Source organism: Lonchura striata, chromosome 26 (genome assembly GCF_050655825.1).
Source record: "Lonchura striata isolate lonStrDom1 chromosome 26, ASM5065582v1, whole genome shotgun sequence".
Classification (NCBI taxonomy): domain Eukaryota; kingdom Metazoa; phylum Chordata; class Aves; order Passeriformes; family Estrildidae; genus Lonchura; species Lonchura striata.
In genome coordinates this window covers 7973516-8041662 of record NC_140728.1, presented here as the reverse complement: position 1 = coordinate 8041662, position 68147 = coordinate 7973516, and the positions used below count along the sequence as shown (strand labels likewise).

Here is a 68147-nt window from a genome sequence, read left to right as displayed (position 1 = left end):
TGCCCTTCTCCTGCCAGTGTTTAGAGAGCCCGTCCCATGCCAGTAAAGCAGCCAAGCAGCCCTGCTGATCTCCCAAATCCTTTGGGAATTTTGCTGTCTGGAGTGTCCTCCAAGGCTCTGAGAGCCTCTGGGGCTTTGTGGGTGCTGGAAGGACCCTGCTCCTCCAGGATCTGTGTTCTGGTGCCTCTCAGCTCCTCAGAACAACTCGGGGGGGACCTAAACCGAGGAGGGGAATGGGCTGAGATGCAGAGGGATGCTGTGGGGTCAGTGTCACTCCATGGTGCTGGCCGGGCTCAGCACCCCCTGCCCTGGAGCTGGGCACCTCCAAGGGCTTGGGGCGTCCCAGGAAAGCTGTTTGTGTTCCCTCCCATGGGCCGCTGCACTCTGGGGGCTTGGCCAGTACATCTGGGTCTTCTTGGCTCTCTCCCTAACCCTAAAAAATAATTTAGAGATCCTAAAGAGATACTTTAGAGAATCCTAGGAGATACTTTAGCCCCAAGCCCGAGTCGTCCTGGCGCTCTGGAGGAGCTGCTGAGCAGACGGGGAGCAGCAAAGAGCTCGGGGGTGATTGAGCCAGGTCTGCACAAATCCCACAGAGCCCGAGCCAGCCCCGATGGAAATCCTGCCCGGGACGGGGCCGTGCCGTGCTCTGTGCCCATCCCGAGCCGGCCGAGGATGCTCCGGCCCCGGGCAGTGAGGGTGGCGTGAACGAGCCCTCGTTAGGACATCAAACCTCGTTAGGAAATCAAACCTCGTTAGGAATCGCTGGCCTCGGCTTGAAAAAATAACTCAAGCGGTTTCTCCGGAGGAGCCGGATCCAGGAAAGATGCGGAGCCGAGAAGGTTGCCTGGCAACGGATGCAGCCGACAGTTGAAAATAGATTTTTTTTTACGTATAGGAACAGGGCCTGGCAGAGGGAGAACTTCCGTCAGGGGTGAGGAAACACCAAGGTGAGGGTGGGTGAGGGGGAGGCTTCCTGCTCCTGGGCTGGGATGAGGATGGGCTTTGCTACCAGGGCTGAACCCACTGCCCCGAAAAGGGATGGGTCTGTGGGCTGAGCTGGATCAAAAATGTCCAAAAGGAAAGGAGCTGGGAATGGCTCTGGAAAAGCCCCCAGGGTGGGAGGAGGTGGCGCTGCTGCCCAGCTGGGGTGGGTCAGGGCTCTGAGCACAGCACCTCTGCTCTGCCACCAGCTGGGAGCAGAGATGGAGGGCACAGGAAAGAAGGATGTGTAGCTCCTCAGGAGAGTCACTTTTCCAAGCTGAGGGATTTATTGTGGGAGTCCTGTGGTTTTTTTCCCCCACCTGATGTAGTGGATTTGCCCATCTGACCCCAGTTCTCCCAGTATGGAAAGGAAGGACACGGTGCTCTCCCAGTTTGGGGATCCCCAGCCCAGTGGAGCAGATTTCCACAATGTCCCCAAGATTTTTAAGGCAGGGGAGTAACCTGCAGGGCTGGGCTGGGTTCTGAGCACCTCCTGAGGTGCTTCTGTGCAGGATCACTCCTCCTGACCCACGCTGAAGGCTGGGAGAGTGAAGGGGCCAGGGTTGATGGCTTTGCCTTGGCTGCTGCTGTTTTTGCAGCTGTTATCTGCCGCCAAGCTGCCTGGGGAGATTTAGGGTCAGGCTCCAAGGTTTTTAAGTCACTCCTGATAACTTCCTGGGATGCAGAGATAGCCTGGGCATTTGTCACTGTCCCCTGAGCGCTTCCAAGCTGTCGTGGAGCGAAGCGTGGGCTGTGCTGATGGCCAGGAGGGGAAGGAGCAGGACAGGCAGGGCAGAGGCTGGATTTGGTGTCAGCCCTTGTGGGGTTCAGCTGCTGGGCTGGAGGTGTTAGAGGGGAGAAGAGGTGTCACAGTGATGTGAGCTGTCGTCACTGTCACTGTCCCCTGGAGCCCAGGGAAATTCCTCTCTCTGGAACACAGGAGGCTCTTCTCCATGAATGAGAGCAGCTGGGGCTGCCCCTGGATCCCTGGCAGTGTCCCAGGCCAGGCTGGACAGGGCTTGGAGCAGCCTGGGACAGTGGGAGGTGTCTCTGCACATGGCAGGGGTGGGGTTGGATGAGCTTTAAGGTCCCTTCCCACCCAAACCATCCTGGCACTCCATAATTCTCAACCAGAACACTGCTTCTGGAGCAGGAGACCCTCCAGGCTCAGATGCAGGTCCCAGACACGGGGGGATGGCCACCCTTTGCTCCTGCTGCTGCCAGTCCCACCAGGCCACCTGGGGATCAGAGAAACCCAGCTGAGCCCAGCTGACCCTTCCCCACCCAGGTCCTGCTGATGAAGAGGAGGTGAGGCCCGAGCTGCAGCTCACCCCCTGTGCTGTTCCCTGCGGGACCTTCATCCCCTTCCCTCAGCCCGTCGCGCCCGGGGCCGCCCCGATGCCGAAGAACAGCAAGGTGACGCAGCGGGAGCACAGCAGCGAGCATGTCACCGAGTCGGTGGCCGACCTGCTGGCCCACCAGGAGCCCGTGGACTACAAACGCAGCGTCCTAAACGTGACGGGGGAGGCGTGGGACAAGCAGAAGGAGGGAGACGAGGAGCTGGACGCGGAGAACCGGCCGGCCTGGAACAGCAAGCTGCAGTACATCCTGGCGCAGATCGGCTACTCCGTGGGGCTGGGCAACGTCTGGCGCTTCCCCTACCTCTGCCAGAAGAATGGAGGAGGTGAGAGATGGGGCAGGGCTGGGATCAGCCCTTGGAGAAGGGGGTGAGACCCAAGCCTGCCTCGCTGCCTGTTGGGGTGTGGATTCCGGAGAGGATGGGGGGGATTTGGGATCTAGAATGGGTGATTTGGTCTCTGGAATGGGTGATTTGGGCCTTAGTTTGGGTTCTAGAACGGGTGATTTGGGCTCTAGAAGGGGTGATTTGGGTTCTGGAATGGGTGATTTGGGCCCTAGAATGGGTGATTTGGGCCTTAGTTTGGGCTCTAGAATGGGTGATTGGGCCTTAGAATGGTTGATTTGGGCTCTGGAATGGGTGATTTGGGCTCTAGAATGAATTATTTGGGCTCTAGAATGGGCGATTTGGGCTCTAGCATGGGTGATTTGGGCCCTAGAATTGGTTATTTGGTCTCTGGAATGGGTGATTTGGGTCTTAGTTTGGGTTCTAGAATGGGCGATTTGGGTTCTGGAATGGGTGATTTGGGCCCTAGAATGGTTGATTTGGGTTCTAGAATGGGCGATTTGGGCTCTGGAATGGGTGATATGGGCCCTAGCATGGGTGATTTGGGCTCTGGAATGGGTGATATGGGCCCTAGCATGGGTGATTTGGGCCCTAGAATTGGTTATTTGGTCTCTGGAATGGGTGATTTGGGTCTTAGTTTGGGTTCTAGAATGGGTGATTTGGGCTCTGGAATGGGTGATTTGGGCTCTGAAGGGGGAAAGGGCTGCTAGAAGTTGTGCTGAGATGTGGAAATCTCCAGGCTGGCTTCTTCCTAAAGAGTGTCCACCCGCTTGCTCCAAAGCCACGGTGAATCCCAGGTTGGGAGCCAGGATTTCTGGCTGCTGCCCCCGATTCCTGCTGGGAATATTTATTTGCTGGTGCCTAATGGGAACCAGGCCTAAAAAGGGAAGAGAGAGTCCCTCCATTTCCCTGGGTCCTTGAAGCCACATTTTGTGGAACTGGGCGTGTCCATCCTCAATTGGTCACTCCAAGTGTCAATATCCAGCTGTCCTAGTTTAGGGCAAATTTGGGGAAAACCCTCTGGAAGGAGCTCCCAAAAAACAAACCCCCATGGCCCCTCCCCACCCACCTGGTTTGGGAAAAGATTTTCTCTGAGAGAAGTGGAAAAGAACCTTTTTATTAACAAACAAAACACTCCCCAGCACAAAAAAAAAAAAAAAAATTAAAAACCCAGATGACAACAAAACTCTTTCACCACTCTGAAGAGATGACAAATCCAAAAGTCTCTCCTGGGAGTGGTCACCTGGGTCTGGGCGCTGGGGATTGCTCTGGGCACTGGGGACGGCTGCTGCAGATCACAGAGCGCAGGCTCCCGGTGCTCCTCAGTGTTTCCAGGTCCCAGTCCGGAGCAGGTTGGAGTGATATTCAGGAAAGGGAAAGGGGAAAAAATAGTCCAGGGAAAGAATTGGACTGCTGAGCTAAACTAACTAGGAAGCAAAGGTAAAAGCAGAAGCAAGCAAAGCGAGCCAGCCAACACTGGCCTCTTCTAGACAGCAGACCATGGGAGAGGTGAGCCGGCTGATAACAAGGCAAAACAAACCTTCACCTTCACTTTCAGAGTCAGTTCTGAAAGCACAGAACAGAATATCAAACATAACCAGAACAACACGACTGGAGATACAAACACCATAACGTCACCCTAGGGCACCAAGCCTGACCCCTGACTGGATTGACCTGTTCCTTCCGAGAAAATTCTTTTTCCACGTCAAACCATGACATTCCCAAATCCTCCTTGCCCTTGCCTCCAGCCTTCTCTCATCCCACTCCTGCCTCCTCCTTGGGCTTCCAAGAGCAGCCCAGAGGGTCAGGCCTTTCCCAGCTGTGCTGAGCTCCACCACCCATCATGACGCTGGTGACAGAGCGGCTCCTCATCAATAATCCAAACCCAGTCCCTTCCCACATTGCAGGGAGCCAGGACAGTGCCCCCATCCCCTGAGCTCTCGTGTTCCCACTGTTCCATCCTTTGTCCTGTAGCTGCCGAACCTACGGCACTCCCAAGAATTCAAACCTCTCCGGCGTCACGTCAGGATGAGTCACTTTGCCAACAAGACCTGTGCTGTCAGCACGCTCCTCCCTCCTCCCGGGGCTGCTCACGCCCCGTTCCCTCCCTCCCACTCGGGATTGTTATAAATGAAAATTTGTCCAGCCAAATCAATATGAAAAAATTAAATATTTATTTTGTAATCCATTTCTATCTATCCAGCCACAAGGAAAGAACAGAGCCAAGCCCGGGGTCAGCCCTGGGTGTGCCACAAGGAGTCAGCCTCAGCAGAGGTTTTCCCCTGTGCCCACACACCTCCATCCTGGCACAAGAGGTTTTTATAGGGAAAATTCCGCCTGAGGCCAAGATTTCAGCAATCAGTCTTTTCTTCTATTCAGAGTCGATATGTTAATAAGATTCTCTTTTTTTGGTGATGAGGGAGAACAATTCAGTGTCTGGAGTTGTTGAATCCCTTGATGAAATTTTCGGGAAGGCTGCATTCACATGGATCTGCCTGAGGATTTCCATGAGATCCATCTCGGGTCGTTCAGGCCATGATCAGCACCTGGGGTTTCCGTATCTCCCCAGCCATGGCCCATCTCATCTCCTGGGGAGCTGCACCTTCTTACTTGTAAATCAGTTTTCAATATACACCCAGTCTCCCTGCGAGGGTGGGCGGGAAATCCTAATACAAACGTGGATACTCTAACAAACATTCAATATCACATATATCATATTAGAAATGGTGTGAATTATATCCACTACACGGAACAGGATGGAGCTGGCTGTGCCTGGCTCCTGCATCCCAGCACCTCCCCCTGCCCGGCTCCAGCTCAGCTCCGGCACAGCACAGCTCTTCACGGTGTGTGTGTCCCAAATTCAGGGCTGGGAGAGGTCAGCACAGCCCTGCTGGCTTCACTACACAGCTGCCCACAGCTGGCCTCTGATTGCCAAGGAAGTTTTCCCCATTAAATGAGATTTAGAACCAGATTTCCCCATTAAATGGGATTTTAGAACCAGAGGTTGGATAACCAGCATCCTTCTTGACAAGGATTAACTCAGCTGTGCTTCAGTTTCCCCATGCCACAGCAATCCTAAATTAACCATAATTAGTGCAATCAATGAAAAATCCTCAGCTTAGGCTGAGCTCTCTGCTGTCCTGGGTATTTGGGGGGTTTTGGCCTCAGCTGGGCAGACGCTGGGTGACAGGAGCTGCAACTGGTATTCCCAGACTGGGATTACTCCTGGTGTATTCCTCAAATCCAGGGCTGAACTTGCTGTCTGTATGTGGGGGGCATTAAAGAAGTGCTTTTGGACACAACACCAGATGGGATGTGGAACGGGGATGGGAACTGAGGCAGCACAGCCCTGACGCTGCTGCAGCAGAGGAGATGAGCAATGGGTTTGACCCACCCTGTGCTGGGATCTGGGGGCACCGAGCCAGGCAGGGACTGGGACAAGCAGCTGCTTTTAGGAGCTCCTTGCTGTGATAGAACATCTTTCTGCAGCAGGACTTAAAATAAAAGGCTTTACAAGCTGCCCCAACCATTGCCACTATCCCATGGATGGGGAAACTGAGGCACGGAGCTGGGAACTGGCTTGAGCAGCAGCTTGCTGGGCTTTGCTGGGTTTTTCTTTTGCCCAAGTGGCATCACCTGCCTGTCCCATGGGGCAGACACCGATTCCCTGCCTTTTCCTCCTGCCGTGTCGATCCCTCCTGGCTGGGATTCGCACCAGGCCTGAGGCTGCTGCAGGTGCAGGAGCTTGGGAGGGATGGACAGCCCTTCCCTGGGTGCTCTGAGCAGCTCCAGGATGCCATGGCAGTGGCTGCTTTCTCCCCTGCTCCCCGAGCAGGTGTCTGCGGGGCAGCAGGATGGGCTGGAGCCAAATTCCCGGGGCTCGGAGTGCCGGGAGCCAGCGGGGGCTGGCAGCTCTGCCCTGGTGCTGCACAGCCGTGAGCTGCTGCTCACCTTTCCAGGCATCACGGCACAAAAATCTCCAACACGGGGCAAATTTGCATCTGAATCTGCCTCATGTCCACCTATCTGTAGGTTGAGATAGCCAGGAGAGCGTGGCAGAGATGGGATGCTCAGGATCCTTCCTGAATTTTCCTGAGCTCCAGCTCTGCTCTCTGCCTTTCCTTTTACGCTCCCTGACATTTCCCCCCCTCTCAGCCCCTAAATCATCAGGCTAGCCCAGAGATTCGAGGCTTTGAGGGGAGGAATATCAGGAGAGGCAAAGATTTCCAAAAGAGGCTCTTACCCCGATGTAGTTGTCCAGCTCTCTTTATTCTGTGATGTCCATGGGGAGAGTGGGGCAAAAAGGGGACGAACAGGAAATGTCAGGGGTTTATCCAGGCTTTGGGCAGGGAGGGCTCCTTGGCTCTCCACCAACCCTGTCAGGGCAGGAAGGAGGGTCCAGGGTTATGTGATCAGAGTCACGGGGTCCCAGGGAAGGGGGCACAGAGTGCCCATGAGCTCACTGTGACACCTCCCAATCACCCTGGCCTGCTGCACCTCAATTTCTCTCCCTACCCCCATTTTTAACACACCATCCTCACCCATGCTGGGGCTGATCTGCTTTGCTGAGTCCCTGCCTGGAGCAGCACCCCCTGCCCCAGGTCCTGCCTGGGCCCGGGGAGTGGCGGCTGTCACCGGGCCGTCAATCCAGGCGGGAATTTCGGTTGTCTTTGGACCATCTGCTGCCCTGCAGGAGCCAGGCACATTCTCCTGAGCCTGCTCCTGAGCTCCTGGCAGGAGCTGGAGCCATTCCTGAGCCGGGCGTGAGTCGTTGCATCCCTTATGGGCATTGGCTCTGCTTCGGGAGCCGCGGCTGCTCTCCAGCCCCTACAATCACACAGATCAGACATTAACCGAGTTTTGATCCAAGTCCTTTCCACTCCTCAGGCCCTGCAGGGTGGCACACGGCATGGTGGTGCTGCTGCTGGCAGTGTGGGATGTCCTGGGGGAGCAGGACGGCTCAGGAGTGTGTCCCCAGGGCTGAGCTTATGGAGGTGGCTCCCTGCACACGGAGATTTGTCTGCAAGGGTTCAGGGAGTCCTTGGGGTCAATCCCACGGGATGTACACTGGCAGGGAATGCCCCAGCCTTTGCTTCCACACGTGTTTGCTCCTCTCCACAGCTTCTCCTCTGGCCAAGCTCTGATCTGCATTCCTGGATCACAAAATCATGGAAAGGTTTGGGTTGGAAAAGCCCTCTGAGGTCATTGAGTCCAAACATCAGCCCAGCACGAGGCCACCACTAGCCCATGTCCCCAGGTGACACCCACACGGTTTTTAAAGCCTTGCAGGGATGGGGATTCCCCTGTGGCCCTGGACAGCCTGTGCCATGCCTGACCATCCTTCCCATGAAGAAATTTGTCCCAATATCCAGTCTAAGCCCCCCCGGTACAACTTGAGGCTGTTTGCAAATGAACGGATGGACCAGGCAGTGGCATTCTGCCCTGCTTGTCCCATGTCCACCTGTCCTTGGCTACACTGGAGCAGGGGCATCTGAATGACCTTTCTCTCCCCTTCCAGGTGCCTACCTGGTCCCTTACCTGGTCCTGCTCGTCATCATCGGGCTGCCGCTGTTCTTCCTGGAGCTGGCGGTGGGGCAGCGGATCCGCCGGGGCAGCATCGGCGTCTGGAATTACATCTGCCCCCGCCTGGGAGGCATCGGCTACGCCAGCTGCCTGGTGAGCTCACCCCGGGGACCCCTCGGCCCACCCGGGGACCCCCCAGCCCCAGCCCGGGCTGTGCGGGGCGAGGCAAACCTCCACGGGAGGTTCCAGAGGTCAAGAGGTGTTTTGGCAGCTCCACCCATGGCTAGAGGGTGCCCTGGGGGCATTTCACTGCCCTGCGGTGTGATGCCATGTCCTTCTCCTTCCTCCCCCCCAGGTCTGTTTTTTTGTTGGCCTCTATTACAACGTCATCATTGGCTGGAGCATCTTTTACTTCTTCAAGTCCTTCCAGTACCCCCTGCCCTGGAGCGAGTGCCCCGTCGTGAGGAACGGCTCCGTGGCCGGTGAGGCACGGGGAGCTCGGCTGGGAGGGAGCAGATCCCAGGGGAGGGGGCTGTGGGATGCTCTGGGACACTGTGGGCACTGTGGGATGCTGTGGGATGCTTTAGGGCACTGTGGGATGCTGTGGGGCACGGTGGGACACAGCATCACCCCAGCAGAAGGTGGGGCCTCAGCAGGCAGAGGTTCCTCTCTGGCCCAGCTGCCCCGACCATGTGGAGATCTCCCCCTTGGCTTGGACAGGTGTCTCCAGTGCTCTCCCTCCCCACTGGTGGGATCTGATGCCAGTTTGGGAATTCAGAGTCCCCACTGGTGGGATCTGATGCCACTTTGGGAATTTAGAGTCCCCACTGGTGGGATCTGATGCCAGTTTGGGAATTCAGAGTCCTCACTGGTGGGATCTGATGCCACTTTGGGAATTCAGAGTCCCCACTGCTGGGATCTGATCCCAGTTTGGGAATTCAGAGTCCCCACTGGTGGGATCTGATGCCACTTTGGGAATTCAGAGTCCCCACTGGTGGGATCTGATGCCACTTTGGGAATTCAGAGTCCCCACTGATGGGGTTTTCAGGCTGCCTCAGTGTCTGAGGGCAGGAGCTGACCCAGGGCTGTGGAGGGAGGCAGCGAGAGTCAGTCAGGGGCTGCTCCATTGCCTGACTGAGACACGGATGGAGCTAATGGTGTTTTATAACATCTGAGCACCAGCTTGGGACTCTCTGGCAGGTTTTATAGCAAATGAAAATGTCTCTTCTGTATTTAACATCTCATTTTCACCTGGCAGTACTTTTATGTCCTGTCTGTTCTTTTCCCTGCTAGGAATGAGCCCCATTAATTTCTGCCCCTCAGTTTCCAGAGGTGTCTCCCTTCCCCGGCTGGCTCCAGTGGGTCTTTGCCACTTGACCAGCCCAGGAGACAGTGGGTGACTCTCCCCCTCGTGCTCTCCTGCCTCTCTCCTGCAGTTGTGGAGACCGAGTGCGAGAGGAGCTCAGCCACCACCTACTTCTGGTACCGGGAGGCCCTGGACATCTCCAACTCCATCTCTGAGAGCGGGGGCCTGAACTGGAAGATGACCCTGTGTCTGCTGGTGGCCTGGAGCCTCGTTGGCTTGGCCATGATCAAAGGCATCCAGTCCTCGGGGAAGGTGAGCTTTGGTGGCCACCTGAGCCTGGTGTAGGGAACGCTGGGCTCCAGGACGGCTTGGATGGATGGAGACAAGAGATCTCTGCAGGTTTATTAGGGATGGACAAAGGTCTTGCTTGGAGCTGCCAGACACAGCACGGGGCAAGGCCTGAGGGGATGGGGAGGGGAGAGACAAGGGGTAGAGAGGATGCTCCAGGAGAGGGTGGAAGTTCCAAGAGAGGGGAAGTTCCAAGAGGGCGTCTGGCCCCTCGGAGCCCCTTATCAGGGGGTTCAAGGTGGGCTGGAACAAGACTTGGGCCAATGGGGTCACAGACACCTGATGTTTCTGGGGAGGGTTACGGTGTGGGATGAACCGTACATTTTGGGGATTGAGATGGAACAGTCCATTTGACTTTTGGACCTATCTGTAGGTAAGGGTACTGTCCAACCAGTAGGGGGGATTGTTTTCATCCTGGCTGTACTATTGTGAATCTTCTGCCAGGCAATTATATTTATCCATCCTTTCCAACAGCCTGGCTGGGCTCTGTGCTGGAAGCAGGAACCTGCCTGGACACACTGCCCTGCCCTGCCCTGGGGCACCAGAGGAATGCTGTGTCCCCTGGGATGCTCACACCAGGCCACAGCCAGGTCACCTCTGTAGAGATCCAGAACGAGATCGAAAGAGGGTGCAGGGATGAGGCTCAGTTCAGCTGACACCTGCAGCCAGGCCTCAGCCACACCAGCACAGAGAACCCCCCTGAGCTCCAGCTCTTCACAGAATTAAAGGTTGGAAAAGGCCTTTGAGGTCATCAAGTCCAGCCTGGGACCCAAGACCACCCTGCAGCCAGAGCACGGCACTGAGCACCACAGCCAGCCTTTTATTAAACACCTCCTGGGATGGTGACTCTGCCAGCTCCCTGGGCAGCCCCTTCTGATGCTCACTCATCCTGTGACAAAGATCTTCTTCCTGATGTCCAGCCTAAAGCTCCCTTTGTGCAGCTTAAGGTGTTTCCTCTTGTTTTGTCCCGGGAGCAGAGCCCGAGCCCAGCTGGCTGCGCCCTCCTCTCAGGGAGCTGTAGGGAGTGATAAAGTCACCCCCGAGCCTCCTCTTCTCCAGGCTGAGCTCCCTCAGCCCCTCCTCACAGCACTGGTGCTCCAGACCCTTCCCCAGCCTTGCTGCCCTTCTCTGGACACACCCCAGCACCTCAACATTTTTCCTAAATTGGGGACCCAGGACTGGACACAGCACTCGAGGTGTGGCCACACCAGTGCCGAGCACAGGGGAAGAATCACTGCCCTGCTCCAGCTGGCCACAGCATTCCTGAGCCAGGCCAGGAGCCACTGGCCTCCTTGGCCACCAGGGCACACTGCTGGCTCATGCCCAGCCTGCTGCTGACCAGTGCCCCCAAGTCCCTTTCTGCCTGGGCACTGTCCAGACACCGGTACCATCCTGCCCCGAGGGGTCCCACAGTTCATTCCTGGGGAGCAACCCCATCCTGGAGGGGGAAATTCTCCCTTGTCCCCTCTGTGAGCTGCCACAGGCTGGATGGGAGGGGAAATTCTCCCTTTTCTCTGTGACCTGTCCACAGGTTGGGTGGGAGGGGAAATTCTCCCTTTTCTTTGTGACCTGTCCACAGGTTGGGTGGGAGGGGAAATTCTCCCTTTTCTCTGTGAGCTGCCCACAGGCTGGATGGGAGGGGAAATTCTCCCTCTTCTCTGTGAGCTGCCACAGGTTGGGTGGGAGGGGAAATTCTCCCTTTTCTCTGTGACCTGTCCACAGGTTGGATGGGAGGGGAAATTCTCCCTTTTCTCTGTGAGCTGTCCACAGGTTGGGTGGGAGGGGAAATTCTCCCTTTTCTCTGTGAGCTGCCACAGGTTGGGTGGGAGGGGAAATTCTCCCTTTTCTCTGTGAGCTGTCCACAGGTTGGATGGGAGTGGAAATTCTCCCTTTTCTCCTCTGTGAGCTGCCACAGGTTGGGTGGGAGGGGAAATTCTCCCTTTTCTCTGTGACCTGTCCACAGGTCGGATGGGAGGGGAAATTCTCCCTTTTCTCTGTGACCTGTCCACAGGTTGGGTGGGAGGGGAAATTCTCCCTTTTCTCCTCTGTGAGCTGCCACAGGTTGGGTGGGAGGGGAAATTCTCCCTTTTCTCTGTGACCTGTCCACAGGTTGGGTGGGAGGGGAAATTCTCCCTTTTCTCTGTGAGCTGCCCACAGGTTGGGTGGGAGGGAGGCTGGCCGCGGGGCAGGGGTTGAGGCTGGGCTGTTCATCCCCCTTGCTCCAGGTGATGTACTTCAGCTCCCTCTTCCCATACGTGGTGCTCGTTTGCTTCCTGGTGCGGGGGCTGCTGCTGCGCGGGGCAGTGGACGGGATCATGCACATGTTCACACCCAAGGTGAGAGCTCCAAGCCCAGCAGACTCCAAGCAGGTTCCCCTCCTGGCTGGCCATGTCCTGTTTTCCCTTTTTCTCTTATTATTCCCCTTATTTTCCTCCCCACTCTGAAAATCAAAGTACCAGCCCCAAACGTGGGGATCCTGAGAGATCAGCAGGTGTGGAGTGGCTCCCAAAATTCAGGGTGTGGCCAGGACAGCCATGAGCCTCACAAACTCCCCATCCTCAGCTACCCAGATGCCAGGGTGGGGGGCACAGAGGTGCCCGAGGGAATATATAAATACAAAGATTTAATGGAGAGATGTTGGCTGGCAGAAAAACCTCTGCTGGTTGTATGCACTTATTAATTAACCAGCTAATTAATTAATTAAGCAGAGATGTAGATGAATCAGCTCAGCCGGCGAGGCTGTTAGAAAACATTAATTATGGTCCCTTGATGAATGATGCTGGGAGGTCTCCAGGCTGCAGCTCTGGCTCCCAGGAGAGGGGGAATGTGGCTGGGGAGGGACCAGGAGTTAAATCACCCCCCAGCCAAGATGTTTGATTCCAGAGCTCCAGGTGCTCTGGAAGCAGGAGGTGGCCAGGGGAGGATGGAGACCCATCACAGGGGGTGGTGCCCTGGGGTGGGGGACACGGACTGGGAGCTGTGCAGAGAGAGATGGAACCCCCAGTCGGGCCTCTGGGGCAGGTGGAGCCAACAGGGAAGTGGTCAGGTCAGACCTTGTCCTGACCTCTCCAAGCCTCAGTTTCCCCCTCTGCGTCAATGAGGAGGAGGATCTGTGAGTGCTGGGTAAAGCCAGAGCTGACCACGGCGGATCGTGGAATCACGGAATGGTTTGGGTTGGAAGGAGCCGTAGAGATCATTTCCTGCCACCGCCCCTCTGAAGCAGCCCACAGCTGCCCAAAATCACCTCAGCCCTTTGAAATTTACTCTGCGATGGGTTATGGGGCACCAGGCCACCTAACTCCTTCTTCTGTCTTCCCTCCAAGCTGGACAAGATGCTGGACCCCCAGGTGTGGCGCGAAGCAGCCACGCAGGTTTTCTTCGCCTTGGGCCTGGGTTTTGGGGGGGTCATCGCCTTCTCCAGCTACAACAAGCAGGACAACAACTGCCACTTTGATGCCACCCTTGTCTCCTTCATCAACTTCTTCACGTCTGTGCTGGCCACCCTGGTTGTGTTTGCTGTGCTGGGCTTCAAGGCCAACATCATGAACGAGAAATGCGTGGTGGAGTAAGATTTGTTTTGCTCTGTTTGGGGTGGGCAGGTCTTTGCTGCTGCCACTTGTGGTGGGTCTGGAGGCAGAAAAGTGCTCTGGAGCTGATGATCCTGGGCTTTGGTGGACCCAAATCCTGATGGTCAGGACCTGGATTTCCAGGGATGTACCAGTGTAGCTGAGGGAGCTGAGCATTCAGTTCCTCCAGCCTAAAACCCAGCCCCAAGATGGGTTCTTAATCTGCAGCTTGGGCGTGAATCCAATGTGCCTCAGGTGCCCGGCATCACCTGAGAGGTTCTGCTCTCCCTTAGGAACGCTGAGAAGATCTTGGGCTACCTCAACACCAACGTGCTGAGCCATGACCTCATCCCACCCCACGTGAACTTCTCCCACCTCACTGCCAAGGACTACAACGAGATGTACAGGGTGATCATGACGGTGAAGGAGGGGCACTTCAAAGAGCTGGGCCTGGATGCCTGCCTGTTGGAGGATGAACTCAACAAGGTACCTGGTGGCACTCCTGGTAGGACCAGCAGGTCACCCACCCCATTGCCTCTCCCTCTGTCAATCCTGGGCACATGGATGTGCAAAAACAACTTTTAGAGACCCTCCAGGGATGGAGAATCCAAGTCCCTGTGGTTTTACCAGCACACAGGGGTCCTTCAGGGGTGGGAGAAGCTCTGTCCAGTACAGGTCGAGCAGGGTCATCACCAGCTCATCTCCAGTACCAGACTGGGATTTTCTTTCCTTGAAGAGGGTTTGGTGAGGGAGACCTCAGAGGGCCTCAAAGTCTGTGTCCCTGACAAGTTTCTTCTCATCTTTTGGTCCTCTCCTCACCTCAACAGTCGGTGCAAGGGACTGGCCTGGCCTTCATTGCCTTCACAGAAGCCATGACCCACTTCCCGGCCTCGCCCTTCTGGTCCGTCATGTTCTTCTTGATGCTGATCAACCTGGGCTTGGGGAGCATGATCGGGACCATGTCAGGCATCACCACGCCCATCATCGACACCTTCAAGGTGCGGAAGGAAGTGTTCACAGGTGAGGTCTCTTCTCCTGCAACCTCCTTGGGAAGGGGTGGGAGGTCCCCATTGCCTTGAGGAGTCACTCCTGAAGAGTGTGGACATGGTGGGAGGTGAACTGGGCCATGCCCATGCAGGGAATGGACCTTCTGGAGGTCTTGGTGTCCTTCAGAAGGCTCTGCTGACCAGGCCCATGTAGGGAATGGACCTTCTGGAGGTCTTGATGTCCATCAGGAGGCTCTGCTGACCAGGCCCATGCAGGGAATGGACCTTCTGGAGGTCTTGGTGTCCTTCAGGAGGCTCTGCTGACCAGGCCCATGTAGGGAATGGACCTTCTGGAGGTCTTGGTGTCCTTCAGGAGGCTCTGCTGACCAGGCCCATGTAAGGAATGGACCTTCTGGAGGTCTTGGTGTCCCTCAGAGGCTCTGCTGACCAGGCCCATGTAGGGAATGGACCTTCTGCAGGTCTTGATGTCCATCAGGAGGCTCTGCTGACCAGGCCTGTTTGCTCCCCACAGTTGGTTGCTGCATCTTCGCCTTCATAGTGGGGCTGATCTTTGTGCAGCGTTCTGGAAACTACTTTGTCACCATGTTTGACGATTACTCGGCCACGCTGCCGCTCACCGTCGTGGTCATCCTGGAGAACATCGCTGTGGCCTGGATTTATGGCACCAAGAAGTAAGGAATTTCTCCAGCAAAAGGAATAACTCCTGGTGTAACTCCTGACTAAAAATCATCCTTCCATCTCTTTTCCATATGGCTTTTTCTCCAGGAGCAAATGCTCCAAGGGCAGTTATAGAGGCAGGAATTCGGTTCACCTTTATTTCCTGCTGTGCCCTGGTGTACAGCCTCTTCTCGTGGGTGTCTCCTGTTGGTTGTGATGACCCTTTTCTCTGAGGTTTCCACATCCTTCTGGAAGGGGAGGCTGTTCCCCACAGTGCTCCTTGTTCAGAAGTTGTCCAGAGCCAAGGCAGCTCTGGATAACACTCAGATGGTCTTGTCCTGAGGAGCTTTCCACAAGTTCTCCAGGCTTGAGGGGCACTGAGATGGTCAGCTGGGTTCTTCTTCAGGATCTCCCTTGAGCATCAGCAGGGAGGTTGTTTCTCACCCAGAGGTGGGCAATGTCACGATTCCACGTCTTTCCTCGGCAGGTTCATGCAGGAGCTGACGGAAATGCTGGGTTTCCGGCCCTACCAGTTCTACTACTACACCTGGAAGTACGTGTCTCCCATCTGCATGGCCGTGCTCATGACCGCCAGCATCATCCAGCTGGGAGTCAGCCCCCCGGGATACAGCGCCTGGATCAGAGAGGAGGTGAGCACAGCTCCCTCCCCTTCCCCAGCCATGCCCCAGCACAGCAGGGGCAGCTCAGAGCTGCAGACCGCTCTGTTCGTCCCAGCCTGCTCATTCCTCCGTCCTCTCCTGCTGGGTGACATTCCCACCCTGCTCACCCCTGGGAGCAGTTTGTTCACGCTGATATGGAGATATCATATCACGCTGATATGATCTCTATGTATCTCGCTGATACGGAGATATTGCTGCCCAGATATCTCCAGCCAGCTCTGCCCATGGGCTGAAGTTTGTGTTGATTTTGGTTGGCTCCCACAGCTCCAAGCTGTGCCCAGCATCCTGCGTGAAGATCCTTTCCCTCAACCTGAGCTCACCTTTGTGTGGAGGTGCAGGAGCTGGACCTGCAGGTCCAGCCTGTAGGGCTGGAGTTGGGATGTTCTGTTCTCCTGGGTCTGGAAGGATGCAGCAGGAGCTGTCTGGTGTTTTGGTGATGTTGTACCTGGTGGGCATCACCGCTGCAGCAACCCTGAGACGTTAATATCTATCTCTTCCAGGCTGCCGAAAAGTTCCTGTTCTACCCAACGTGGGCCATGGCGATCCTCATCTCCCTGATCATCCTGGCCTCCCTCCCTCTGCCTCTGGTCTTCATCCTGCGGCAGTTCCACCTGGTGTCGGATGGCTCCAACGCCCTCTCCGTCACCTACAAGAAGGGTCGGATGATGAAGGACATCTCCAACTTGGAAGACAACGATGAGACCCGCTTCATCCTGAGCAAAGTGCCCAGCGAGACGCCATCCCCCATGCCCACGCACCGCTCCTACCTGGGCCCCGGGAGCAGCTCCCCCATGGAGATGAGCGGTGCTCCCAACGGACGCTACGGGAGCGGCTACCTCCTGGCCAGCACCCCCGAGTCTGAACTGTGATGCTTGCCCGCCCACCACCCCCACCGGGAGAGGAGGGCACTGGGGAGTGGATCCTGGCTGTCCAGGCAACAGGAAAATTAATTACTAAGGGCGAAGAAGAATTATTTACTAAGATGAAGAAGAAACCCCTCTTAAAATCATAAGCAAAGCAGCCATTTCTAAGATGACATCAGGAAGAAGGGATTGCAGGAGGGGCAGGACTCCTCTGACAACCCTCGGTGGAAAGGCAGGACCCCTGGACTCACCTCCAGGGAAGGGAAAAGGAGTAAGGAACGCTGCAATACCTTTCCAAGAGTTGTTCTCATGCAGCTCAGATCTGAAGCAAAGAATCTCTCTTTTCTAAGCAGCTGATGGTTGGAACAAGGACCTGGCAGCAGGTGGGAAGCCAATCATGCTTCCTCCTGTCACCCAGCACTCCTCCCTCCCCGTCTGTTGTCCTTTAGCCGGGAGGAGTCATGGCCTTATTCCAACGAGCACAATTAATCATCGATGTTCATAGCACAAAAAGGTGCTCTTGTTGTCACCATCGTTGTTGTTGTTGTATCTCCTGTAGGGTTTTATAGCTGTGGACACACCCAAATAACCTCCCAAATTCTGACCAGGGCTGGCAGGGAGCAGCACGGGGCCAGCTGTGATGTTGGGGTGTATGAGACAGGGCATGGTGCATCCCTGGAATCTTTGTTGCCACCAGCACAGCGACGGTGGCTGGGAATTCTTTGGAGGCATGGAGAGGTCACAGCCACGGGATGGAGTAGCTGGGATGCTCCATGGGTTGGTGGTGATGGTGCTGAGTGGCAGGAGGACCCCTGAAGTGACTGTGGTGTGTGTGTGTGAGCCTGTGTGGGGTCCTGAGGGGGTTGGTGTGATGGGGGTCAGGAGTGCTCTCCTGGAATTACTCCTGATGTGGGGGATGCTCTGCCAAACCAAAATCCCTGGCCTGGTGATCATCTCCTGTCACTCTTCTCTTTAGATGTCCCAGAGGGACAAGCAGAGGAGCTGTGGGACATCCAGTCCTACCGCACTCCTGGTTTAGCTCTCAGGAAACCATACCTGACTTCCCTCCCTTGCCCGTGCCGAGGTGAGCTGGGCAGTGGTTCTCTCTGGATGTGCCTCCTCATTTCTCCTCTCCGAGCCAGGAGTTTGGCATTGCCTCCTGTCACCCCCCAGGAGCCCAGCAGCCTTTGGGGTGACCACGGGCATCTGAGGGGCAGCGGCTCCTGGGAGCCAGTGCCAGGTCCCCCCTAACCCTTGATCCAGGCTGGTGAGCCCCTGTGAGAGTCCAGGGGCCTCTATTGTGCCCATCCATGGTTTTGGGGGATCTGACTGATGTGACCTTATGTTGTTTCTCCCCAGGCTGTTTGGAAAGGGTGGGATCTTCTAGCTCTGGGTCTCTCCCTCTGGGACTGAGGTCATTTCCCTGAATCCTACCTGTAACCAAGCACTTCTGCCAAGGCTGTCAGGATAACCTGGCATCATCCCCCTTTTCCCTGGGGACATGGAAGCAGCACACTCCCCTCTGTTGCCTCCAAAGGCTGGGGGAGCGCCTCACCCTGGGTCCTGCTGGGCCTAGGCTGTGCATGAAGATCTTTCGGGCTGCTCTGAAGGCCACGTTTGTGGTGCTGGTTCATGGGCCCTTCTCTCCTCTGCTCTGCCATCAATTGCTTTTCTTCCACCTTGGTTCTCCTTGTGGCTGGAGGTGAAGGCAGGAAGCAGCTGGTCCTTCCACCACACCCCTGACTTTCAGCAGCCCTGGGGCCAGCAGCTTCCCACAGTGACATCTCTTGTGGGTGTGATCCTTTATTCACAGTCCTCTCCATGGACTTGGCTGGCGACCTGGAGACTCCTCCTGGACAATTAGCTCAAGCCCTTTGTTAAACTGTTTTTCTAGGGGGAAGATGGAGGAGCAGAATGAACCAAAGCAGCTCAGTGATGGTTCCAAGATCTGTGAGTCAGGATCAACCACGCTCCTCCAGAAGTTCCCCCTTCCTCACCCCCTCCCATGTCTTTCTCCTTCCTCTGCCCATGCAGGAGGGACAGAGAAATGTCCCCGTGGCATCATCTCTGGAAGGGAGAAGCCCAAATCCGGTAGCATTTCCCATCATCAGGCAACATGTTCCTCCCATTTCTTGTGGAGTCTATCCTCACCTGACTGGCAGAGCGGAGGATGAGTCAAATCCTTGCCCAGCATCACCCCCGACGCCCCCGAGCCCGGGGGCCGGATTCCCACCGTAGCTCCCATGGAGTTAATGGAGCAGGACACCAAAACGCTCAGCCCCACGTGCTCCCAAGGCATGATGCTCCCTGAACCCCGGGGGAAGGACCCGGCCCTCCCTCTCTCCCACCCTGTTCCCAAACCAGCCAGGGAGGAGCTCGCTTTCCTCTCTTCTTGCAGCATCAATAAGAGGCAAAGTCAATAAGAAGGTAACAAAGAAGCTATATTATATATATATATAAAATATATACAGAGAGAGGAGATGGAATAATAACCTAGAGATTCTCTATTTCTATTGTATATTTATTCTGTAAATGTCACTGTAAATGCTGTTAAATGACAAATCGTATTCCAAAGTGGCCCACGACCTATTTTCATTCCCAGTGCTGTACAGATCAATTCTCATTCTATAGCAGGGCATATTTTTACCTTTTTATTTCTTGTGTGTGGCGGGTGCACGTCCCCTTCTCCCCCCAGCCCCAGGGTGTCCAGCTGCCCTGGGGGTCCAGCAGAGAGGAGGAGGAAGAGGGACGACACCTTTACTTTTACCTGTGGAAATACTTGTGTTTCGTCGTGGCATTTGCTCGGTGTTAGACACGGGGTTGGGGGGCGGTGTGTGCGTGTGTTAGGTTTTAGGAGATCCGTGTTGTCGCCGTGGGAGCGTGCGCGTGTTCGTCCGTAGATGCCGTGCGTGGGGTGTGCGCGTGTCCGTGTGCGTGGGTGGCTTTAGGATCCACTTCTGGCTGTACTCGCTCACTTTTGGAGCCCCCGGGGGGGTTTCTCCCGCTCGCCGGGGCAGGTTCTCCCTCCACACCTTCTCGGGGTCCCAGGCTGCGGATCAGGCCGGCCCCCAGGGGTTTTTAGCCCTAGAAATCACTTCTTTTCCTCTTCTTCTGCACAGAGGCACAGGGAATAGCTGCTAGTTGTGAGCACAGGCACTTTTCAGTTTTCCTTCAGGCAGTGGGACAAAGAGGGGGGAACCGCTGCCGATATCCCTGTCCCCCCACATCAGCTCCTTGGTGGGTTCCCAGCCCAGATCCTGCTGCTCAGAGCAGTGCGGTGACCCTGGCTGAGGGATGAGGAGGTGCTGGGTAGGTCAGGAGGGGTGCAAACCCTGTTCCCTCTCTGCGGGGAGGGTGTTCAGTGGGTCTGGAGAGGGCACAGAGGAGGTTGCTGGAGGGGCAGAGCGTGTGGTGCTGGAGCTGCAGGTCCAGCCCGCAGGGCTGCAGTTGGGATGCTCTGTTCCCCAGCACCGGCCTCTGCTGCAGGGACCTCGGCCCCGGTGCAAGGCAGAGGGCATGACCAGAGCTGGGCGTCCCGTGGCTCCTTCCCCTCAATCCCTGCAAAACTGCCCCTCCCTCACCTCTCAGCTCCTGCCCACACCCTGACAGGTCACGTTCAGCCCCAGCACCTCCCAGAAGCAGCTCCCACTGCCTCCGAATGGCCCCCAGCCTTCCCGAGCGTGGGTCTCGCTGGCAGGAGCGGGGCCGGGTGGCCTCGGTGGCCGGGAGGGACGTGGCACAGCCACGGGAACACGCAGGGTGCGGCTGCTTCCCTTGGGACAAGCACAACGCTGGCGGAACCCTCCGGTAAGGTAAAGCACAGAGCTCGGAGCGGCGTCCCGCGTCCCCCGGTAGCCGCAGTCGTTCCCACGCGTGCCGGGCGGGGCCGGGCTGCGAGAGAAACCTGTAAGAGCTGTATCAGAGTCTGATTAAAAGTCTCTTCTTACCAAATCTCTCCTCACCGAGTCTCTTCTGTGCCTCTGTTTCCTTTCTTGGGGGGGCTTTGGGGTCTCTCGGAGGTTTAGGGTGGCAGAGACGCGAAGCAAAGGGCCCACGGGTGTCGGGGTCTGTCCTTCCCTGTCTGTCCCTCTATTGTCCTTCTGTCCTTCTCCCCTCATCCCTTCCTCCAGCCAGCATCAGCCCCCGCAAGGGCCTTGCTCAGAGCGAGCTGTCTGTGGGTGCTTCAGGAGGTTCTTTTCCCCCTGGGCCAGTTTGGCCAGTGCACCTTGGCTCTCCAGGCCGCGGGGACTGGGATGCTGCAGCACGGCTCCTCTGCACCACGCCCTGCCAACGGGGCTGCTGGCTTATCCCGAGTCTGGGGGCCTGGAGAGGGACCTGGGGGTTCCAGAATCCCAGGTGACTTCAGCTGCTGGGGATTAGTTTAGATTAGCAGAGGAGCAGAGCTGCCTCTTCCCTTCCTTCCCATCTCTGGTGGCTTGTTTGGCTTCTCCAGAGCTGCTTCAGGGAGCATGAGGAAGGAGGGAAGGGATCAGGAGAGAGGGATCCAGAGGAGACCCCCGCCCCGGGGATGGCATGGGGACACTGCCACGGCCAGGAGCTGAGCCTGTCCCCACGCAGGGGCAGCTGTGGGGAAGCTGGGAAGGTCTTTTGGGCACCATCTGGAGATGTTGGTGCAGCACTGACAGAACCAGAGCACACAGCCTCAAGCTGCGCCAAGGGAAATTCAGGTTGGATATTAGGAAAAGGTTTTTCATGGAAAGGGTGACAAAGCCCTGGAATGGCTGCTCAGGGAGGTGGTGGAGTCCCCATCCCTGGGTGTGTTTAAAACAAGCCTGGATGTGGCTCTGGGTGCCAGGGTGAGTTGAGCTGTTGGGGCTGGGTTGGACTCAATGATCTTGAAGGTCTCTCCCAACCTGGTGATTCTGTAATTTCTGTGATTTCTGTGATTTCTGTGACTTGGGGCAAGTGTCTGCCATGGCTGGAGGAGCAGCACTGCCCAGGGAGGGGACAGGAGGTGGCACAGGGTTATCCGTGTCCCAGCTCCCCCAGGAGTGGTGACCAGGACAGTGGGACTCGTGGGGCAGCTCTGACCTCAGCACAGCCCAGCAGGGCTGGAGCTCCCAGCGAGGGTGGTGGGACACACGTGGGCTGTCACTGCTGCGCTGAACCAGCCAACTCAGCCCAGCCTGTGCTCCCAGGGGCTGAGAGGGTCTGCAGGGGCCAGAAAATCCCAGTGCCAGGGGCTTCCTGACAAACAAACTGGAAAGGGCAATTCTGGCCCTTTGGGGGCTGGAAAAAATGATGCAGAAATGGGCCCAGATGTGGAATTTTAAGCCAAATACATTCTATTTAAAACCTCAATCAATATTGAACTTCCTGTGACAGTGAGGGAGGGAGGTTTCAGAGGCTGCAGGATGCTGCTGTCAGATGTGGGGGTGGATTTGGGGTCTCCCATCTCAAAACGGCTCTGGACCAGGCTCTGGGCACGAGGTGGGCTCGGACACGAGGTGGAGCTGCTACAGCAGCATCTGCTGTGATTCCCTGCGCACCTCGGCGAGGAGAAGGACATCCTGAGGCTTGCAGCCAGGGAGACCGAGGCACAGCCCCACCGCGGGAGCCGCTCTCGCTGCTTCCAAACCAGACAATCCCCAGCCCCCTCCCGCTCCCGGGCTGCTTTCACGGAGCCAAATTGCGGCAGCGATGCCGGGGATGGAGCCCGATGCCGGGGCCGTGCCGGGGCTGCAGCAGGACACAGGCAGCAGGACACAAGGTGGCACTGCGTGACAGAGCAGGGGACACGCCGCTCCCCACCCGGGAACCGGCGACACGGAGGGATGGGGCTGCAAACCCTGGCGGGGTAACCTGCGCTGCTGAAGCGAGGAATTGCAGCTGCAAAGGTCCCCTGGCAGAGGCAGAGAGCAGAGTTCACGGCTTGTGACAGGTTTTTTTGGGAAGACCCAGCTCCAGCAGAGAGTCTAGAAAGGTTTCTTGGGGATCACACCCTGCGGAGGGGAGGGCCGTGGGTGCCACCACACACAGATCAGAGATGAATCTGTCCTACCAAAAACCCCGAGGGCAGAGACCTTGTTTGGAGCATCCGGGGGTTCCTGAGGACAACAAATCTTTCATTAATGAGATTCTGGCCTGGAAGGACCTGGAGAGGTTGGTTTGGCTATTTCTGCACCAAAAGAGGATTGTCTCTCCCTAAACTGCTGCAGTCCACCCTCCTCCTCTGTCCTTCCATGGACAGAGACCTTGAGGGGTCCCAGTGTGTCCCCAGCCCCTCGTGGGGCCCCTCAGCCCCTGAGTGCCCTGTGCTCCGTCGTGCTGCTCTCTCCCCACCTCTGGGGATGTGCCTGATGTGCTGGGCCTTGGGCCAGGCTCAGGGGGAGAGGCCAAGGGTGGGTGACCCAGAGACCCCTTACCACGTCCTCAGAACCCACCCAAGGTTAGAGCTGATCCTCCTTGAGATCTTCCAGGCCCTGCTCTTCATTCCATCCTTCGGATGTTATCTGAGATGCCTTGAGCCTTGCAGGACACCCCTACAGGAGTGACTCCTTGCTCCAAAAAGGCCCTTATTTATCCAGCTCTTTCCATTTTCTCTCCTTCTCTCTTTCTATTTTTTTTTCTTTCTTTTTTTTTTTTCCCACGGACATTAAAAATCAGAAGGCATATTTAGAGAGCAGACAGCTTTGGGCGGGTGTTGCTGGCTAAAAGATCTCTTCCTTCCCCAGAAACAACTCATTTGTCTGCTTGGCCACCTCCTCCCACCCCAGGAATGGCCGCGCTTGGGTGCACCAAGCTCTTCCTGGCGGGATGAAAGTCGGCAGATAAAATATTAGCATCAGGTCGCAGCATTCCTCCCTCCTGGCCAAACTGGCATGACGACGCCGAGGAGCCGAGCCGCGATGCCTGGCCGGTGATGCAAGGCTCGATTTTTCCAGCACGGTTTTCCCTCGGGCTCCATCCCGGCTCTCCCGCGGGCGCAGCTCGGGGTGCTCTGGGCACGGAGCTGCGCCAGCCTCCCTCCACCCGCCCGGGATCCGGCCCTGGAGCTGGGCAGTTGCAGTCACACTTGGAGCTTCCTTGGGGCTTTCTCGGTGGTAAGATTCGAGCGTGGCTCTCGTGCCTCGTGGGTTTTTTTAGGGTGGAGCAGTTTCCCCAGCCACCCCGCATGCCCCCCCCCCCCCCCCCGGATTTTGGGGGCACATCACAGAGGGGACAAAGCTGGGCAGGGGCTGAGGAGGGTCCCTGTGGGGTGACAATGCAGCACACAGCGCAGGGAGGTGCAGAGAGGGGTGCTGAGCAGCATCCCCCATTCCTGTCCCCTCACCTTGCACCAAGACCTCCCTTATCCAAGTGATGAGCCCCCCACCCCAAAACCAGGCCTGGGCTCGGATCCCTTCTGTGACCCCAGAGCATCCCGCAGCCCCTCGGTGCAGCAGCACCGGCAGTGCCAGTGCAGAAGTAAACAGCGCTGGCAGGGTGATGCCTCAGGTCTTCACCGGGGCGGCAGCCTCGGCCCTGGGGCACCACGGCTCCTCAGCCCCTCCCCGGCCCCGGGAGCGGGGGCTGAGCATCAGCAGCGTCCCGGGGGGGTCGGAGCCCCCAGGGAGGGGGTTTAGGGGAAGGGCCCCGGGGCTGGGGTCGGTGGTACCCCGAGCCCCGGCAGCCGCTGCGGAAAGGGGCATCTCACACGCAGGAGCAGAAACAGGGCGGAGAGATGCTCGGGGAGGGCGGTGGGAGGGAAGGGGGGGTCAGCTCCGAGTGCAGCCTCGCAGCTCCCCACCGGCCCCGGGGTCGGTCTCTCCTGACCTCTCGGTGAGCGAGGGATTGCGAGCCAGGGAGGGATGGGATCTGCGGGAGCCTGTGCCAAGAGCTGGCTCCAGATCCGCAGGCAGCTCTGGGCTGCATTTCCCCTCCGGCGCGAAGAGGAGCTGGGGTGTCCGGGGTTCACTCCTCGCTGACACCGACCCCCCGAGACCCCCACCGGCACGTCGGGCCCCGCGGGGAGGTGAGCCGGTGCCGGGGGGTGCGGGGGAGCCGGGGGTAGGCGGAGGGTTGGGCGGGGGGTGGAGGGGATGAAGGGATGGATGGAGGGATGGGAGGATGGAGGGGAGGGATGGATGTGGGGATGAGAGGGAGGGCAGCGGCGGGGGGGCACCGGGCGGGCTGCGGGGCCGGGCTGCGGGGCGGGGGGTCCCCGGCCCCCGCCGGTTGCCGTAAGCCCACCGCTCGCTCCCAGCCCCACAAAAGCCCCGCCGAGCCCCGCAGCCGCTCCCGCCGCCTCCCTCGCGCTGAGCCCCGCGGGGAGGCACCGCCGGGGCGCAACAGGCCCCCCCGGCCCGGCCACGCGTGAACGGGGACCCCCGGGGAGGGAGAGCGGGAGGGGAGGCGGAGAGGGCGCATCCATCCCCCCTTGTCTGCGCCCGCAGCCGCGGAAGAGCCCCGCGGCCGCCGCCTCCTCGCCGAGCCCGGCCCGGGGGGCGGAGGGAGCCGCCGGAGCGGGAGGGGCGGGCGGTGGGGCCCCCCCGCGCCCGGCGCTGCAGGTACCGGAGCGGGGGCGCGGCGCCCGGCCGGGCTCGGCATCCCCCCATCCCTTCCCCAGCATCCTCCCGGCCGGGCCCGCATCGCCCCGGGCGCCGCGCCCCCCGCCCGCTGCCGGCCCCTCCGTCCCGCACTTGTTGCTGCCCGGCAGGGCTGGGCTGGCTCCCGCTTTAGGGCGGTTTTATTTGGGGGGGTGGCTTTGGAGGGGGTGGAGGTTGCAGCCTCCCCTGCTGTCCCCCGGCAGCCGGCGGTGTCCGGCGCGGCTCCAGCTTCTCCCCCCGAGGCCAGAGCCAAGCCTGAGCCCCCCCTTTTCCCCTCCCCAGTCCCAGCTCCGTCCTCCTCTCCCGCCTTCGCCGAGCCCCAGCTCCTCGCCCGGAGGAAGGGTGCACGCTGTGGGCATCTCCCATCCACCGAAATCTATGATCAGCTCGGTGTGTGTCTCCTCCTACCGTGGACGCAAGTCTGGGAACAAACCACCCTCCAAAACATGCCTGAAGGAAGAGATGGGCAAAGGGGAAGAGTCGGACAAGATCACCATCAACGTAGGCGGCACCCGGCATGAGACCTACAAAAGCACCCTGCGGACTCTGCCGGGCACCCGCCTGGCCTGGCTGGCCGACCCCGATGCCCAGAGCAACTTTGACTTTGATGGTAAAAGCAACGAGTTCTTCTTCGACCGTCACCCCGGGATCTTCTCCTACGTGCTCAACTACTACCGCACCGGGAAGCTGCACTGCCCCGCGGACATCTGCGGGCCGCTCTTCGAGGAGGAGCTGACCTACTGGGGCATCGACGAGACCGACGTGGAGCCCTGCTGCTGGATGACCTACCGCCAGCACCGCGACGCCGAGGAGGCCCTGGACATCTTTGAGAGTCCCGAGCCCGGCGGAGGGGCTGCTGGAGAGGAGCCTGAAGAGGAAGGGGGTAGGGAGATGGCTCTTCAGCACCTGGGCATGGATGACAGGCCCCCAGGGGCGGCAGGGGCTGCTGGAGGGGGCGGCTGCTGCCGGAGCTGGCAGCCCAAGATGTGGGCGCTCTTTGAGGATCCCTACTCGTCCAAGGCAGCGAGGGTAAGCTCCCGAATCGCGCCGCTGGGGAGGTGGGATGGGGCCGGGCTGGGCTCGTGTCTTCACCTCCCCATCCCCGAGGGCAAGGCCGGCTGTCCTGGTGGGTTACACGAGGCCCTCCCATAACCGTCCCACTCCTACTGCAGGGCACGTGAGTCGTGTCCCATCCCACAGGACACAGCTTCCATTGTCCCCCAGTCACCTCCCAACTGGGAGAGCTGGGATGAAACTGGGGGCAAGCACAGTCCCTGCCCCCTCTGCACCCTCGAGTGCTCCCTGGGCACCTCCTGGGCACACGGAGATGAGGGATTGTCCTTGGCAGGGCTGACCTGGCAGAGTTTCAGGATGCTCTAGGACAGGATGTTTGGGTTCCTCTTGCTGGGCTGAATGATGCCAAAACCCACATTGAGCAGCCCAGGTGTGGAGTGGAGGTCAGGGCTGGGGGTCAGCTCCTGCCCTGAGCAGGATCCTCATGGTTGTCCCCGAGCAGCTCCTGCTCCTCACGTGTAGGACCCACAGCCCCAAGATGACACCCCGTGCCCGTGCACCCCCTGCCCGCTGTCCCCACCGGGGCTGCCCCCGCGGCACACGGAGCCCACGGGCACCACTGGCACCCCACACACCCCACACAACCCCCACGGCCCCACAGCCCCCTCACCACACATGGTCTCTACCGTGTGTGTGCACAGTGAGCTCCTCCACGTACCAGAGACCCCCACCCTCCCTGGGCACGCAGGCTGTCCCTCCCCACGGGCACCGACGTGCCCAGGACGTGTCCCCCAAAACCCTGCAGGCTCCCAGCCTGGTGCTGGGGCGCTGCTCTGAGCATGATCTCCTTGTAGATCATCCCCAAAGTGCTACCCCGACCCCCCGATACCCACCCAGCCCCTGGCACGCCCAGCTTATAAATCTGCCACACACACCCAGGCAGGCAGTTGGGATGGAGATGGATCCTGGATGCATTTAGAGGTGTAAAAAAACCCCATCAATGGTAAGAAATTCTGCAGGCATTTCACACCCACGAGCAGCGCACGGGGCAGGGGTCAGTTTGGCAAGGAGGTGTTTTTGCAGCAAATGTTAGAGCAACACACACATGCAGAGAATGCTCGGGCAGCAAGAGCTGAATGCATTTTAAGAGGGTACCCCCTCCTCTGCCCGTCCCTGAGGGCTCCTCACCTTGGAGAGATATTCTGAGTGGTGTAAAGCTCCAAATAAAAAATTAAACAAAATTAAAAATAAACCCAAGCACAATAATTCAACTCATTTTTTTCCCCCTGGTGTCATTTGGTTCTGCTTTTCCTGTGTGCTGAGCTGATCCTGGAAAGGCTCTAGCAGGAGGAATGTTTTGGAGGGAGCAGAGATGGTGCTGATTGAGGCCCAGCTGGGGCTGGAGTGGGACCAGTTTGTACTGGGATCTCCCTGCTTCCTTCTCACTGCTCTGGATAAGTGTTCAGCTCAGCAGTGCCATGGGAACGATCAACTTCCAGAGACAACAGGAAAAAATACCAGTATAGTTTTGCCATAGCTTAGGAGAACTGCTCTGGCAAGAGGGGAAACCGAGGCACAGAGCAGTGTAACCAGCCCAAATTCCTGAGTGCCCCAGTTCCTGGCTGGAGTCACCATCCAGCACCAGGATGCTGCAGGGTTGGTGTGGCTACAGCATTCCTGGTGCTGCCCTGGCTTTTGTTTTTATGAGGTTTGCAGCGGTTAGGATTTTTTATAGCCCATTTTGGGGTCCCCCCCTTTCTTGCCAGCGCCACCGGGGTGCTGCTGGCCGCAGGGAATGTGCTGGGGCAGCTGAACAGCCTATTGCCAAACCTTGGGGAGCAGCAGCCCCAGCTGTCCATGCAAACTCTCTCCCTGCCTGTGACTGAGAGCCCAAGGAGCTGAATTTCTCCGGTCGGTCGTCGCTCCTCCTCTGCACGGAGCAGCCCCCCAGGCCCTGACTCAGTTGGCTCCTCTTATTTCCATCTTTCCCTCCCTCCAGCACTTCTCCTGAGCGTGGTTAGAAGTCTCTCCCATGTTTTGGCCTCTTCTCCATGCACCATCGATGGCCACGGGGTCCCTGGCCCCTCACTCAGCCCACTCAGGGAATGTTTGGTGCCCGGTGCAACTGCTGTCCCAGCTGGAGCTTTGCACTTCTCCTCCCCGTGAGAAACTGCCCTGGCTGTGATTTTACCTCTACATCCAACCTCTCCTTACGTGCAGCTCCTCATTATTTTTTCCCTTTGCAGCCCAGCTTGGGGAGCCCTGGCCTCACTTTTGTGGGGACTTTCAGGCTAGTGATGCTCTGTAGGGTCATGGATTTTTTGGGAACGCCTATGTCAAGCTGTTGAGTGCAGGTGAATGTTGTGTGGAGCATCAGCAGGTTCTGGAGGACTTGTTTGGTGGGAGTTCTGGTGTGTATTGGTAGTACTGGGTTTATAAACAGAGTTTATTTTGTTTTAAAGACGGTTTTGGAAGAGAAGTTGAGTTTGGAGCAGAGGCTGAAGCTGAGGTGAGACATGTTGGGTCAGACACAGAACTGGAGCAGCACTCTGGGGGGACACGGTGGTTGGCACTGGCTGTGAACCCAACTTCTATTTTTAAAGGCTGATTTTGCTCCTTGGGCTAAATCAGGTCTCACCTCACACCCAGCAGCAGGGCTGCTTCATTACTCAAGTGTTTGCATGGTCTCACTCCCTTCCTGGGTGATTTTTTTCTTTCTATTTTGCTTTAAGTCTAAAATTTTACTCTTCAGGTTTTCCCAAGATTCCCCATACAGGGAAGCTCAGGAACGTGACTCAGCCCTCAGCTGAAAAGTGGATTATTTTGGCTGTGACACCATTGTGTAGAGACACTTGTCTGGTTAAGCTGGCCTTGCTTGAAGATCCCAATTTTGTTGGATTTGTTTCCCAAATTGCACACGACTGCTCAGCCTTCAGTGCCAGTCCAAAGGGGTCTGACTGAGGGGTGAGGAGCACCTCACTGCCTCCCCAAGCAGGTGTCTGGGGCAGGAGAAACATCTTCCAGGGGTTTCTCCATCATTTAATGCCCGATTGAAACTTCCCCCCAGACTCTGCAGGGCTGGTGCTCTCGCGGCTCTGCCCTTGGGGACAGCCTCAGGGATGCTCCTGGCGGGGCACGGCGGTGTCGGGGTCGGCTGCTCCTCCGGCGTGACTCAGGCTGCCTCTGCTGCTGATTCACTCCAGCCCAGGATCCGGGCTGGCTGTCGCCTGGAGCTCGGGGTGGCTCCGCTTCTGCTTGGGTGGTTTTGGACAGCCAAAGTCCCACCCTGCTCGGGGCAGGGGCAGCAGAGGGGCTGCAGCAGGACCTGCTCCCAGAGCTGAGACCACTACTGGAAATGCAGGGGAAGCCGGTGGGCAGAAATGCTGATGTCTGACTCCAGCTCAGAAGGCTGGATGATTTATTATAACTATACTACAATACATTCATATACTATTTAAAGGAGATACTGAAACTACAAACCTGCTTGTTCTAACTACCATATCTAACTCACTCACAACTCCTGGTCCTCTCTCTCTAGTCCAGCCCCAGGTGGGTTGGATTGGCCATCAGGCTCAAACAATCCTCACCAGAATCCAGCCAAGCACTCACTCCAGATAAACAATTCTCCAAACACATTCCACATGGGAAAAAACAGGGAGCAGAAATAGAAATTGTTTTCTCTTTCTTCTCTCTGTGCACCTCTATGAAAAATCCTGAGAGAGAGAAGAATGTGCCTGCCACAGAAACCACTGTGCTTTTGTGCTGGAGGGAGGTAGAACAAGAGTTTTTCTGCTCCAAAGCTTTTTTTTTGGAGAGGGGTGGCTTTTGGAAAAAGATGCTCCAGGTAATGGGCTCACCGTGAGGAAGGGAGGGAGCTGAGCAGGACTGAAGGGAGCACAGGGTGGAACTTTGTGACACAGCCTGTGACTTCCCGTGCGTGCTGCTGGCCCCTCCTCGCTCACATCCGAGGCGAGGAGAAGGGAGGAGGAGCGGGTGACATGGAGGGGACAATGGTCTCCCTGCTTGGGCAGAACGGAGAAATGGGAACACCTGGGTGTCACCAGGCCCAGGCATCAGCAGGAGGCTGAGCTCTGCCTGCTCCTCTCCTCATCCTGCCCTGGCAGTCCTGGACCTTCCGTGGGCACATCATCCACCACTGACCCTCGGGGAGGAGGTGAAGATGTCTCTGACACATCCAGACCCCAAAGCTCACGGCTGTGAGCAGTGTGAACCTGGCGTCTGGAGGGGTTTGTGAGGAACGTGGGGGAAAGCTCTTTGAATTTGTCCTGTCAAAATTCCCTTCTCATGTCTGTTCCCATTGGAAGGTTGCTCCAGTCCCAGACTGTCCCAGTTCCCCCTCATCCCCACCACTGCCATTCCTGGCACATCTCCAGGCACAGCTGGAGCCCAGCACACCTTCTCCTGTACAGATCACGGCACCTGGAGAAAGGCCCTGGACTGATGGCCCCAGGCACTCGGTGTGCTGCCTGTCGGAACCCCGGCCTGGCTCAGGGGCTCCGTGTGCTGGAAAAATCTTCTTCTCCAACCCGAGCTTCCAAAGAAAACTCAGCAGCCTCTTGTTGCTCGGTCTCAAGGCAGTTTATTGCAAGTTATCTAAAAGATTTTCTCCTCGGGCTGCTGTGGTTTGCTCACAGCTCAGGCAGAGGCACACACACACCCTGACATCCTCTCTGACTCCGACTGCTTCTTGTCTCCCCGCCCAGGGCTGCTGCTGTCTTTTATAGGTACATTACGTGTGACATGGTTACAGTTTTCCCCAATGCCTATTACCTATATTAAATGGTGATTTTCTATCTTTTATATGGTACATTACGTGTGACATGGTCACAGTTTTTCCCAATGCCTATTACCTATATTAAATGGTGATTTTCTACTCTAAACCAACCTGTGAGTGCCAACATCACCAAGAACATGGAGGTGAGGAAGGAGAGAGAGGGAGGACAGGGCAGGCCCAGATCCCAAATCCATCTTAAACCCTCTGACCCCCATGTACAAAACCAAAACCTCCCTGTACAGCACTCAAAAATTCTTCCCTCTACTTTGTGACTTCTACTATAATATCTAAACTTTTGTGACTTCTTGTTCTTCCTGCAAGGTTGGTAAATCATTCCATGGCTCAAACCCAAAATCACAGCTGTTTGCAGCTGCTTGCCAGGGTCTCAAATGCTTCTGACCAGGGCCTGGAACCTCCAAACATGTCTGAGGGACATTTTGAGTTCCAACAGTTGCCAACTCATGGGAGAGGTCCAGGGACCCCTCCTCATTCTCCACCCTTGTTCTTAGGGCAGTGGGTGGCAGCACCTGGAGTGTTTTGACCTCCTCCAAACAGAAGAGGTTGCCCCACATCAGCTCACAGCCCGTGTAACTTTGACTTTCACAGGTGGTTGCTTTCGCCTCACTTTTCTTCATCCTGGTCTCCATCACAACCTTCTGCCTGGAGACACACGAGGCCTTCAACATCGACGTCAACGTGACGGAGACCCTGGTGGTTGGCAACACCACGACGGTGCTGCTGACCCACAAAGTGGAGACGGAGCCCATCCTCACCTACATCGAAGGGGTCTGCGTGCTGTGGTTCACCCTCGAGTTCCTGGTCCGCATCATCTGCTGCCCAGATAAGCTTCTCTTCATTAAAAACCTGCTCAACATCATTGACTTTGTGGCCATCTTGCCCTTCTACCTGGAGGTGGGTCTCAGTGGCCTGTCCTCCAAAGCTGCCCGGGACGTGCTGGGCTTCCTGCGGGTGGTGCGCTTCGTCCGCATCCTGCGGATCTTCAAGCTGACGCGGCACTTTGTGGGTCTCCGGGTGCTGGGCCACACGCTCCGGGCCAGCACCAATGAATTCCTGCTCCTCATCATCTTCCTCGCCTTGGGGGTCTTGATTTTCGCCACCATGATCTACTACGCCGAGCGGATCGGAGCCAAGACGTCCGACCCCACTGGGAGCGACCACACTCACTTTAAGAACATCCCCATCGGCTTCTGGTGGGCCGTGGTCACGATGACGACCCTGGGCTATGGTGACATGTACCCCAAGACCTGGTCGGGGATGGTGGTGGGGGCCCTGTGCGCCCTGGCCGGGGTGCTGACCATCGCCATGCCCGTGCCCGTCATCGTCAATAACTTTGGGATGTACTATTCATTGGCCATGGCCAAGCAGAAGCTGCCAAAGAAGAAGAAAAAGCATATACCCCGTCCGGCCCCGCTGGACTCCCCCACCTACGGCAAATCCGAGGAGAACTCGCCCCGGAACAGCACCCAGAGCGACACTTGTCCCTTGGCGGTAGAGGAGGGGGCAACTGAGCGGAAACGGTCAGGTGAGACCCCAAAGGTGGGGCCGAGGGAGGGGGAGACCTCCAGGAGCCCTCAGGGCAATTTGTTTGGTCCCGGTGTCCCCGGGTCCCTGGGGATGGTGCAGGATGTGGCCCCCGGCTCTGGGTGGGTGCAGAAAGGGCTGGGCCCCTCGGCTGGGGGGTGTTGGGGGCCATGCTGGTGGAGCGGGGCACTGCAGGTCAAATCCCCCATCCAGGCAGGGGAAAAAGGCCACCGGCTCTCCCCAGAACCACATCCTCCCCTCCTAATGGCACAGATCAAGTCACCATGGTGGCTTTCAGGGTGTCCCTGCCTAAGCCACCTCCCCCTCACAGAGGCAGAGGTAAGGCCGCTCGCCCTGCTCTCATGTTAGCCTGGTCATGCCCTTGGCACAGATCTTTCCTTTGCTTCCTCCCACCATAAATCAGGGTAACCTTCACCAAAACTGATAAATCCATGGACTTCCCCTGGGGCTTGACCCCACCTCATTCATCTGCTGGTAGACAGAATCCCTGCGCTGCTGCTCCAAACCCTGAGCAAAACCAGTCCCTGGACATTTCTCTTGTTTTGGTCTCATGCCCTGAGCTGAAGTTTGGGGGTTGGTCAGTCTTAGGATCAGCAGAAGGCACGGCCCCGGCTGTGGGCACCATCCCTTGGGCTAACTCTGGGGGTCTGTGCGAGCCCTGCCCCGCTGTCAGTGCTGGCCATGGTGGCTGCTCTGCCCCTTTTGTCCTGGTTTGCTGCCAGTGGCACCTCTGGGGTGTCTGGAACAGGAGGCACCATGGTGGGGTTGTGTCCTGCACCAGCACTGAGGTGTGTAACAGTGATGGGGCTTCCCCTACCAGAGAAACACAGAGCTTCAGGTGCCCCAAACAGTTCTTTCCCTTTATAAATCTCCTTTTTCCACATGCCTGTGAATCCCATCTGCCCCAGGAGCTCTTGCAGCAGGGAGCTGTTAGAGCAGGAGCTCAGGCCAGGCCCTCACGTGGCAGAGCATCCTCTCAGCCAACGAACCAGGCAGCCAGGGGACATAAATTAGCACTTCCCACTACCCCGAGCAGCCCGTTCCTCAGCAGTGTGAATTTTGGAGAGCTAATTCCCTCCAATTAGGTGGGTGGATCTCAAAAACCTGGGGTGTTTCATCCCCAGCTTTGGCTTCATGCAGGTTTTATAACCCTCAGCAGGACTAGAGCTGCTTGGAATTCTATCTGCCTTTGTCCTGCTCCCCTGGCTGCTCTACAGGAGCGTGTCCAGGCTGGGATCAGCACCTGAATTGGTGGGTGTTGCTCTGAGCCACCTGCAGCCTTCTCTTCTGCTTCCTTTCATGGTCTGACCTGCCCCTCCCGGCCACCCTCAGCACTTTCTCCTGCGGGTTTGGCAGCTGCTGATGGGTCTCTGCCTCCTCCCTGCAGACTCCAAGCAGAACGGTGAGGCCAACGTGGTGCTGTCAGATGAGGAGCAGCCGCTGTCCCCGACGGACGAGGAGAAGAGGCCAATGCGGCGCTCCAGCACCCGGGACAAGAACAAGAAATCCTCCACGTGCTTCCTGCTGGCCACGGGGGACTTCTCCTGTGCAGCAGATGGAGGCATCCAGAAAGGTACAGCTGGAGGTGTGAGCAGGACCTGGCTGGGGAGGGAGAGGTGGAGGCTGAGCGCAGCTTCACTGGGCTGATCCCAGACTGGTTCATCTCCATCCACCTGCCTGGCTGTCCTGTGCTCCCCAAATCCACCTCTTCCTGCTTCTCCATCTGCTTCACCTCCACCCAACACACCTCTCCGTGCTGGGCCACAGTTTGTTTTCTCCTCCCCGGTCACCCCCATCTGGGGTCTGTGACCCCGTGCCCTCCCTGGGGGCTGAGTGCTCCAAGCTCTGCCCCTCCAGCTCTCCTCCCTGGGTTTCAACCACTCCTCTCTGGATGGTGTGAGCGGGACATCCCTCCCGGGGACATGGTGAGGTTGTGACTGAAGGTGACCAAAGGTTTTCAGTAGGGGAAAAAACCCCCAGAGGCTTTTCCCCTGCTCTCGCTGCGGTGGCTCTCAGCGGGTTCGAGCGTGGGGAGCTGCGATGTGTCGAGTGCTGCCTTGCCAGCAGCTCCGGGCTGCCAGAAAGGCTCCTCTGGGTTTGGAACAGGAGCTGTGCTAAGTGTTGAGGTTTTCCATGGGAAACTGAGGGGGAGATGAGTCAGGAAAACACAAAACTCTTCTTCCCATGACAAAACAAAATCCTCTTCAACCTGGTCCCAGACTTCTCTGCTCCTCTGCCCATCTCCCAGCACTCTAGCTCCAGAGAGGGAAAATCCAGTGCCCCAAAATCCAGCTGCACCCTCGATTGCTGGGATAACTCTTAGGGCACAGCTCAGCCTGCCAGGTGTGCAGTGTTTTGTGTGTCCAGGGTGGCGTGGGATGCTGTAGCTGCAGAGCTGACCTACTTCTACCTCCCTGGCACCAAGTGCTGCCCGTTGGCCGCAGGGAGCTGGGACCAGGCAGGAGCAGGGATGATGTGCTGCATCTCTGAGCCCCTGCCCAGGTCCTGTTGGTGCTCTGGAGAGCCTCAAGGGTTTGTTCCTTCAGGAGCTGCTTGGGATGGCACAGACGGGATGGAGCACAGGGAGGTGTTGGGTGCAATCACATTTATCAGTAGTGGAAGCAAGTTGGTTGTTTCCTCCTGGGAAATCAAGAATTCCCTTTGGCATTGCTGCTCAGCCTCAGAAAGAGGACAGAGAGGAAAAGCTTTGCTCATCCTTGGAGTACCATCAAACTTCTGCTTGAAATACCTGATTTTTTTTTTCCCTGGAAGTGCCTTTTCCTGTGAAGTTGGTCTCTTTCCTTAATGCCTGTTAATGTGGAGAATGGAGAGAGGTTTAGTCCCACTCCAGACTGGGAGAGGGAATGCTGAACTGGAGGGATGGAGGAAACAGATGAAATCCAGAGCTGATTTTCCTCCTCAGAAAATGCTGAAGCCAGGATTCAGCTGGAGCATTTGAATCTGGTCCCACTGAAGCCAGAAGTGGAGCAGCTCTGAGAGTTGAGGATGCAGAGCTGCTTTCACTCACTCCCAAATCCCATCTCTGGATCGCAGGAGACCGGGAGATTTCTGTCCTTGTGTGGTGGCAGCAGCAGCTCTTTGAAAGGCACTGTGGTGATCATTCTTGGGGTGCTCTGGTGTCTTCCCTGCAAATTTCAGAGTGCCTTTTACACTTTAAAATAGAAGGTGAGCACGGGTCACTCATCCCCGTGTTGCTGGAATGATGTTGCACCTGGAGAAAGCTGGATCTGCTGGCCAGAGGGACTCCAGTGGTGCTTGAGACCTTTTGGGAAGGGGGAACCTCAGTGTCCTGCTGGGGCTGTGGAGTGTGAGGGTGTGCTGGGGGATCAGGGCTGGCCTAGTGCAGTGCTCCAGCATGGTCAGGGGTGACCAGGGGTGACCACAGGTGACCAGAGGTGACCAGGGGTGACCAGAGGTGACCAGGGGTGAAGAAGCCTCTAGCCAAAATCCTTTGGGAGCTGCAGAGGCGCCTCTTCCCTTGGTCTTGATTTATCTCCTGCTGAGGCTGTTTGTTCTGGTACTGGGATGTTGGCAGCTCTGCAAATTGAGATGAGCTTGGTTCTGAGCCCGGCTCTCTGATGGCCATCTGTCAGATGCTGGGACAGGTACTGGTGTCTGTACAAGCTGTGGAAATCAGGAGAGGAGCTGGTTTGGGAATAAGCTGCAGATCTCAGCATCCATCGTGGTTTAACCTCGACCCCAGGCTGGTCTTGTTGGGGCAGCTCAGGGAGAAGAGCTGCTCTGCCCTTGGACCTGAGCCTGGAGCAGATTGAGCTGGGTTGCTGTGGATTCCTCTGTGGAATGTGTTTCTTGTTCCTGCGCCTGCCTCCAGTGGTATTGCTCTGCTCCCTGGCTGCCAGGGATGGCTTCAGAGCCTTTATCTCCCCTCAGCACTGGGGTCCTGCTCAGCAGTTCCCAAAAATGTGTCCTGCTGGTCAGACACCTTGCCATGGGGCTGCCCTGGCACAAAAGCCCTGTCTGCGCTTGGGTGGAGGGTTTGGAGGCAGGGGGAGTCCAGCCAGTGAGACTGGTTAGGGTGGAACCATGGAATCATTGGGTTGGAGGAGAGCTCTACGAGTCCAACCTTCCCCCAGCACTTGGCCACTAACCCATGTCCCCACATCTGTGTGTCTGAAAAAAACTCACCTCCTTTGTCAGCACATTAACACGGCTCAGCAGCAATTTTTGGCTCTGTAGAGCCTCGTGCAGCTGATTTTCACTGCTGGTGTCAGCGCAGGGCCATGACTCCCACATGGCCTGAGCATGCGGGATGGGATCAAGCTGGGAATGCTCACGGGAGCATCCCTGGAGCTGCCTGGCTGGGGGGGACCAAGGCCCAGCCCACATTTGCACATTTGAGCTGCGTGCCAGGCCTGTGTCACCACCAGCAGCAAATTCCTGGGCTTTGCTGCCTGCCTGCTTTACCCCATCCCTCTGGCACCAGCTCCCAGCCTGTGCCAGCACTCAGAGCCTGCAGGGAGCAGGCAGTGCCACGGCCGGGAGGAGCTCCTGAGGTCACCCAGTGCTCTTTTCTCAGCAGCAAGCCCTGCTAAAGCAATCCCAGGGACTCTGGGCTGCCCCAGGGCGAGTTACTGGGACCCCAGCTCTGTTCATCAGCTGGGGCAGCTAGCAGAGCACAGCCCCCTTGTGCAGCTGTGGCTTCACTCTGTGCTGGCACCTGGGTGAGGTGGGAAACCAAAGCAGCCTTGAGGGGCTGAGCCTTGAGCTCCTTCCCAGGTGTGAGTGTGGCCTGGGATAAATTGATGGAGAGAATGAGGTGCTGGCCTTGGGGCAGGTTTGCCCTGGGGTTCCATTGCAGAGGGTCCCTGGGGAAATCAAACATCTTTATGAAGCTCTGACCCAAGATATGATGGTTGAGACTTAATCAGAGCGAGCAGTGGGATTTTTGATGTTTCTATGGCCGTTTGCACCCTTTTCTATCTGGGGTTTGGAGCATCCCATAAACCCCATCAGCAGGGCCCTGCCTGGCTGGCAGCTGCCAGCAAACCCCGACCCCACAACAATTCCTGCCAAACTGGTGCTGTTTGGGTGCTGGGGCTGTCCTGAGCTTTCAGGGATCTCAGCACGGCTGCTTCCCACGCTCAGGGCAGGGGGAAACGCGTGAGCCCCCCAGGAACCTCAGCACAACCAGGGAAAAGAGCAAGGGGAGGGAAGGATGAGTTTTTCGGGAGTGTTGTGGGGAGCAGGGTGGTCTTTGCATCAGCTGCTGTGGGTGGGAAACTCCCAGCTCCCCCCAGCTCGGGGCTGTGCTCGCTTCCCTCCCCGCTCGCTGTGTGGATCCGTGCCAGGAAGTAAATAAGGAAATTGCTCTTCTCCTCAGGCCTGCTTCTGTTCCCGCTTCCACTGCAGGGAGGGGAAAGCTTTGCTGGAGTCAGCAACAGGTCCCTCTGTGCCTCTGTGCCCTGGACCTGCCTCTGCTTCAGCTGGAGGAGCTGTGTCTCCTCGGGGGCTGAGGGGTGGAAGGATCCCTGCTGGCTGCTGAGGCAGGGAAAAACCACAAAAAGGGACAAGCCCCAGGTTTGCAGAGGTCGTGCTCTGGAGCCTCTTCCAGGTGTAGCTCCTGTCTCAGCACCCCCGGGTGTGTGTGAGGGTGATGCTGTGAGCCTGATCCCTGATCCAAGCCCAAACCAGCAAAGCAGAGCCCAGAGATGTGCCACGAGCTCCTGGGGAGGGATTCCAAGCTGGCACTGCCGGAGGAACCATCCATCACCTTGTTTTTCTGCTGTCAGGAGCTGCCTCCCTCTGCTCCCCCCACACAAACGCTGCTCCCCTGGGCTTTGCTTCCCCTGGGGCTCGCTGGTGCCTCGGGAGGGCTCAGGCTTGGCTGGGTGTGCTCACCCAGGTGCTCTCAGGGAAGATCCAGGCGCAGGGACATTGGGCTCACCACAGCTGGGAGCATCATTAATTTTCCATGTTTTGGCAGCAGAGCCAGGGAACAGACTCATCCTTAGCAGTGCTGCTTTGCGGACCTAAAAATCCAATTTTCCGTGCAAAGACTTTGTGTCTTTCCAGCAAGAAAAGTGGCTTTTGACCTGTGAGAACATTTCCTCTGGCTGTTGCTTTTTCAATAAAAGCTGGAGAAAATCCTGGTTCTTTGGGGGAGTGTGAAGGGTCCCCATGCTTCAAGAAATAGAAACATTTGCTCTTTAATGCAATTTCTTATGGAAAATAACGAGCGTGTCTACCTGCTCCTTTCCACACAGAAAGGTGTCAGCAGCAGCCTGCTGCTACAGGGGTGTAAACACCAGAGCTGGGGGAGCCACTCCTTCCAAATCCCATATTTGTTTGAGTTCTGCTGCTTTTCCCCGTCTGCTTCAGCCCACAAAATCCCCAGCCTCGTTCCTCATTCAGAGCAATTTGGGAAGCAAAACCCAACACCCTCCAAGAGCAATTTGGGAAACAAAACCCAACACCCTCCAAGATCAATTTGGTCTCCTCGTTGATGACTCCGAGTCCTGGATTTGGCCGGCGCTGCTCCATGAAGGGAGTGGGAAGCTCTGGAGGAGCTGTCCCAAAAAGCCCCTCCAGAATATTTTTCGGGGGTTTCTGGGAGCGTGGGGCTCATCCCGGTGCCGCCAGCCCCCCGAGCCTCGGGCAGGAGGCTGCTGGGCTCTAACCTGTCTGTTTTCTTCCCGAGGCGGTGGAAAATCGCGGAGCCTGAGCAGCGTAGATGGAGTGGCAGGATCCGCGGTGGGCCCGGCTCCGCTGGCGTCCCGCTGCAGCTCCCCCTGCTCCCCCGTGCCCTCCATCCTCTGAAGGACCTCGCTGTGCCCCAAGTGTCCCTCGGGTCCCCACCGCGCTGCCCAGGCTGGGACATCTCCATCCCCCAGGAGCTGGTTCTGACCCTCTCCAGCTGCCCCCGTAACGTCTCCATTGACCCTGTCTTGTGTCCATGTGTATGGACAGCCCCTGGAGGAGGTGCTGGGGTACTTTTCCCCTCCTTGAAACCTTATTCATCCTAAATAAACCCTGCAATTCCCTCTGGTGTCGAGCCCTCCCTCCCGTGGGCCGTTTGTGTTGGGCTAAAGGGTGGTGGAAACACAAGGAGGACAAGTTGACTCATAAAATTATATCCCATTGTGCTGGAAATGGCTGAATTCATATACTTTAGGTTTTATTTTGATTTCTTTTTTTTAAACCAGCCTCAAGTTTCTAGAGGCAACAGATGAATAAACCTCTATTCCCTGCCCAGCAGTGGTTCCCCTCTTGTTTTGTGCCTTTTTCTGCCTAAATCCTACTTGTTCTTTCTCAGATTGTGTCCGCTTCTCCTTCCAACCTCAGGATGGGCCTGAGGGTCTTGGAAACCAGCCTTGAGATGCCATGGAGGGCCCTGGGAGAGGGTTCAGGGGCTCACAGAGGCTGGGAGAATAGGTATGGACACTCCCATGAAGAGCTGGGAACTGGTGGCAAGAGGAATAAAGGTCCCTGGCAAAGCTGCTGCCGGTGTGGAATAGTGGGGCAGAGAGAGATTAGAAGCAAAACAATAGATGGGGGATGAATCCTTGTTTGGGATGGACGTGAGGTGGTGTTCCAGAACATTCCCATGGGGATGGGAGCTGGGTTTGAGCCAGGCTCTCCCCATCCCTGGGAGGATGAGGCTGAAGAGTCAAGCTCCCTGAGGCACTGTTGGTTTTTGCTCATCTGTATCGGTTTTTGGGATGATTTTGGATGATCTCAGGTGTCTTCCCAAAGTAGAACAAGCCCTTCAGTCCCTGACCTCTGGCTCATTTCAGTTCTGTCCAGCTCAGGCTCCCTGGAGGTGTTTGGACCTCGGGTGCAAGGGGCTGGTTTGGGGTGTCCAGCCCTGCTCTCCAGTCCCCCTCGGTGCTCTCTTGTTCTCTTTCCTCACTCTGAGCAAGTCAGGGCTGGAGCCCTGGGACTTTTCTGGGGAGGAGAGCTCAGATGTGGATGTGTTTGAAAAGCAAAGAGCTCCAAGAGCTTTTCTGGGGTCAGACCCTTTCCCTCCATCATGGCCAAACTGGATCTGGTGCTCAGGGAATGGTGAGGTTGGACTTGATGATCTTGGAGCTCTTTTCCAACATTAGGATTCTATGATTCCATGGTCCTTGCACCTGAAAGAAGCTGGGATGGATTTTGGCAAATCCCACAGCCAGGACCCTCCTGCTCCACCCCAGGTTTCCCATGCCTCAGTTTCCCTTGGTGTGGAGAAAGAGCTGCCAGGAGGAGCAGCCAGCACATATCCAAACCAGGCCCTTCTGAGTTTCCCTTCCCTTCCCTTCCCTTCCCTTCCCTTCCCTTCCCTTCCCTTCCCTTCCCTTCCCTTCCCTTCCCTTCCCTTCCCTTCCCTTCCCTTCCCTTCCCTTCCCTTCCCTTCCCTTCCCTTCCCTTCCCTTCCCTTCCCTTCCCTTCCCTTCCCTTCCCTTCCCTTCCCTTCCCTTCCCTTCCCTTCCCTTCCCTTCCCTTCCCTTCCCTTCCCTTCCCTTCCCTTCCCTTCCCTTCCCTTCCCTTCCCTTCCCTTCCCTTCCCTTCCCTTCCCTTCCCTTCCCTTCCCTTCCCTTTCCCCTCTTCCCCTTTTCCCCTTTTCCCCTTTTTTCCCCCTTTTATCTTTTTTCCACTTTTCCCCTTTCCCCTTTCCCCTTTTCCCCTTTCCCCTTTTCCCCTTTCCATTTCCCCTCCCTCCCTCCCTCCCTCCCTCAAGAGCCAAAGGGAAGCAGAAAAGGTGAAAAATCTTGGTGACTTGGGCTGGATCTCGGGGATGGATGACAGGAGCCGGTGCTGGAGCCAGAATTGTGGATTTGGGGAGGAATTGGGATGAGCTGCACCCATCCCCTGCTCAGGATGTGCCACGCTGGCCCGTGGTGCTGCTCCATCCCTCACCAGCAGCACCGGGGTTTGTGTGCTGGGTTCCCTGGATTTCTGCACTGGTGTGTTCCCTCAGCAGATGGAGGGGTCACAGGGCAGGTCCAGGAATCACCCAAAATTCCATGAACTGGACGAAGGGGTGGGAACAGCAGCACCCTGCAGGTGCTTCTCTGGCTCATCCTTCCCTCTGGAAGCAGGAGGAGCTGGAAATCGCCAGCCCCTGCCAGAGGGAAGGTCACCCTCCATGGCTTCAGTGGTCTTTGGCTCATAAATGATTTATCCAAGGTCTGAGCTGACTTTGGGGGTGAGCCAGGTGTGAAACCCTGTCCCTCGCAGAAGAATCAGATCGAGCTGCTCAGACTTTGGGTTTGGGACTCTTGGAGGTAGAGGATTGAATGCAGAGCAGCCAGAGATCCCAGCAGATCCATCCTCGCCTTTGCCCCTGAAGCTCCCAGAGCAGCTCATCTCAATGCCAGAGTGGTTCCTTGGGGTGGAAAACCTTTGGTGGACCCCCCAAAATCTCATCCCCACCAGAGCAAGGAGGGTTGGGCAGGAGCTGCCACGGAGCCGGCAGGATGCAATTTTTAGCTGGGGCGTTATGCAACCCCGGAGAAGGGATGACTAATGTGCAAAAAGCTCCTCTGAAACAGCCCAGCCCCGAAAGGGAGATGGAGGGATTTCAGTGGGAGGCACCAAACTGCTGAAAAACCCATCGCATCTTCTCCCTCTTCCTCCTCGCCTTCTTCTGAACAGGATTTGGGGGATGCAGGAGGGAGAAAACAGCTTGTTGTTATTTTTAGGTGGGGTCTGGGTTGGTTTTGGGGGCGAGTTAGCACGGGTTAATCCCGGGTAAGATTAGAAGAGGAGCTGTAGTGGATCAGAGCAGACCTCTAAATATCTCTGGAGCCCAGGGTTTTATCTCCAACAGTGGCCAAAATTGTCTGCCTGGAGAATAGGATAAGAATAGAGCAGGAATATACGATACCTCCCCTGAATATCCTCACAGGACTTATCTGTGTGCAGGGATCTGCTAGGAGCTCACGTTCCAGCCCAGGCAAAAGGCACCGAGAAAAAGCCAAGATGTTGGATTTATTCCCAAGAAACTGCATAAATCCACAGGAGTCCAACTGCCCCTGCCCAAGCCCTAAAATGGCTTAAAAAAAATTGAAATAACATCAAGGGGTGTGCAGTGACTGTTGGGGCACGGCAGCATGGAAAGGAGACGTTCCCTGGGGATGGGATGGGATGGGATGGGATGGGATGGGATGGGATGGGATGGGATGGGATGGGATGGATGGGATGGGATGGGGTGTGCTGGGTCTCGTTCCTGGCAGGCCAATGGGATTGAGCAGGAATCCAGGGATGAGCACTGGGTGTGTTACAGGAACGTGTCCCTCACCTGTGGAGCAGGGGATGTGTCCTGGTGGTTGTGAAAAAGTAATCACAGAGTCAGGGAATTGTTTGGGTAGGAAGGGACCTTAAATCCCATCCCATTCCAGCTCATGCCATGGGCAGGGACATCTTCCACCATCCCAGGGTATCCCAAGCCTTGTCCAGCCTGGCCTTGGGCACTGCCAGGGATCCAGGGGCAATCACAGCTGCTCTGGGCACCTGTGCCAGGGCCTGCCCACCCTCACAGGGACAGTGGGACACTTGGCAGGGTGGGACCCCACAGAGCTCGAGTGCCCCTCTAGTGTCCCTGTCCCCACCCTGGCTCAGACACGTGTGGTGCTCAGCCGTGGGAATGGACCGGAGACCAGGGGATGGAGCCATGGAATGGTTTGGGTTGGAAGGACCACGGGCAGGGACAGCTTCTGCTGGACCAGGCTGCTCCAGGCTCTGCCAGCCTGGCCTGGAACACTCCAGAGGTGCTGGGTGACCCTGGGCTGCCCTGGTGGGATCCTCACATTCCTCTGCCCACTTTGGGACACGGATCAGCACTTTGGGACAAGGATCGAGCCCCTGTGACCACCCACCCCAAACCAGAGCAGCCTTTGCATCAGGGGGATTTGGGAGCAGTTCCCTCCTCCAGCCTCAGCTCCTTCCTTCTTTTTCCTCCTGGAGGACTCGCAGTCCAGCACTGCGTGGAGGCTGCACCATGATCCCAGGTTGCTTGCAAAGTATTAATTTTTATTGTTGCAACAACTGCTCTGTTTCGTGGGAGATGCCTGAGAGAGCTGAGGAAATAGAAAGGCCTGTCAGGCAGCTGGGCAGGAGGTGAAGATGTCAAGAGAGTAATTGCTCTACCCAGAAGGAGCCTGTTCCTGGCTTCCCCAGCACTGCCAGGAAAAATCCTCACTGCTTATTTGATGACAATAAAGAAAAACAGAAAATAAATAGCAGCCCCATGGCTTGCCCGTGCTGACGAGGAACAGGGAGAGCAGAGGCAGATGCAAAATAGGATTCAGTTGAGCTTATAAATAGGAGCCTCCTCCCAGCTCCCAGTCTGCTACTTCCTTACCTCCGCCCGGGCAGCCGAGCCTCTACCCATGGAAAAGGTAACTGGGGGCTCAGAAAGGATTCTGTGAACTCCTGGGAAGGTGTTGGAATCTGAGGTATTGATGATTCTGAGATTGTAGAAAGTCTCTGTCTGTCAGCCCCCTGCCAAAGCAGAAGCCATAATTGGTCTGTGCTGGTTTCCAGGTTGTTTATTCTGTTGATCTCTCACATGTTCTGCTGCCCTGCCCAGCTCTGTCCTGCAGGGCAGCGTGTGGGGCTCTGCCCTCAGTGGGATGTGACAAACATTAAATACCAGAAACTCCCTGGGCTGCATTTACAAGAACGTGCCAATATCTGTCACCTACGTTGGACAGTGTGTCCCCAGCCTGAACCAACAGAAAAATGCCAACACCACAGTGAGACATGGAGGGCATGAAGAAGGAGAAAAAGGACAAGGCACACCCAATTTCCTCCATCTTGTCCCCTTTGGACCCCTCATCTAGAATCCTAAAATTTTACTTTTGCACCCGTGCCACACCTAATTATTCCTTATATCAAACCCTCATAGCTGGTAATTCATGCTGTAAGATTGAAAACTCTTTTCCATGGCCAGAGATCACAGCCAGTGTCTCTGGGGGCTCTGTCCAGGGGGGTTCCTGACCCCTGCCAGGGTCCCAGGGCAGCCAGAGGGAAGCCCTGGGCTCCCACAGGAAGGGGTCACGCTTCCCCCTGTGTGGGACAGGCTGGGGCAGGGGATGTGTCCTGTGGCTGTGAAAAAGTGATCACAGAGTCAGGGAGTTGTTTGGTGGGAAGGGACCTTAGATTCCATCCCATGTCAGCTCCTGCCATGGGCAGGAACACCTTCCACCATTCCAGGTTGTTCCAAGCCCCGTCCACCCTGACCCTGGGCACTGCCAGGGATGCAGGGGCAGCCACAGCTGCTCTGGGCACCCTGTGCCAGGGCCTCAGCACTGCCACAGGGAAGAATTCCTTCCCCGTATCCATCTAACCCTGCCCTCTGGCAGTGGGAAGCCATTCCCCCTTCTCCAAAGTCTCTCTCCAGCTCTCTTGGAGCCCCTTTAGGCACTGGAAAGGAACTCTAGGATCTCCCAGAGCCTTCTCCTCTCCAGGGGAGCAGCCCCAGCTCTCCCAGCCTGGCTCCAGAGCAGCTCCACGTCCTCCTGATGCTGGAGCCCAGGGCTGGGGTCTCACCTGAGGGGGCAGAACCCCCCTGCCCTGCTGGGGGATCAGCTCTGGGCCCAGCAGGTGTGGCTGGGGAATGCTGAGCTGCTCATCCCCCCAAAACAGCCCCAAACCCTCCTCCTCCTCCTCAGCTGCTGTGCCAGAGCAGAGCAGAGTCAGCGTGGGACCTACCCAAACATTGTGCTGGCACAGCTGGCAGCTGGCAGCCCCCACAGCAGCACACAGGCTGTTTGAGGGGATGCTCAAAGTGGGAGGGCGGGACTGGGTGAGGGGAAATTTGGGGGTGATGGCTCTGGGAGCAGCGCAGCAAACCTTGGGGTATTTGGAGCCGAGTCATGCCAGGCTGTGCCAAGCCTCCTGCCGTGCCCAGGGCAGCACCCTGTGGAGGCTGGTGGCAGATCTGCACCCAAAAATAGGCTTGAGGAAGGGTTGCACATCACTGAGGGGCCTGCTCCTCTCTGTTCTGTGAGGGGAACAGAGCTGGTACCCATAAGCCACGACAGGAGGGATGTTTACTCATTGGTGCCTTTGTCTGGGGGACAAAAAAATAAAAATCTGGGCTGTTGTTATTTATTTTTAGTCGTGCTAATTTTTTTCCTAGGCTGGGAAGCTGCTTTCCAAGGCAGGTCCCTGGAGGCTGCGGGCAGCAGGTCTCGAGCTAACACACAAAATGGCTTTGAACAGGGAGGAGGAGATGGGAGTTAAAAGCCAAGTCGTGCCCCTGGTAAATCAATCGACCTGACGGGGAATGTTTCCAGCAGGACACAAGCCCTGCCAAGAGCTTTTAGCTGCTTGCAGGAGTGACTGAACCAAGAGCTGGGATGTTTTTCAGCAGCTGCTGCCTGCACGGGCATTGCTGGTCCCCAGATTGCTGCAGGGGGATGTTGTTGGGTCCCCAAACCCTTTTGTCTTCAGAGGTGGGGAGAGGTCTGGCAGGAGAGCTCCTTTAATCCCGGGGGTTTTATGGGATGTGAGGTTTGAAAAGCCTCCATGCCTGGGCATGGCTCTCCCAGGCTGTGCAGTGATGCTCAGTGGAGAGTGAGACCTTTGTTTTTTGTGGGAAAGGAGGAGGTTTTGGAGCTCTGTCGGGTCTGCAGGGGAGGCAGCTGGGTCAAACTCATGGGCAGGAGCTGGGGGTGAGCTTTAGAGCAGAATTCCATGGTTTATCAGGTGGATCAGGCTCTGTCTCCCTGCCTGACAGCCCCTTGCCTGGAAACTGGGCCCTGGCACATGGGGAGAGGCGGGGGGTGACTCAGAGCTCCAATCAATGATAATTAATTCAATGATAACAAACGAGAGGGAGAGAGGGAGAAGAAAAACACAGAGAGATTAATGCACCAGGCTTGGCTTTGGGACATCTGGTTTGGGGTTGGCTTGGGAAGTTTTGGGCAAGAGCAGCTTTTGATGTGGTGAGGGTGATGTTTCCCCCCTGCTTTTTGTTTATACCCTCACAATCACCCTGATTCCACGCATGGCTTCTCATGGAGAATCATTTCCCAAGTCTCCATCTCTGCCACCATTCTGAGGCTTTTAAAAACCATTTTCCCCTGACTTACAGATGCAGCAACAGCATTTTATCCCTCTGAAAAAGGCCACTTTACTTTGTGGTTACTCTGTTTTCTGCATCCTGCTAAGTCGGGGTCCCCCGGAAGCTCAGCGTCCCTCTCCCTCTCCGATTTCTCCCAGCACAGCTCATGGAAGCAAATATCTAATGCTGTGTTTAATGTTTGTGTCTTTAACTTGCAGATTCCTGCCAGGACACCCTCGCTGCCAGTTTCCCCCAGGGTGAGGTGGTCACCTTCTCCTGAGCCCCAGCTGGATGCAGCAGCGCCCTGGCGAGGGGTGTGCTCCCCAGGGGAAGGATGTGTGTCCCGAGGGGTGCCTTCCCCAGGGGAAGGCGGCTCTCCCTGGGGCCAGGGGATGCTCTTCCTAAGGCTAAAGGATGCATTCCACCAGGGATGCTCTCCCCAAAGCCCAGGGATGCTTTCCCTCAGGCTGGGAGACGCATTCCTCCAGAGATGCCCTCCCTGGGGCCAAGGGATGCTCTTCCCACGGGAGATGCTCTCCCCAGGGCTGAGGGATGTCCTGCCCAAAGCCCAGGGATGCTCTCCCCAAAGCCCAGGGATGCTCCCCCCAAGGCCAAGGGGTGCTCTTCCCACGGAGCTTTCTTTCCCCAAAGCTCCAGCTCCATCCCTGGGGGGGTTGGCAGCTGGGTCCCCCCGAGAGGTGCCACAGAGCAGCAGGGCCGGGAGGGAGGCTGGGGCCAGCCCCATTCCCCTTCCTGGTGCCAGCCCTGCCACGGCCACACTGCCCCTGCACCCCTGGGCTGCCCCCTCCCCTTGCCCACGCTTCTGGCTGCACCTCGCCCTCCAGCTCTGGAGATCCAGCTGCTCACCAGGACATCTCTGCCCGTGGCTGCTCCGTGCTCTGACGCCTCCATCGGCCCTGGCCCCTGGGACCCCTCCTCCGGGGTGCCAAGGGCTCCCCTCCAGGTGCCCCCATCGCCCCTCCCCCGGGGGCTGACCCCAGGGCACGGGGCCAGGGGGTGGTCGGGGCGCAGGGATGGGGATGGGAAGCAATAGGACACCGAGGTGTGGGGATCCCAGCTGGCCTGGAGGGGTCAGGGTCCTTCCAGCGCTGTTCCATGTCTCTGTGACCAAGGCAATACTACTCTGTCTGTCTGTCCTGTTCGCATGCCTGTCCGACCTATCGAGTTCCAATAAAGTCATCCATGAGCTGAGGCAGCTCCCGAACCCCTCCTGCCTCCCTGCCTCCGGCTCTCCATGGAGAACGAGACCTTTCCTTCGTGTTTGGAGCTCGCTTGGGTCTGCAGGGGAGGCAGCTGGATCAAACTCTTGAGCAGGAGCTGGGGGTGAGGTTTAAAGCAAAATTCCACGGCTCCCTGTGTGCCACAGAGTCCTGGCCTGGCCCCGGGGGTCCCTGGTGGGGGGAATGGGGATTTTGGCCATGGCATTGCCTGGGTGTTGCCTGGAGCACCTTGAGGGAGGTGATTCTGCCTCCCTGCTCTGCTCTCATGAGATCCCATCTGGAATGCTGCATCCAGCTCTGGTGCCCCATCATTAAAAGGACGTGGAACTGTTGGAGCCCAGGAGAGGCCTTGAAGTTGATAAAGGAACTGGAGAACCTCCCCCGTGGAGACAGGATGGGATTGGTGGGGCTGCTCAGCCTGGAGAAGAGAAGGTTGTGTGGAGACCTCAGAGCACATCCAGGACCTGTAGGGTCTAAGGGAAGATAGAGGAGGACTGTTCATCAGGAACTGCAGTGAGAGGACAATGGGGAAGGACTAAAAGCCAAAAATGGGAAATTTAAGTTTGATTTTGGGAAGGAATTCTCCCTGTGAGGGTGGGCAGGCCCTGGCACAGGTGCCCAGAGCAGCTGTGGCTGTCCCTGGATCCCTGGCAGTGCCCAAGGCCAGGCTGGACGGGGCTGGGAGGAACCTGGGACAGTGGAAGGGGCACGGCAGGGCATGCAGGGCTGGGAGTGGATGAGTTTGAGGTCCCTTCCCACCCAAACCAGTCTGGGATTCTGGGATTCCACGCTGTGGCTGAGCCCCTTGTTTTCTCACACGGCCTGGAGCAGAGCCCACACTGGAAAGCCCAGGACAGAATCATCCCTATGACATCTCCATGACATCCCCGTGACATCCCCGTGACACCCTGGTGACATCCCCGTGACATCCCTGTGACATCTCCATGACACCTTGGTGACATCCTTGTGACATTCCCATGACATCCCTGTGACATCCTTGTGACATTCCCGTGACACCCTGGTGACATCCCTGTGACACCCCTGTGACATTCCTGTGACATCCCTGTGATATCCCCATGACATCCCTGTGACATCCTTGTGACATCCTTGTGACATCCCCATGACATCCCCATGACATTCCCATGACATCCTTGTGACATCCCTATGACATCCCCGTGGGGGCTGTCCCTGTGACACCCCCGTGACATCCCCATGACATTCCCGTGACATCCCCATGACATCCCTGTGACATCCCCATGGGGGCTGTCCCCATGACATCTCTGTGACACCCTAGTGACATCCCCGTGACATCCCCGTGACACCTCCATGACATCCCCGTGACATCCCCGTGACATTCCCCTGACATTCCCGTGATATCCTCATGACATCCCCGTGACATTCCCATGACATCCCTGTGACCATCCCCATGGGGGCTGTCCCCATGACATCCCCATGACATTCCCGTGACATTCCCATGATGTCCCCATGACATTCCCATGACATCCCCAGAGCAGGAAGGCCCCAGCGCCGCCCCAGCCGTTCCGTGCCCTTTCGGGGCGATTCCGTGCCCCCTTTCGGGGTGGTTCCGTGCCCTTTCGGGGCGATTCCATGCCTCCTTTTTGGGGCCGTTCCGTGCCCCCTTTCGGGGCAGTTCTGTGCCCCCTTTCGGGGCAGTTCTGTGCCCCCTTTCGGGGCAGTTCTGTGCCCCCTTTCGGGGCGGTTCCGTGCCCTTTCGGGGCGATTCCGTGCCCCCTTTCGGGGCGGTTCCGTGCCCTTTCGGGGCCGTTCCGTGCCCTTTGGGGCCGTTCCCTCCAGGCATCCCTGGCACTGCCCCGGCTGCCCCGGCCCCGCTGCCATCCCCCGGGCTCCAGCGCTGCCAGCGTCGGGGCTCTCATGTTGGTGTGAGAAGAGGCTGGCATGGGCAAAACCAGCGAGGGACCTGCAGGGCAGCCCTGAGGCTGGGAAGAAAACATTCCCAAATGTGAGGAGGATCGGTGGCGGGGCCCAAAGGGCAATCAGAGAGGAGACAGAGCTTTTGTCCAGCTGCAGAGCCAGCTGTGCCAGGCCCTGGGCATGGATCCATCACGGGGTCCATGCTGGGTGCCAGGGATGACTGTTAGGGGCTGTTGCTCATGGGTGATTTATTTAAAAAATAAGGATATTGATCTAGTACCAATATCCAACTGTGATGGATCTCTAACAGTTTAAAGATAGAAAGTGTGTGTTCATTTTGATGCAGGGCAGCGTGCAGGACAGCTCCTAAATACACACCACAGCTTCCAGGTGATTACAGAGCCCTTTTATCCATCCAAGTGTTGAATACCCAAAATACAAATACATATTCATCATTTTGGTACATCCCATTCTGTTGGAATCTGAGGTATTGATGATCCCAAGATTGTAGAAAGTCTCTGTCTGTCAGCCCCCTGCCAAAGCAGAAGCCATCATTGGTCTGTGCTGGTTTCCAGGTTGTTTATTCTGTTGATCTCTCACATGTTCTGCTGCCCTGCCCAGCTCTGTCCTGCAGGGCAGCGTGTGGGGCTCTGCCCTCAGTGGGATGTGACAAACATTAAATACCAGAAACTCCCTGGGCTGCATTTACAAGAACGTGCCAATATCTGTCACCTACGTTGGGCAGTGTGTCCCCAGCCTGAACCAACAGAAAAATGCCAACACCACAGTGAGACATGGAGGGCATGAAGAAGGAGGAAAAGGACAAGGCACACCCAATTTCCTCCATCTTGTCCCCTTTGGACCCCTCATCTAGAACCCTAAAATTTTACTTTTGCACCCGTGCCACACTTAATTATTACTGGTATCAAACACTCAGAGCTGGTAATTGATCCTGTAAGACTGAAAACTCTTTTCCATGGACAGAGATCACAGCCAGTGTCTCTGGAGGCTCTGTCCAGGGGGCTCCTGACCCCTGCCAGGGTCCCAGGGCAGACAGGGCAGCCAGAGGGAAGCTCTCCATTCCCACACCATTCCTCACTTCCTATGCTAATCACTCCAAAAGCTGTTTAAGCATTCGTGGTTTGTTCCTTGAAATGGGTCGGTGTCCCTTTCATGGGAGGGGTCCCAAAATGAGGAAGTCAATGAAGTCTTCCTCGTTCTGACCTTTCTACCTTTTCAATGCAAATATGACAAATGAGCTCTTGGTAGAACTCCCATTCCTTGTCTTCAGTTGGTTTCAGAACAGAGCAGGCCCACAATTGTCTTATATTCCTAAAAACTTTTTGTGAGTTTGTGTATTCTTCATTATAAACCCAGCTAACTAAACATTGTGCTGACAAGCAATCAGTTATTAGTTAACTACTGACTCTTAACTTCATCAAGGCCTACTCATTTATTTTAATTAACTCTAGTAAGGCTTATCGCTAACTAAAATCTTAGCTCTTCTAAAATCTCTAAATTCCTTAAAGTTTATGCTTCATGGTGACATGCTCTGCATCCCCCGGGGTCCTGTCAGGGACCGGGAGCACTTGGAACATCCCTGTGCCATCCCTGTGCCATCCCCTCAGCTCCTGCCCGGGGTGCCCCCAGGTGACCTTGAGGGGACAGGAACGGCCTTTGGGAGGGGTGTGGGTGGTCACGGCAGGGACAGAAGTGGCTGGAGATGATCCCCAGCAGCAGGGTGAGGTCCCTGCTCCTGTCAGAGACCCCTGAGTCCAGCCTCGGTCCAGCTCCCTGGAGCCTTTATTCATGGAGCAGAATTATGGAATTGTTTGTGTTGGAAGAGACCTCAAAGCTCATCCAGTGCCACCCCTGCCATGGCAGGGACACCTCCCACTGTCCCAGGCTGCTCCAAGCTCTGTCCAGCCTGGCCTTGGGCACTGCCAGGGATCCAGTGGCAGCCACAGCTGCTCTGGGCACCTGTGCCAGGGCCTGCCCACCCTTACAGGCAGAATTCCTTCCCAATATCCCATCCATTCCTGTGGAAGCCATTCCCTGTGTCCTGTCCCTCAGGCCCTTGTCCAAAGCTCCTGTCCAGCTCCCCTGGACCCCCCTTAGGCCCTGGAAGTGGCTCTGGGCTCTCTGGAGACTTTCCAGGCTGAGCTCCCCCAGCTCTCCCAGCCTGGCTCCGGAGCAGAGGGGCTCAGAACCTCCCTGTGGCCTCCTCTGGACTCATCCAGCAGCTCCAGCCTGGACACAGCCTCCTCCCATCACCCTTCCCATTGCCAGCTGCCCCTCTCTGATCCCTGGGCAGAAGCTTGGGCAGGAGGAACAAAGGGGTGACTCAGGGCTGGAATGGGGGCACAGATCCTCCCAGGCCTTTTCCTTCCTCCTTCTACTTTGGGAGAGAGCAAAATCCATCCCCAGATCCTGGGGCTGCAGCGTGGGAATTGCGGCCCAGCCTGAACCTGGATGAGGAGTGGCCAAACCTCTCTGGAGCTGCACAAAGGTGACGTGGTCCATGAGCAGGTCAGGTCCTTCAGCCCCGGAGCCGCGGGGGTGTGGGCATGCAGGAGGGGATGAAGCCCATGCCAGCCTCCAAAAGCTGCTGAGCCCCGTGGGCTGGGCAGGGGCTGCTGGGCAAGGCTGTGGGCAACCAGAAGATCTTCCAGCAGAGCTTCCACCACAGCACGGGGACACGGGAATGTCCCACACAGCAGGTGGGGAATGGAGCTGGGGGAGGCCGGACCTCAGCGGGGCCAAAACCCTCTTGGGGGAGCACCAGGATCAGGCGTGGAAGAGCAACAGTTCCCGGAGGGAGCGGAAATCCCAAAGGGGGGCAGACAGGTGGGTCTATCAGAGCATTCCCAGCCTTTCCCCCGGCCGGGCAGCGGGATGCTCCCGGCGCTGCCGCGTCCCCGCCGAGCTGATGATGCTCAGCCGAGGGCGGCCCCGGCCACGCCCGGCTCCGGCAGCCCCGGCCCGGGGCTGGCAGGGATTTTGTCAGCGCCGCCGCTTGTTTGGAGCCGCAAGACTTGGATTCCAGTGCTTTTGGCACGACTCTGCTCCTGGCCCGTGTTCCTTGGCTCTCCATCCCTCTAGGTGTAAATCCAGCCAAGTGGGAGAAGGGAGGCGAGGGATGAGGACAGAGCCTGGCACGGCCTGACACCAGTCCCTTTCTCTTCCCAGATAAAAATCACCATTTTCCCCATCAGCCCGGAGCATTTTTATTTGCTTTGCTTTGTTTTTGAAGGCAAGCAGACACAAGGAGCAGCCGGTGACACAGGGCTGAGAGGGAGCGGGGTAGAAAGGCCCATGGGGGGGACAGTGACAGCATCCCTGGCTCGGGCGTGGGATTAACCACCAGGTGCACTTAAAGGAATTTTAATCAACAAAAGATGGGGCTGTCAGTTAAAACAAGTGCGAGGCTCTGGGGCACCAGGCCAAGGGATGAGAGCAGGGTTTTTAATCTAGGAAAGTACCTGCTGGGAGGGAACGGCCTGGAGGTGGCTGGGGAAGGAGCTGCCTCCAGCCAGGGGAAACCTGAGCTGTGAGAGGCTTTCCCCGGAGCCAGGGCACCCTGGGGGTGCTGTGGCAGCAGGAGGTGCTGGGGAAGGGATGGGTGCTTTGTGTGGGGCTGCTGGGATTCTCCACAGCTGGTTTGTGCTTCGTTTCCCCCACTCCTAAGAGATGTTTGATCACACCTTTCAGACAGACTTGGTGGGGGGGGATAAAGAGGGGCTGTTTTCTCTCTTATGGGATGTGGGATAAGCCTGGAGCAAAGCCTGGGAGAAGGGCAGCAGGATTTAGCTGACTGATGGGATTTCTGCTCTGGCAGCACCGGGAGCAGGAAGGGCCAGCTCTGGGCAGGGCCAGACCTGGGGAGCAGCCTGCATCCCCATGGGGGCAGGTGAATAACCCCTGTACCCTCCCCTCAAACTGCATTCCACATGGTGGCCTTGGCCTCACACCACGCTCACCCCTGGGACGTTGCGGGGGATTTTGGAAGAGGGAGGTTCCCTGGAGCCAGGTGTGACTCCTCCTTGCCTCTGCACACCTGTGGAAGGTGAGGAGGTTGATTCCCAGCTCTAATCCCAGCTCTTAGCTGAGGATCCAGCCTGGGGAGCCAGGGGGTGGAACTGGGAGCCCTGGAAGGGCTCTGAAGCCAGCCCAGAGCAGCTCCCCAGCCCAGCCAAGGCTCTGGTGCAGCTGATGTCACTGACCATGGCCTTGGAGTGAGGATGGTGAAGGTAAGGGGTGGGATTCAAGGGGCTGTCCTGTTCAGTTTGGGATCAGTGGGATCTCTTTCCTCTGCAGAGCCCCAGCCTCATGTGCTGGATTATCTTGGCATCAGGTGGAGAATCCTCCCCCAGCTCGGGGTGATCAGGGACCCCTGAGTCCAGCCTTGGTCCAGCTCCCTGGAGCCTTTATTCTTGGAGCAGAATTATGGAATAGTTTGTGTTGGAAGAGACCCCAAAGCTCATCCAGTGCCAGTCCTGCCATGGCAGGGACACCTCCCACTGCCCCAGGCTGCTCCAAGCCCTGTCCAGCCTGGCCTTGGACACTCCCAGGGATCCAGGGGCAGCCACAGCTACTCTGGGCACCCTGTGCCAGGATCTGCCCACCCTTACAGGCAGAATTCCTTCCTGATATCCCATCCAACCCTGCCCTCTGCAGTGGGAGCCATTCCCTGTGTCCTGTCCCTCAGGCCCTTGTCCAAAGTTCAGCTCCCCTGGACCCCCCTTAGGCCCTGGAAGTGGCTCTGGGCTCTCTGGAGACTTTCCAGGCTGAGCTCCCCCAGCTCTCCCAGCCTGGCTCCGGAGCAGAGGGGCTCAGAACCTCCCTGTGGCCTCCTCTGGACTCATCCAGCAGCTCCAGCATCTCACCCCACACCATTCCCACCATCCCTATTCCCACCAGAGCATCCCCACACTTTAACCCACTGGAACCAGTTTGGTCCAGGGCTTCTCCCCAGTGGTGCTGCCGTGCCCAGGGAGCTCCAGGGCTCTGTCCCAGCACAGCCCTGCCTGGCAAACATCGCTCGCTGCACAGGTGCTGAGCCAGCTGTGGGGCTGGGGGATGGATCCCCTGATCCCAGCCTGATCCCAGCCCGATCCCAGCCTGATCCCAGCCCGATCCCAGCCCAATCCCAGCTGATCCCAGCCTGATCCCAGCCTGATCCCAGCCTGGTCCCAGCCCGACCCCAGCCCGACCCCAGCCTGACCCCAGCCCGATCCCAGCTGATCCCAGCCCGATCCCAGCCCGATCCCAGCCTGATCCCAGCCTGATCCCAGCTGATCCCAGCCCAATCCCAGCCCGATCCCAGCTGATCCCAGCCTGATCCCAGCCTGATCCCAGCCTGATCCCAGCCTGATCCCAGCCCGACCCCAGCCCAATCCCAGCCCGATCCCAGCCTGATCCCACGGAGATCTGCAGCTGCTGAACTCAGCAGTGTTCCCTGACTGCAACACCCCTGCACGTCCCTCCCCAGGGATGCTCCAGGCTCCCAGTTTCAGTGCTGGGGCAGAGGATTTCAGGGTGGAGGGGAAGGGCTGGAGGCGTTCAATGTGCCCAGTTCCCACTCTTCTAATGAGATGCAGTCTAATAAATAACTCAAGCCCCAAACAGAGTTTTTTTATCATCAAGGAATGAAGAAGCCTTGCAGCCTGGTTTTGGCCAGGCCATGCCTGCCTTGCACAGATTTATTTTACTGCTCTGCCTACTCAGAGCCAATGGCCTTAATCCCATCCCTGCTGGAGGGAGATCTTAGAGCCCACAAAAACTGACCTAAGATGTTCTTTTTTTCCCTCATCCCTGCTTTGCAGTATTGTAAGATGTGTTGAAAAGCCAGATAAGCCGAGGAGAGGCTTAGGAGGGGTGCCTGGGGTTCTGGGAATGGCTGAGCCCTGGAATGGTTTCTACTGGGAGCCAGGCTCTTCCCACCCTGAGCAGGGCAGGGGGGAATTTTCCACTGCAAAACCCCATTTGTCACCCACCCCAAATTGCCTGACTGAGAGCAGGGGATGGCATTTTCCCTGCTTCTCTAGATCCTGCTAGAAAGGAAGGTTTAAAGCAGCATCCTGGGAATGCCGCGTGTTTTCCCCACAGCTGGAAGAAAAACGAATGTATAAATGCAGAGTTTCCCTAGAAAAATCAATCCCAACTCTGCTGCCAGCTGCTGGGGCCACCACAAAGCCACTTGGATGTGGCTTCATGCCCTTGCCGTGGGCTTTTGAGAGCCTTTTAATTAGGAGGCAGCACTAATCAGGGCAGGAGAGTTCCCTTGATGGGGTGTTGCAGGGCAATGCCTGATCCCAGCTCCTGGCACAGCTGGGAAACCTGCATCCACCCCCGGCTTGCAGCGAGCTCTTGAGCAAGCAGGCTCGTGCCTCAGTTTCCCCATCAGGGTGTTCTCTCCTGGGGAATGCTGAGCTGCTGGGAAAATATCTGTAAAAAAAAAAATAAATTAAGGAGGTGTTTGTGTATTCTGCAAAAAGCAGCTCTGGGAGTCAGCTGAGGACAGTCTCAGCTAATTGGGAGGGGAGAGTTGGGTTTTATTTGCCTGCTAGAGCCCCGGGAAGGCTGGGCTGGCACAGGGCTGCGGGCACCGTGAGGGGCTGGCAGTGCCCACAGCCCCAGGACCCTTTTTGCTGCACCTCAATGTCTTTTTCTTGGAGAGATGACAGCAGGGAGAAGGAAAAACATGGTGCCGGTGTGGCAGCAAGGTTCCCCCCCCTCAGTTGTCCCCGGCCCCTTGGTGGGGACAGTTGGCTCCTTCCCAGCCCATGGCAGTGCCACGCGCTGAGCTTGGCACGGCGGAGAACACAGCGCTCCTCCCAGCCAGCTGGGGACCAGCGAGAGCCTTGTTTTCCTGCTTTTGCACTGGGAAAAGGGCATCTTGGAGAGGTGCAACAACGCCCCAGGGACCCGTCTGCTGCCTTTCGTGGCTCCTTCTCCATCCCCGGAGCGGGGATTTGCTCTTCCCCACCGAGCGGGTGCTCCTCGAGGGCTGAGACCCCCCCGTTACCTCCCCCATCCCTTTTATTTTAGCTGATTCATGGGATTTCTGCTCTGGCAGCAGCGTGTTGCTTTAAGCTGTTTACTCGAGTTCAGGAGGCGACAGCTCACAGGGTATTTTTAGCTCTCCGGGTAGCGGAGCGGGATTAAAATGCAGTCAGTGTTACAGACGCTGGGGCTGAATCAGTATTCCTGCACAAGCGTCTCCGTGCCAGCGTTTTCCATTGAGTGTCTGAAAAACCCAAGTTTCCATGGAGACCCAGCTCCAGGGCAACCCGTTTTCCTTGCAAAAATAATGATAATTTAAAAAAAAAAAAAAAGGCAGCAGGTAGAGAGCGGGCGCAGGGGCTGGCCAGGGGATGGCTCCAGGAGGAGGGTGGTGGCTGTGAATCCCAATCCCTTCCTGCTGGGATGCTGGGGCAGGAGGAGGGGTGGGCGTGGGTGGGAAATGCTGGTAAAGGTGGTTGGGTGTGGGCTGTGCTGCTCGATCCACCCCGTGCCCCTTTGGTGGGTTTTGGGGGGCTGGGTGAGCTTCCTGGGGGGTTTTTGCTGTGGAGGAAAGGGGCATTGTGATGCCAAGGTGGGGTTGGAATGGTGGAAACAGGAATTGTCACCCCCATCTTCAGGAAAGGGCCATTGGGATGCCAAGGTGGGGTTGGAATGGTGGAAACAGGAATTGTCACCTCCCATTTCCAGGGGCTTTGTGATGCAAAGGCTGGGTTTGGAATGGTGGAAATAGGAATCATCTCCCCCGTCTTCAAGAAAAGGGGCATTGTGATGCCAAAGCTGGGTTTGGAACGGTGGAAACAGGAATTGTCACCTCCCATCTCCAGGAAAGGGCCACTGTGATGCCAAGGTGGGGTTGGGAATGGTGGAAACAGGAATTGCCACCCTCATCTTCAAGAAAAGAGCATTGTGATGCTAATGTTGGGTTTGGAATGGTGGAAACAGGAATTTTCACCCCATCTCCAGGGGCATTGTGATGCCAAGGTTGGGTTTGGAGTGGTGGAAACAGGAACCAGGAACTGCCCGAGGATTTCCATGAGATCCATCTCGGGTCGTTTATGCCGTGACCAGCACCTGGGGTCCCGTATCTCTCCAGCCATGGCCCATCTCATCTCCTGGCCAAACCACACCCTCTTACCTTTAAATCAGTTTCTCACATACACCCGGTCTCACCTGAGGGGATGGGGAGGGGCTAATACAAACGAGCAAAATCTAACGAGTATCCAATATTACACATTTCATACAAGGAATGGCATGAATTCTGTTCACTACACATAAGAGACCCAAGGAGAGGAGGAAGGCTGCAGACAGACACGAGCCACCAAAGCTCTGGTGCAATCAGGCACTTCAAGGCCACGCTGTCCACAGCACAGCTCTTTATGTCCATCTTCCAAACCAGCCATGAGCAGCTGTGGTTGAACAGATTGCTCCATTTCCAAAGCAGAGTTTGTGCTTTGCCATCCATTACCTGGGGACAAATCCTGAAATCCCATCTGTGGAGCAGCTCACTCGCTTTCTCAGAGGTTTTTTCATTAGATTCATTAGGTGTTTAACATCCCATGTCCTCCGAGCCAAATCCGACTCACAAACTTGTACCAAACCAAATGATTTTTGCTGCGGCTCCTCTCAGCCCGATTGATTACCATTTCTGCCCAAGCAAAGAGAATGTCCTGTGGAAAGGCTTCTTTTGATCTCAAAACTGTTGTCATGGGCTTTTTTTAATTGAGAACCACTTCCACAGGCACTAATAGCTGCTCCCCCAGCCCTGCCCTGAGCTCAGCACGCCTGAAACTGTTCCTTTCCAACGGATTATTTTCCAGGATTGGAAACAGCTGACACGATGGGATTTCATCTCCATTCACAGAGAATTTCGGCAAACTTGTTCCTATTCGGGCCATGCTCAGAAAATGGGATGTTTTCCTTGTTCTCGGTAATAAAAGAGGAAAAAAGTAATTTTTCTGCCCACCTCCTAGCTTTTTGTAGTCTTGGAAATGGTGTCCTTCCCCATGGAGTCAAGGGGGTGCTCCCAGAGGCACTCTGGTGCTGGAGGGCTGCGGCTCAGCTCTTGGATCGTGGATTTGGCCGAGGTTTGGCACAGGTGAGGAAAGGGACAGCCCTCCCTGTGCTGCGGGGATGGACATTCCTGTGGGATGCACGGTGTGATCCGATCCCCTGGGAATGCTGTCACCCCAGCAGGAGTGTCCCAGGAGTCCCCTTCTCCCTGGGTCAGGACCACGTGCCAAGGATGTTCTCTGCCAGAAGCTCTGTGGTAGCCAGGGGCTCATTTCATGTGTGTCTGAGGCTGCATGAAACACATGCCCGGGCTGCTCCATTGTCAGCCTTTTTTTTTTCCCAGCTGGAGCAAGTCCCTGGCTTTGCTTCCTGCTCCCAGAAAATCATATTTGTGGAACAGCCTGCAAGGAAAACAACCAATCAACCAACCAACCAACCCCCCAAACCAAATCTGTGGCACTCCAGATATCCACTGACTTTATTTCAGTAACCTGGAGAAAGGAAGGTTTTTGCAGCTTCACTCAAAGGCTGCACTCAATGTTCTTGGAGGAATTTTCCCACCTCAGTGATTCTGTGATTCCCAGCAGTGATGGGAAGCAGGGATGGCCAGACAGGAACGGGCAGAGGTAGATGAAAAATCTGATGTATTTAAGCCCTGGTGGGGAAGCATTCTGCAGTGGAGCACAGAGTTCCCCCTTGAGCACAGAGAGTGCAGGAGATGTGGCCAGGGGAGGAGTGGAGAAGTCCAAGGAGCAGCTTTCTGTGGATCATGGAACACTTTAGGTTGGAGGGGACCTTAAATCCCATCCAATTCCACCCCCTGCCATGGGCAGGGACACCTTCCATGAGCCCAGGTTGCTCCAAGCCCAGTCCAGCCTGGCCTTGGACACTTCCAGGGATGGATGGCTGCTTCCAGCTGGGAGAGATACCATCTCCTCCCAAACTGGCAGCAAAGGGAAGGTCAACGGTGCCCAAGCAGTTCTGCCAGGCTGCAGCAGCTCCCTGCAGCATCAGCCCAGCACTGTCCCCTTTGGATGCGTTTCCACTTTCCCTGCAACTCCCCCGGCCCCTCCAGCGACCCCAACCTCCTCCAGCCCCTGCTTTGCATTTATAGCCACCACTTGCAGCTCTTTTTTTGTTTTCTGCTGTTCATTTAAAAAAAGGCAGCTGACACCATCTCTCTGTTCATGGAAGGGAACTATTTAGGGACACAACCAGTGGGTTTTGGAAAACTTACCATAACGGGAGAGCTGCGGTTCCTTCCAGGCGTGCGCCCTCCCTGCTCCCTGCCAGCCAGCTCTGCTCAACAGGACAGAGATGGGCTGTTAACAACTCCAAAAAATACCACAGAGCACTTTCGGAGCAGAATAATTGGGAGTCAGCTGCAGCTGGGGCTCTTCGAGTGCTGTCCCTCTCAGAGGAGGACGTCACATTCCTGTCACTGGTTTAAGTGTCCTTGGAGCCAGTCGGGTATTTGAAAGCCAGGGTGAGCTGAGGAGCTTGGCAGGGCTGGGATTTGTGGGGAGAAATGGCCTTTTAAGAGGCTGGGGCTATTAAACAACTCATCTGGAGCAGCACTTTGGAAGAGATTAAGGAGGAGAAGGGAAGGGGCAAGTTCCCCTCTCCGGTCTTGGCTGTGGTCATGATGGGGGGGTTGTGTTGTGTCTCTGCAGCAGAATGAGAGCTCCTGTGTCGCAGAAAATTATGGGGATAAATTGGGGATAGATGGTGAGGAACCCCCCTTGATGTCCCCCATCCTCTGCTAAAACCCCCAGGAGGCACCGTGAATTAAAACTTCATTTTTGTGGGGCTGCTGCTCTGATCTTGGGCAGCTCCTCCTGCCCCTTGCTTGGAGTTCTTGGGCTTTTGCTTCTAAATTTAGTCCTTTTGGGGCAGGATGGCTACGGAGGAGGGTAGATGATAGATAAGGAGGAGGAGAAGCACTTCTTTCTCCCTGGATCCTTTGTCTAATCAAAGGGAGCCCGAATTTAAAGGCTCCTTGTTCAGCCGACAGGGAACATCCATCATTAAAAATGTTCAAGGGCTTTTGTTCCTCAGCATCTCTTTGAAATTGCTGGCACTGACCAGGCTTGGAGCAACCTGCTCTAGAGGAAAGTGGCCCTGCCCATGGCAGGGGGCTGGAACAAGATGGGCTTTAGGTGCCTCCCTCCAAAACCGTTCCAGGATTCCAGGATTCTAAACAGAGCCTCGGCCGTGCTGCCCCTTCCCCTCCTCATCAGCCCCCAGGCAACAAACCGGGGACCCAGCTCCTAGGAAAAGGAATTTAAATCCAGGAGCTCCTTGGGCTGGGATCTCCCCACCCCAAAATGCAGCATGCAGTAGGAATTATCTTATTTCCATGTTCAGCCCCTCTCCCCATTTCCCTCTGAAACTGCATAGATATTACTGCAGCCAGAGAGGCATTTGGGGATAAACCAGGGATGTTTTCCTCTCTCTCGTGTGTAAGAAAGCAGCTGCTGGTGGGTATGGCCATTGTCCTAAACCAGTCCTAAACCAACCAAACGCCAAACCAGCGGGAGGGAGGCGATGCACGAGGGGTTCAGCTCTCAGATCTGCACCTCTGTCAGAATCTGAGGTATTGATGATTCTGAGATTGTAAAAGTCTCTGTCTGTCAGCCCCCTGCCAAAGCAGAAGCCATAATTGGTCTGTGCTGGTTTCCAGGTTGTTTATTCTGTTTATCTCTCACATGTTCTGCTGCCCTGCCCAGCTCTGTCCTGCAGGGCAGCGTGTGGGGCTCTGCCCTCAGTGGGATGTGACAAACATTAAATACCAGAAACTCCCTGGGCTGCATTTACAAGAACGTGCCAATATCTGTCACCTACGTTGGACAGTGTGTCCCCAGCCTGAACCAACAGAAAAATGCCAACACCACAGTGATACATGGAGGGCATGAAGAAGGAGAAAAAGGACAAGGCACACCCAATTTCCTCCATCTTGTCCCCTTTGGACCCCTCATCTAGAATCCCAAAATTTTACTTTTGCACCTGTGCCACACTTAATTATTACTTATATCAAACACTCAGAGCTGGTAATTCATCCTGTAAGATTGAAAACTCTTTTCCATGGACAGAGATCACAGCCAGTGTCTGTGGGGGCTCTGTCCAGGGGGGTTCCTGAGCCCTGCCAGGGTCCCAGACCTTCCAGGGCAGCCAGAGGGAAGCCCTGGATTCCCACACAGCTCCTGTTTGGGTCATGGTTTATTTGGTCAGACCCGGTTTTGTCCCCTCCCATGGACAGCTCTGGGGCAGGATGGGGCCGGACACTCTGCAGAGGGCTCTGCTGCGGGGGAGAGCTGCAGGCAGGGTGCAGAAGCCGTGCCCAGGCTGCTGCTCTCGGCAGATCGATGCTAAACTGATCCCGCTATCTGCGCTGCAGAGCCGGAACCGCCCGCGGGCGACGGGCAGCAGCGAGGGGTCAATGGGGATGGCTCCCTCGGTGCTGCCAGCTGATCCTAAAAGAGGTGCAACAAGGGATCCTCAACTCCCACAGAGGGCATGGAGCTGCTGTCGAGGGGAGGGCTCCTGTCTCTGGTGGTCACGGTTTGTGCCCGTCCTCAAAACCTCACTGGAGGGAGGAAAAAAGAATTTTCTTAGTGAGTTCCCTCCTCTGTGAGCTCCATCCTTTGTAAGCCCCAGACTTTAGTCTTGGCTCATCTCCCCACATTTCATTCTGCTTTTTCCCTCCACGTTTTCAGCCTGCAGGATAAAACCATCTCCAGAGCTGCCCTCCCCACTGTCCACCTCAACACCCCACCGCTGCTGCATTTCCACGCGATCACGCTCTTCCCAAGACACGGCAAGAACATTTTCGGGTTTTCTCCCTCCAGATGTCCCCTGTGGAGGATGCAGGTGGATGGGTTCTGCCTGGCCCGATTGAAATTCGGCGCAGCACACCCTGGCTGGCGACCGGCCCTGCCGCTGGAGCGGCCCCGGGAGCCCCGGCCGAGCACATGGGGCTGGGACCTGCTGGGCTGGGGGCTCATTAGCCTCATGGGGGAGAAAATTGCTGCGAGGGTGTCATGGTGGCATGGTAGTGTGGAGGAAGGGTTTTAGAAAGGCCTTGGGAATGGGGAACTGAGGAAAAGATACATTTATGTATGCCCCACTTTTTCGGGAAAGTTTCACTTCAGCATTTTTCTGTAATCCCTTTCTCCCCACCCCTGAGCAGTTCCCACTGGACCTGACCCCTGGGGTGGTTCTGATGTGCCTAAGCTGGACACTGTCTCTATTGTTTAGACCTTATTTCTTAATTTTGCTGTATAAAACTCTATCTGGGCAGCTTTGGTCCTTGCAACCGTTCAGGCAATACCACTGGCCTCTCTTCGTTTCTTTATCTCGATTCCTTGAGGCACACTGCCACTCGGACTGTGCCAACCCAGCCGTTGCCTGGTGGGCCCAGGGCAGCGGGACCACGGCAAACCCCGGCCCCGGAGGGGTCCCGGGGGGCTGGGGAGGGACGGGGGACAGCCACAAGTGACCCCCGAAAGCCGCACGAGGGGACAGGAATCATCCATCCCCTGCCGTGCCCGAGCAGGCTGGTGGGCACGGCTGGGAGAGCAGCGGATGCCAGCCCCAGCTCCTGCCACCGAGGCACTTCCTAGCCTCATTGAACTCCCAGATTCAGCTTTGAGAGCCCAAATCAAGGCTGCTGGCGCGCTCTGCCGCTTCCAAAAGGCTGCTTTGGCTTTCCCCTTGGATTCTGCTCATTTCTGTGGCTGGAAGAGCCCATTGTGTTCGGTAACTTTGACTTCCTGCGTTAGACAGGCCATAAAATGCTGCGTGGTGCTGAGCCTTATTATTAGCATTTATTACTGCGGAGGGAACAGGCTCGGCGAGCACAGCTCCATGGGTGGGGAGCTTTTTAAAGCAATCACCTACGGCCATGCAACCTGTTATGAAACTCTGCATAACCAGGATGAATTTGTTATGTTGGTAATTAGAGGAAAATCAACCTCTCTCGGCAGAGAAGAGCCCGGTGTGTTTGTTCTGGAAATTAGGGGGGTCGGCACGGCTGTTGGAGGTGTTCCCCCCCCATGTCAGGGTTGTTTTCCTCGTGCAGGTGGGGATGTGGAGGTTGGCAGCCCAAGGAGCCGTGTTGGCTCCTGTGATGCCTACCAGGAGCAGGGCTGGCTGCCTGGCTCTCCTCGTGGGCACAGGGGCCGTGCTGGGGTAATTCCTGAGTAGGAAAACGCAGTGCTGAACTCTTGATCATACCTTTCCTCATCATCCTCTGCTTTCACACCGTGCCCTGGGGATGGTCTGGGCTCAGAGCTGCTTCCTCTGCTCCTGCTGACCAAGAGAATGCTGATTCTTAGCACTGAAAGCTCCAGTCTGGGCAGGATCTTACGGTGTGAGTGGCTTGAAGGGCATAAAATGGGACCCACGAGGCCAAAGGCAGAGTGGGATTTGGTTCTGGGTGGAAGGCAAGAGCCAGGAGAAGCCTTAAGATAGGGAGGAGCTGTAGATGGGCACTGGAACAGACTGCCCAGGGAGCTGTGGAGCCTCTCTGGAGACACTCCAAACCCACCTGGGTGTTCCTGTGTCCAGGTGACTCTGCCTTGGCACGGGGGTTGGACTGGGTGATCCCAGATCTTCCAGGCCTGACCAACCTTCCCACCCTTCTGTAGTGCTGTGGGATGGGCACAGGGTGGGGGCAGCACAGCTTGGAGGGCACTTTGGGAGGAATTCGTGGCACCATGATTGGTGGGATGTTCCCAAGGAGCAGGACAGGAGCAGGATGGAATTAGCACAGGAGCCACAAAGGGACCAAGTCCCTTTGTTCTTCATCCTTCTGCTCCCTGTGCCCACCTCCAGGGCTTCTGCCCACCTTGGTCCTTCCCCGTGGCTGTCAGCTCTGCCCCTGCACCCCTGGGTGACAATGCCATCACCTCCAACCACACCAGTACGTGTCACCAGTCAACACCCAAAGTGACGATCTCAAGGGCTTCTGTAGACCAAAACTCCGTGCAAAGGGCTTTGGGGGAGGCTGGAATTTTTGCTACACCTGGAGATAATTTTCCTCCCTCTTGCATAGTGGTGCCTGGGGAGGAGAAAGGATGACAGGACCTGAGGAGCTCTGAGGTCCTGCAGCAGGTCCTGCAGGGATCTCAGTGCAGGGAGAGCGAGAGGCAGGAGGACAGCCTGAACTCCTGGAGACATTCAGACCAGCTTCTCTCCCCTCTGATTTGGTTTAAATTAAGCCATCTGGCCACATTAAATGGTAAATTATCTCAGCTGCTGCTCCTCTCCCGGTGGGAACAGTGGCCAGAGGGGAGGGGGAACGCTGGAGGGCTGCAGCCCTGGCCCAGGCCCCGAGGGAAATGTGGATGCCATGGAGATGGGCGTGATCTCCCCTTTGGTACCCGGGAGCCAGTCACCTGGGAAGATCACAGCCCTGCTCCACTGGCCTCGGGGGAGGGTTCAGAGCTGCTCTCAAATCCATCTAATCAGGTTGAGCGTGGTGTGCCCTTCCCTGTCTGCTGTCCTTGGGAGTCCTTCCCCAGGCAGCAGCGCCAGATCAAGTGATCAGAGTGGTCAGAGTGGTCAGAGCTCTCACCACGGTGCTGCGGCCTGGAGAAAGGAGGGGAGGCAGTTTTACCAGCATAGAGGGGCTGCAGCAGCCATGGGGAACGACAGCCCGAGGCTGGAGCAGGACCCAGATTAGCCCAGGATGGAATTTTTCTTTATCTCTGCCTGTCCCCCCTGTTGTTTATCTTCCTGGTTCTCCGGGGATGTCTTCAGCCTGCCCTGGGTGGGCACCCCTGGTTATGGGGAGGAACCCTCTTCTCTTTGGGCAGCTCAGAGGCTCCCCCAGACCCTGCTGGGGTCCCAGCTGGGTCCCCCCAGCATGGGCTGCCAGCCCCTGGCCAAGCTTCACTGAGAGCTTCACCCTCTGCCCCTGCCATGCTACGTGGTCACCTGTGCCAGTCTCATGGAATCCTGCAATGGTTTGGGTTGGAAAGGACCTTAAAGCTCATCCTGTTCCACCCCCTGCCATGGACAGGGACATTTTCCACTGTCCCAGGCTGCTCCAAGCCCCATCCAGCCTGGCCTTGGACACTGCCAGGGATCCAGGGGCAGCCACAGCTGCTCTGGGCACCTGTGCCAGGGCCTGCCCACCCTCCCAGGGAAGAATTCCTTCCCAATATCCAGGTATTCCTTTCCTCTGACAGTTTGAACGCATCTTCCTTTGTCCTGTCACTCCATTTCCTGGTGAGGGTTCCCTCTCCAGCTTCCTTGTAGCCCCTTCAGACCCTGGAAGGAGCTGTGAGGTTTCCACACAACCTTCTCCTCTCCGGGCTGAACACTCCCAGCTCTCTCAGCCTGTGTCACACTTAGCAACACACCAAAGTGCCACCTCTCCATCAGTGCAGCACCTGGGGCTGCACCAGCACCCCAAACCCACCCCCAAACCCAGCCCCCCAAACCCAGTCCCCAAACCCAGCCCACCAAACCCAGCCCCCCAAACCCAGCCCCCCAAACTCACCCCCAAACCCATTACCCCAAACCCATTACCCCAAAGCCATCACCCCAAACCCAGCCCAAACCCAGCCCCCCAAACTGTCCCCCCACACCCCGCCCCGTCCCACGCAGCCGCTGGCCCAGGAGGCCTCGGGCTGTGGGTGCTCATGGCCAGCTGCTCGCTGGGACCTCACTCACCACTGAGGAGCCGTGAGGTCTCTGCAGGGCTGTGCCAGGGACGTGCCAGCTGGGGGGACACAGCTCACTGTAAACCTCCCTGTGCCACCAGCAGCCTCATGGGGACAGCAGCATGGAGAGGGAAGGGCTGGGAGGCCCCGGTTTGCCAGGGGAAGGGATGGGAGACCATCAGCTCTGGAGTGGAAGAAGTGGGTGAGAAGAAAAAGCAACAGGAGGTAGAGGGGCATTGGGAGCTCCAAAGTGCCTCTGGGTGCTGGTAAAACTTCTCTGGGAAGGCAGGGAAGGGATGGATGCTGATCCTCAAGGGAGAATTTGCCCACTCCGGTGTCCCAGCGGTGCCTGTCCCCAGCTCCCCAGTGCCCTTGGAGAGCAGCCCTGCCCAGCTGTGCAGTGCTCACTGGGGCTCTGAGCGTGCCAGGCCCACTGACCTGCAAAGGGCACCCGCTCTGCCCGGGGTACAAGTGGGCAGAATCACAGAACATCCTGAGTGGGGAGGACCCGCCAGGATCATCCAACTCCTGCCCTGCCAGACACCCCAAATCCCACCCTGGGCACCCCTGGCAGCGCTGTCCAAACTCTCCTGGAGCTCTGGCAGCCTCGGGCCGTGCCCATTCCCTGGGGAGCCTGGGCAGTGCCAGCACCTCTGGGGAAGAACCTTTCCTGATCTCCAGCCTGAGCCTCCCCTGGCACAGCCCCAGCCCTTCCCTGGGTCCTGTCCCTGTCACAGGGAGCAGAGAGTGAAGCTGCCCCTCTGCTGCCCCTTGGGAGGATGTTGAAGACACCAACGAGCTCTTCCCTCATCTCCTTCTCCAGGCTGAACAGACCAAGTCCCCTCAGCCCCTCCAGACCCTTCCCCATCCTCGTGGCCTCCGTTGGATGCCCTCCAGTGGCTTCACATCTTTTTTACATTGTGCTGCCCAGAAGTGGCCCAGGACTGGAGGTGAGGCTGCCCTGGTGCAGAGCAGAGCAGAACAGAGCAGAGCAGAGCAGAGCAGAGCAGAGCAGAGCTGGACAATCCCTGCCCTGGCCTGGCCAGTGATGCTGTAAAGAGTGACCGAGGCCACTTTTCCTCCCTGGGCCTCTGTCCCTCCATCTCTCCCACCCCTCTCACACCCCACTGCTCTGAGCACGGCAGGAGCTGGGACTTGGCTCTGCTCCACGCCACGTGCCCAGTTCTGGTTTCCAGCACCTCTGGGTGTCCTGGACCTCCCCCAGGAGCATCTGGAAGTAATCCACCTTCCCAGAGCTCCTGACAGCCGGGCTGGCTGCTCTGAGGGTACAGTGGGGCCATCCCAGTGACTGATCAGGGCTTAGATCCAGAGTCCAGGTTGTGGCACTTGACACTCGCCTGATAAAATATTTTCTGAAGCTGTAGTGTCTCTTCTTCATGTCCTGGGTGTCTCCTGGGGTCAGATTCTCCCTCTGAGGGGCATTTTGGGACATCTGACCCCATCTGTACCTCTGTTTGTCAGCCTGAAGCTCATGGATGCTGCTGAGCTTCTGACAGACCAGGATCCTGAATCCATCCCAGATGCACTTGTGCTGAAATACAGATACAGGAGCTGATGGAGAATCTCCAGGACTGAATGTGCAACAGTACTTTCAAAGGATCCCAGCTGAGAAGTTTTACAGTGAGCCACAGTTTCCCATCCTCAGTTCTTCTGCCCCATCTCCCAGGCAGGATTTGCTGAGATTTTCTCCAAAG

The 68147-nt window shown here is 56.9% G+C and overlaps 2 protein-coding genes and 1 long non-coding RNA gene across 7 annotated transcripts in view; 2 read left to right on the top strand and 1 right to left on the bottom strand.

Moving 5' to 3' along the window:
- The window catches only part of SLC6A17 (solute carrier family 6 member 17), a 21842-nt gene extending 4674 nt beyond the window's left edge, over nucleotides 1–17168 (top strand). Inside the window, exons 2-12 of the mRNA XM_021527633.4 lie at nucleotides 2273–2668; nucleotides 8205–8362; nucleotides 8565–8691; nucleotides 9646–9827; nucleotides 12089–12199; nucleotides 13187–13428; nucleotides 13723–13915; nucleotides 14257–14449; nucleotides 14948–15107; nucleotides 15581–15743; nucleotides 16274–17168. Coding sequence (XP_021383308.2) covers nucleotides 2383–2668; nucleotides 8205–8362; nucleotides 8565–8691; nucleotides 9646–9827; nucleotides 12089–12199; nucleotides 13187–13428; nucleotides 13723–13915; nucleotides 14257–14449; nucleotides 14948–15107; nucleotides 15581–15743; nucleotides 16274–16642 — 2184 coding nt within the window. The 5' untranslated portion in view covers nucleotides 2273–2382 and the 3' untranslated portion in view covers nucleotides 16643–17168. The remainder of the gene's footprint in view (nucleotides 1–2272; nucleotides 2669–8204; nucleotides 8363–8564; nucleotides 8692–9645; nucleotides 9828–12088; nucleotides 12200–13186; nucleotides 13429–13722; nucleotides 13916–14256; nucleotides 14450–14947; nucleotides 15108–15580; nucleotides 15744–16273) is intronic.
- Nucleotides 17169–23390: 6222 nt separating this feature from the next.
- On the top strand, nucleotides 23391–47821 carry KCNC4 (potassium voltage-gated channel subfamily C member 4). 4 transcript variants are annotated; one of them, XM_031506970.3, is made up of 5 exons: nucleotides 23391–23700; nucleotides 25468–26214; nucleotides 31601–32537; nucleotides 33945–34130; nucleotides 39237–39790. In XM_031506970.3, exons 2-5 carry the CDS (start codon nucleotides 25564–25566, stop codon nucleotides 39353–39355), a joined length of 1893 nt encoding a protein of 630 aa, XP_031362830.2. In that variant the 5' UTR covers nucleotides 23391–23700; nucleotides 25468–25563; the 3' UTR covers nucleotides 39356–39790. The 4 variants fall into 4 exon arrangements, with proteins under 4 accessions (XP_031362830.2, XP_021383305.2, XP_021383307.2 ...); XM_021527630.3 differs by lacking the exon at nucleotides 23391–23700 and adding an exon at nucleotides 24193–24611; XM_021527632.3 differs by lacking the exons at nucleotides 23391–23700; nucleotides 39237–39790 and adding exons at nucleotides 24435–24611; nucleotides 46811–47821.
- A 10148-nt stretch (nucleotides 47822–57969) lies between these two features.
- Nucleotides 57970–61712, bottom strand: LOC146765304 (uncharacterized). Of its 2 annotated transcripts, none has more exons than XR_014950183.1 (2): nucleotides 60000–61712; nucleotides 57970–59522 (listed from the first exon to the last, which is right to left on the bottom strand). It is a non-coding gene; the product is annotated as an uncharacterized LOC146765304 (long non-coding RNA). The 2 variants fall into 2 exon arrangements; XR_014950182.1 differs by having other exon boundaries at nucleotides 57970–59163.
- Between the last annotated feature and the right edge of the window lie 6435 nt (nucleotides 61713–68147).

Excerpts from the sequence above, each read along its gene's own strand:
- KCNC4 (XM_031506970.3), top strand. The coding sequence starts at position 25,564 with ATGATCAGCTCGGTGTGTGTCTCCTCCTACCGTGGACGCAAGTCTGGG. Across the intron at positions 26,215-31,600 it reads ACTCGTCCAAGGCAGCGAGG|GTGGTTGCTTTCGCCTCACT; the intron begins GTAAGCTCCCGA and ends TGACTTTCACAG. Across the intron at positions 34,131-39,236 it reads AGATGGAGGCATCCAGAAAG|GCGGTGGAAAATCGCGGAGC; the intron begins GTACAGCTGGAG and ends TTTCTTCCCGAG.